We start from the raw sequence: 72,089 nt of genomic DNA, 5'->3' as shown, positions 1-72,089 counted from the left end.
GAACCACCAGCGAACGACCATAGTCAGCCCCCGTCCCCATCGTCCCTCACGTCCAGCAACAACCAAGTGACGAACAGCAGACCCTGCGGCAAGCAGCGCTGCTGCTGCTGCTGCTGCTTCACCTGTCCGCGAACGACCCTCTCTCACGCTGCTGCTTCACCCTCGTCCCAAACGACCACCAACTTCTGCTCCTTCACGCAGCTGCGGCTTCATCTTCTTCGACCAGCCTACATAACACCAAAATGACCCTCCTGAGGTTACTTCTTCTTCTTCGAACCAACAGCAACCAGACGGACACGAACCAGGTCCGTTTTCATGTCCCTTACGTCCTCCATTTCTGCAACTCATTTTCTGGGTGGTCGTGAGACCCATTTCTGCTGCTGAAGTTCCATTAGTTTGAGTCCATGTTGGAACTCGCTCGTGAAGATCAGCTCGGAGCCGGTTGTTGAAGTCTCGAGGTCATTTCCGTCGAGGTTTCCATTTTAGTCTAGTGATTACTGTCGTTTTGTGTGTGAAGATTCAATGTAAGACCCACTTTCTTTATTTTGGATTTGTTCTGCTTACATGTTTTTGTCTATGTATTTTTATTCTTCAGTAACTTCTGTGAAGATTAATGTTTTCTTTGATTATTTGTTTTGATTTAGACATTAATCCATTAAGAGTGTGAATCCAGCTCATTTTTCGTTTCTCCTGCATACCATTTTGAAGAAAGAGAAAGACCATCCAACAAATATGGAAATAAGTATCATAATGTAGTAACTGTGTTTGGTTATATGTTGAAACTGATTTCGACTGATTTTCATACCCTTTTATTAAGTTTATTTCAAATGGATCTCTGTTCTATTTAATCACAGAAGAAACGAAAAATGAGAAATGTTTTACTGTTCGGTCATGGTTGTTGTGCCAGTTATATGCCCATGTGATTATTTTACTTGTTGTTCTCTTTTTAAAAGTGAATAAAGCCATGATATCCCTGTGGCCCATGTGATTATTTTGCTTGTTATCTTCTTTTTAAAAGTGAATAAAGTTATGATATCCTTGTGGATTCCTTTACGTTAATGTTGTCTTCATAGTTTATATTTTTTAGTTTTCCTTGTTTTCCTTATAGTTAGCCTATGAATATCATTAAGTTTGTTTTAATTATGAACATTCGTGCTTTAAGTTGAATGTGATCTTTTAAAATAAACCGAGGCGTGCCATTTAGCAAATTTCATGGCACTCGCAAAGTGCAAACGCGTAGTTTCTTTAGGTGCATATTTAATAAAATTACTTTCCTAAATTCGGGTGCGCATTTATGTGACCCAAATCAAATCTCAACGACGTTAAAATATGTTAAAAACTACGGGTGCATTTATGTGACGTGGTTCGAGACGTGCTTTAACGGCGTTGTAATTCTCTTTTAAAATAATAATAATAAAAGCGGCTAAAAGTTAAAATTTGCACAAAGGTTCAAAATGTATTAAAATCAGATAAATAAGTCGAATATGACAGTTGAGCGACCGTGCTAGAACCACGGAACCCGGGAATGCCTAATACCTTCTCCGGGTTAACAGAATTCCTTACTCGGGTTCTGGTTCGCGGACTGTTAAACAGAGTCATTCTTTTCCTCGATTCGGGATTCTAAACCGGTGACTTGGGACACCATAAATCTCCTAAGTGGCAACTCTGAATCTTAATAATAAATCCCGTTTCGATTGTCCTTTAATTGAAAAAACTCCCTTTACGTCCCTTCACCGGGGTGTAGGTGAAAAAGGAGGTGTGACACTCCTCATACTCACCGCCTTTTGGCTCAAAGCATCGGCCACCATATTGGCCTTTCCCGGATGGTACAATATAGTGATATCATAATCCTTTAGCAACTCCAACCATCTCCGCTGCCTCAAATTGAGATCCTTCTATTTGTACAAGTGCTGGAGGCTATGATGATCAGTAAACACCTCACAAAATACACCATACAAGTAATGCCTCCAAATCTTCAACGCGTGAACAATGACATCCAACTCTAAATCTTGAAGGGGGTAGTTCTTCTCATGGGGATTCAACTGACGAGAAGCATAAGCAATAACTCTACCCTCCTGTATCAAAACACACCCAATACCAACTCTCGAAGTATTACAATACACAGTATATGAACCTGAAGCTGATGGCAAAACTAACACTAGAGTCGTGGTCAAGGCTGTCTTGAGCTTCTGAAAGCTCCCCTTACACTCATCCGACCATACAAATGAAGCACCCTTCTGAGTCAACTTGGTCAAGGGCGATGCAATAGATGAGAATCCCTGAACAAACCGGCGATAATAGCCCGCCAAACCAAGAAAGATGCGAATCTCTGTGGCTTAGGACGGTCTGGGTCAACTCTAAACCGCCTCTATCTTCTTCAGATCAACCAGAATACCCTCGCTGGACACCACGTGCCCCAAGAAAGCCACTGAACTGAGCCAAAACTCACACTTGGAGAATTTTGCATAAAGCTTCTCCTCCCTCAATCTCTGCAACACAACTCTCAAATGCTCCGCGTGGTCCTCCTGACTATGCGAATACACCAGAATATCATCAATGAAGACTATGACAAATGAGTTGAGATAAGGCCGGAACACGCTGTTCATCAAATGCATGAACACTGCTAGGGCATTGGTCAACCCAAAAGACATCACCAAGAACTCATAATGATCATATCGGGTCCTAAAAGCTGTCTTAAGAATATCCGAGTCCCTGATTTCAACTTGTGATAACCTAAACGGAGATCAATCTTGGAGAACATTATCGCTCCCTGAAGCTGGTCGAATAAATCATCAATGCGAGACAAAGGATACTTGTTCTTAACTGTTACTTTGTTCAATTGCCTATAATCAATGCACATCCTCATAATGCCATCCTTCTTCTTCACAGATAGAACTAGGGCACCCCAAGGTGACACTAGGCCGAATGAACCCCTTATCAAGGAGTTCCTAAAGTTGCTCCTTTAACTCCTTCAACTCCGCTGGTGCCATACGATACAACGGAATAGATATGAGCTGAGTGCCCGGCACCAGGTCAATACCAAAGTTAATATCCCTGTCCGGTAGCATGCTCGGCAGGTTTGCAGGAATCACATCGGGAAAATCCCTCACAACTGGAACATAATCAATATTGGGAGTCTCTGCACCGACATCCCTCACAAAGGCTAGATACGAAAGACAACTCTTCCCAACCGTATATTGAGCTTTCAAGAATGAGATTACCCTACTGAGAACATAATTAGTCAAACCTCGTCACTCAATCCGTGGCACACCCGGTATAGCCAATGTCACTATCTTGGCATGACAATCTAGAATAGCACGACACGGAGATAGCCAATCCATGCCCAAAATAACATCGAAATCCACCATACATAAAAGTAAAAGATCCACTCGGGTCTCTAGACCCCCAATAGTCACCACACACGATCGGTACACACGGTCTACAACAACAGTATCGCCCACCGGGATAGATACATGAACAAGTGAAATAAGAGACTCACGGGGCGTACCCAGATAATGAGCAAAGTATGATGAAAAGGTGGAACCGTGATCAAATAATACAAAGGCATATCTGTGGAAGACTGAAACAATACATGTGATAACAACATCGGAAGCAATAACATCGGGTCTAGCTGGAAGTGCATAGAAACGGGCCTGACTGCCACCTGGTCGACCTCCCCATCTAGGGCGACCCCTAGCTGACTGACCTCCACCCCTAGCTGGTTGGGTGGGTGGTGGTGAAGTAGCTGGAGGTGAAGCCGATGGCTGACTCCTCTACTGAGATGAACCCGCAAGACGACGAGGACACTGTCTCCACATGTGGCCTATCTCTCCATACTCATAGCAACTCCCGGGTGTTGGAGAAGGGGATTGAAGGGAAACCCTAGTACCAGAATGACTAGATGATGCACCTGGCACAGAAGAGCCCTGAACTGATGGTGCACGGGACGAACTCTGAGCTGGAAGGACACTAAGTGATGACTGGCCCTGATGCGAACTGTGAGAACCATGACCCGATGACGTCGTACGATAACCTGGGTGAGCTGGCTGAGCATGCCTAAATGGACGACCTCTGCCGTGCTGAAACTGACCTCTCGAAGGAGCACCTCTATAACTACCAGATCCTCGAGGCCTCTTGGCCTCCCTCTCCCCTCGCTCCTTGCGACGAACTGACTCAATCTCACGAGCAATGTCTACAACCTCCTCAAAAGTTGCACCATTCACCCTCTCCCTGGTCATAAGAATACGAAGTTGATAAGTGAGGCCATCAGCAAACCTTCTAATCATCTCTCTATCTTTTGGAACCAACCAAATATCATGATAGGCTAACTCGGAGAACCTCATCTCATACTGCGTCACAGTCATCTCTCCCTGTCGCAACCATTCAAACTGCCTGCGCAGCTCCTCTCTGCGAGACTGTGGCACATACTTCTCCAAAAAGAGAACGGAGAACTGCTGCTAGGTAAGGGGTGCTGCACTAACAGGCCTACGCCTCTCAAAAGTCTCCCACCAAGTGAAGGCAGCTCTAGAAAATTGATAAGTAGTGAAAGCGACCCCGCTGGTCTCCAAAATACCTGCTGTACGAAGCATTCTCTGACACTTATCCAAGAAATCCTGGGTATCCTCGCCCTCTGCACCACTGAAGGTCGGAGGCTGAAGCCTACCAAACCTCTCCAACCTACGCTGCTCGTCCTCTGGCATGACAGGAACTATATAGTCCTGAGCAGCTTCAATCGGCTGGGCTGGATGCGCCCCCAATGTCTAAAGTCCCTGCAAGATATGCTTAGGTGTACGAGCGGCGGGAGTCTGATTGCCTCCCCCGACCTGAGAAGTAGCTGCAACTGTAGTGACTGAGACTGATAACTAGGGATTTTGACGCATTTTATACTCCTTCTTGCTTACGCTTTGATTATAAATTCATACAAAATAGTCCTCTAAAGCTCATAAGTTGTGCTTGATTACAGGTTTGATCAATAAAGTGACAAGATGTCAAAGATCAGCTCAAAAGGAGTGAAACTTGCACAAGTACCAAAGACAAGACAAACTCAGGAAAAACAGGCCTAGTGCGGCCGCACTACACTTTGTGCAGTCCGCACTAGGGAGATTCAGAGAGCTAGTACTTCAGGCATTAAGGCAGTGCGGACGCAGAAAGTTTTGTGTTGTCCGCACTGAATGCAATGCGGCCGCACTACCATTCTGTGCGGTCCACAGAGTCAAGGTTCAGAGAGGGTGAAGTTGGAGCTTTCAAGCATGTGCGGTCCGCGGTCCAGTTTGTGCGGACCGCACTAGAAGCCTCCGCGGCCGCAGTCCATTTTGTGCGGTCCACGAAGCCTGAGTTCAGAGAGCCAAGTTTTCAAGTTCAAGAGCCTAGTGCGGCCGCACATCATTTTGTACGGTCCGCACTAACCCTGCAGGGGCATTTTTGTCCAGTTTTTCCAGCTTAGTATAAATAGATCATTTTTCCATTTTTAGGGTATCAGACATTTTAGAATAACTGTTGCACTCATGAGAACGTATCTTGTAGCCATTTTGGGCATTTTTACTTACTTTTTATCATTGAATCTTTGTATTTAGCTTAACAATTAATTAATATGTGTTCATCTTCATCTATTTCTCTGTTTTTTCTCTTCAAGTATGAGTAGCTAGACTCATTAGCTAGGGTTGTGGCTCAACCCTAGTGTGGGTAATTGATGGGTGTTGCAATTTTGGGTTAGATTGACTATGAGTGTTTGCTATTTGGTCAATTTGATGGTTTAATTACTGAATTAGTGGTTGCAAACACTAGTTTATGCTAAGTTGACTTGGGTTCTTCTTGAGAAAGAAAGCCTAAGTCTCCGAAATTGATCCAACAAGGAATTGGGATGGACTCAAGAGAATTGATAGTCTTAATTAAAGGGTTAAACCTCGAGAGAGTAATACCCGACTTGAACCTTAGTTGCTTGAGCAAATATGCATACCCAATTGGTCGTGAGAAAGTCAATTGGGAAAAATCATTCTTTCTACCGAGAGGTGTGAGAATGAGTAATATCGAGCAACGTTATAACATATTCCCCAATCATGTTAATCATGTCTTAGACGCAATTACCCGTCAATTGGCCACCTAGGTGAAAGTCACTACCCTAGTGTCTTTTAGAATATTTGAACAACTTGTAGCATTTTACTCTTAGCTCAATCTAGTTGCAATTATAATTTGTAGTTTGATAATAGTATAATTATAAAAGAAAACCCAAAAATGAATAGAAGTGCAGTTTGGAACGCTACGCAATCCTAGGCTAAATAGATACTCAACTCCCTTTCTAGCTCTTTGTGGATATCGATCCCGACCCAAAATCGGGTAAAAGCTATTGCGACCCTCTCTCGCTACTTTTTAGTGGTGCGGAGTAGGCTGCGATCAGAGACCGCCTGAGCTAGGCCAGTGCATACTGATAGAATCTGAGCCAAGGCCTCCTGAAGACCCGGAATCACAATGGGCACAACTAGTGTCACACCTCCTTTTTCTACCCTGAAAGGGGATATAAAGGAGTTTTTTCAATTAAAGTGACAATAACCGAAACGAGATTATTTATATTCAAATTCAGAGTCGCCACTAGGGATAATTTATGGTGTCTCAAGTCACCGGTTTAAAATCCCGAATCGAGGAAAGTTGACTCTTATTTATGGTCTGCGAACATAGAAATCCGGGTAAGGAATTTTGTTAACCCGGGAGAAGGTGTTAGGCATTCTCGGGTTTGCACGGTCGCTTTAATCATACCTGACTTAATAAATTATTTAATTACGTATTAGAACCTATGTGCATTTACCCTTTACCGCTTTTAGTCACTTGGTGACCCGTATTTAAAGAATTAACTAAAGACGAGTTACGCGTATGTATACTCGTTTAGTTTGGTGCGTCAAAATCATGTCACACGTACGTGTACACAATTAATAACACTTTATTATTATTAAGAAAGTTTGGCCGAAGTTGCGTGAACGCATACTTCGATTTATTTTTAGAAACATAATTATGTCACACGAACTGTACCCAATCACGATGATAGATTAAGTCAAGCCTAAAGCAAGCTACGAATATTCATTTTAGAAAATTGTAATCACGTCACGCGAACGTGTGCATAATCACGATAATAAATTCAAAACGCGCCAAAAGATTCGCCTGCCCAGGTGTTAACGGCCTAGCATGCTCCTAACGATTCAATATAATAAGATAACAACAATTAGAACCATCTGAAGCCCAAATGCCATTAATTACCCACATCACCAAATCTTCTTTTCAATTTGCAGTACCCAAGCCCCAGCACCCGTTTGCACTTCCATTTCAATTTTCTTTAGAATGGAACTTGATTACTCATGATCTTACTCATAAAATATAATTAAATGCTTTCCCACAGTAATATTAGGATAAACAGCACGCTCCTAAAAAACATGGTTCATCTCACATTGAAAATTAAAAAAAAAAAAAAACTTATTTTAACAAATTCCTTCATTACGAAACATGATACTCACAAGGTCACAGTAACAAGAGTCAATTAGCTTAAGAAAAAACGCAAGCAATTTGCAATCAAACAGCCCAAGAATAACGAACACCGTTCTTTCATGCTATCAAACTTCTAAACAAACTAATGAAAGTTTTTGCTTGTCAATTATCATAGCCGCATTCTACAAGATTTAGTGATTAAACTAAGCTCTCAATATTTATTCAAGATTCAAAAACTAAAAGGAAATACTTAAACAACTCATCAGAAGCAAACAAATATTGAATTCAACTAAATAATCGTAAAGAAAGATAGAGAATAAACCTCAACTGACAAAACGATTTTCCATTGAATCAAGCCTCCGGAAAAACTCATACAACGACCACTTATGACTCGCACTAGAGATCCGATGACAGAGCCTAGGCCTAAAATCGATTTGAGACTAGAATTTCAAACGCCTCGTTTGAACCTCCCGCAGAGGATGTTCGGCAAAACAGGGGTTGCCTTTAAATACCAGTGGGTTGAGCCGAAGGAGAACGACCCTGTTTCCCTGCTGATGTCGACGATTTCGACGTTATAGCAGCAGCGTGAAGAGACAGGGGAAGAGAGATTTTGGAAGCGGGGGGTTAGGGACGGTTGAGAGAGTGAGGGAGTTGGTTCGTGTTCTCTCTTGTGAAAAGGGTGGAGTCGCTGATTGCTGGATTTTCAGACCAAGAGTTATACAAATCTGAAGCTAGAATCACTCTGCAAATACATTAAATCATTCGAGAAAAGAAGTGACAATTCATGGTTGTAGTGATTATATAAATTTGGCTACTTTCTTGCAAAGGAAAAGGTTATTTGGGAAATTTTAGTTCAGCTATGGATTTTCCAACTTGGGTTTTCATAAAGCAGAGAAGGACGGCTAGTGAGATATGGAATTCGATGAGAAGAAAAGTGTCGTTGCTGTTATACTCATATTTTCCTTTTTGTTGGAAAATTCATTTTTTGATTCTTAAGAGAAATTAGGAGTAGATAGTAGATTCCTTTTGGAAAATGGTCTGTCGTTTTCTTTACTGTCTAGGTCTTGGTGTTAAAGACGTAGAAGAATGGTCTTTTAAAGTGTTAGGATTTTATGGGTATTGAGCTTTGATCTATGGGTCAAGGGTAATTGGGCTTGAATTTAGGGAATTGGATTCTTTTGGGTTTGAATCTAGATTAGGAAGACCAAATAGTACAATGTATCTATAAAAACGTAAAAAATTACTCTAAATTAAAATAAACTAATATAAAACTAAATACTACGAGTGAAACTAATTTTTATTTTTTTTGTATTTTCAAATGTTATAATACTATAAATATAAATATACTAATTGACTTTAACCTAAAGATAAAAAATATTTTTTGTAATTTTTATTTTTTTGTGATAAAAATAAAATAAAAGTTAAAAAAATAGTGAAAATAGTACTATTAGACCTAAACTAATATCTAAACATTAAAAATGTGAAAATTCTGGGGAGGGTCAAAACTTACCGCGACCACGACCGCGTCCCCGGCCTCTAGTGGCCACAGCTGGTGGTACTAGCGGACGTCCATCCTGACCGATAGCGCGTGTCCTCACCATATGTGAGAGAATAGAATAACAGAAGTTTAGTACTCGGATCAACAGATTCGCATGACAAGAATTTCAAGAATATGAAGTCTTTCCTAAAGGTTCTAAAGCCTCTCGAGAATAAATACAAACGTCTCTGTACCGATCCGCGAGACTCCACTAAACCTACTCATAACCCTAAACCCGGACCCGGTCGTGATGACGCCTCTCATGACTAGTGACACCCCGAAGTCGGGCTGTGTTGGTTTTAAATTTCGCAAACTATACTGTTCACTGCTTATTTTGGAATTTTATCATGTTTAAGACTTAATACTTATTAAGTCTACAAAGCATCTATCAATATACTACAAGTCTGAAGTGTCTACAAAGCTATTACAGAATCACTAACAAGAGCAAGGAAATGAGCTAAAAGGGGAGAAACACGGGGCTGCGAACGCTGAGCAGCTACCTCGTGAACTCTGAAATCTGCTGGGAGCTCACAACCCTCGCAAGCAAGATCACCAGTGCCTGAATCTGCACACGGGGTACAGGGAGTAAAGTGAGTACTCCAACTCAGTGAGAGTAATAATCATAAATAAAGACTAAGAAATATGAAATCCCGTAAGGCACATTACAGGCTATAATGAAGCAGTAAAAGCCAGTAAAAACAGTGAATCAGTGAAGATATGTAAAGTCATTTTAGTTCAGTTTAAACTTCATGAAATGCCTTTATCATGACCCATTTACATAATAGGTCATGATGGCGTCGCCTAACACCGTTGTCAGGCAAGCCAACGCGGAAGTATTAGTGAATTCTAATTTTACTTACCCAAAACAGTTACAACATTTTTCTTAGTTTGCAATTAAAAGCAGGTGATAATATGCAACATCCAATAATAATTATACAATCCAAAAGAAACGTCTACTAATGTGTGTGCCAAGACCTGGAGTCACAAGCTGTGGGCAACTAGTAGAATTTACGAAATAATACATCTATCCTACTATCTGAAACAGAATAGATAGTCAAAAGTAAGGAAGACTTCATCCAGCTGTTGATCGGCACAGGAAGGGAAATCAGCTCACCGTGGAAGTCTCGAACTATGATCAGGGACGCACACCAGTATGATATCCAGATGAACCTACCTTAGAGCTTGTACAATTAAGTACAGAAGCATAGCAATAGTACATAAACAATATGTACCCAGTAAGAATCCCGTCTAATCTCGAAGAAGTAGAGACGAGAGATCGACTTAATATCTACTAGGTCCAAATAATATAATATGATGTTATGCTAGGCATGATGGTCACAATATATAACATGTGAAATAAGTATTTCTAAGTCATGTCATTTTAATACCCCAGTTAATCCTTTACAATTTAAACCATGTAATAGGTAGGTCATCAATAATAAATTCACATAAATATCATGCGCACGTTATGCCGAGGTCGACGGCCCGATCCAACATAAAAGAAATTGTGCACTGCCAGAGGATCGAATGGTGCAAATCATAGATGCATCTATTTCTACTGAGGCGATCGGCCCGATCCACAAATATCAATTATCAACAGAAAAATCCAAGAAGGCGCATTTATATTTAAATAAACTCATACAGGTTTTCAACACAACATATGTTCACTTATGTTCAATTCCAATTCTCTAGCATATCCTAACTGATCACATTAGCAAGAAGACATATAACATTTGCAATTATAGCATGACACGGGTCCTAAACTACCCGGATAATTAATATGATAGTAGCTACGAACAGGCTCTCATCACCTAGTGCGTACGTAGCCCCCACATTTAGTAGCAAATTATACAATTATTACTCCTATGTGGACAATTCCCTCTTACAAGGTTAGAAAGGAGACTCACCTCGCTCCAAAGTGCAATTCCAATACCAAGAACGAGCTCGAACCCTCAATTTGGAGCCAAACGATCCAAAACTAGTTAAATGGGGTAAGAACTAGTCAATACAATCTCATAAGGTCACATCCTAACTATTAAAGCAATTTTCCAATATTAAACACAAGTTTCCTAAAATCCGAACCCGGGCCCACGTGCCCGGATTCCGAATTTTTTCCAAGAAAGTTGTTCTTTGTGACCTAAGGATCAATAATATATGATTTCTACTTCGATTCATAACCAATTTCATGGAAAAATCTAAGTTTTATCAAAACCCTAGGTTTTGCTCTAACCCCATAATTTTACTTTAATCCTAGTGTTTAATCTACCTAAGACACAAATATTAAACTAGGAATAGGTGGGATAAAACTTACCTCAAGATGCTAGGTGAAAGTCTTCTCTCAAAAGCTCCAAAATCGCCCAATGGAGGAGTGAAAAGTGGCAAAAATGACTTAGAACCCGTATTAAATGAAGCTCACTGCTTCAGCGATTTCCGCATCTGTGGTCCCGCTTCTGCGAGGAAGAAACCGCATCCGCGGAATTGGCCAAGCGGGATGGGACCGCTTCTGCGGTTTTGGGCCTGTCCTGCCTTGGCCGCATCTGCGAGAGGACGACCGTTTCTGCGGTCTCGCACCTGCGACTGACCAACCGTAGGTGCGGTTATGACAGAAGCAGATGCTTCAGTTTTTCTCAACCTTTCCAACTTCACTTGAATCTCGTCCAATTGACGCTAGGGGCTCCCGGGCCCCGCCTGAACATACCGGCAAGTCTGTAATCATGAAATGGACCTGCTTGAACCTTCAGAATGCTCGAAACAATGCTAAATCTAAGAATCACCTCTAAAACCAATTGAATCAAACTTATGAACTTCAAATTCTTAATTCGCCTCTAACGAGCCGAAACACACCTAAATTACTCGGATTGACACCAAATTTTACGGGCAAGTCCTAAATGTTATATTGAACCTATACCGGGCTTTGGAACCAACATACGAGCCCGATACCCATGTGATCTATCATTAATTAGTTTCTTTAAATCCTTAGAATTTCAGTTTAACAATTTCTAATAAAAATTCATTACTCGGCCTAGGACTTCAGAATTCGATTCCGGGCATACGCCCAGGTCCGATATTTTCTACGGACCCTTCGGGACCTTCAAAACACGAATCCGGATCCGTTTGCTAAAAATGTTGACCAAAGGCAAACTTAGCCTTTTAAGAAAATCTTAAGGAATCAAATGGGCATATTTTAACCCAAATCCTTCCAATTCCCGAACCCACCATCCCCGTAGGTCGTAAATTAGATAAAGCAAGCGCGAAAAGTTTTATTTAGGGGGGCAGGGTTCTAAAAAGTAAAACGACAAGTCAGGTAATTATAGCCTTTTTAACAATTAAGCAGGTAAATGACATGCAACTAGGAAAGATAAACACATAAAGGATCGCCCCTAGGGCAATATCATAGAACAACACCAGCCTCTTGGGCTATATCTCACATCACAATGGGTACCCGCACTCACTAGGGGTGTACAGACTCCTGGAGGGGCCCCTTACGGCCCAAGAGCAATATCAAGTCATCTCGTGACATCATCACTAGGCTCTCGGCCTCATATCAACAAACCACCTCGTGGCGTACAAATCCTAGGCTCTCGGCCTCATAATCATAATTAACGTTTCCTCACAACATAGGCCCTCGGCCTTACTCAGTCAAAAACCTCACAAGCCACTCTAACAACAATAAAACATGATGCTCCGCCCAAAATATCATTTAAAATATCAAAAATGAGCAAATATGGCTGATTTATGAAAATGTTAGAATATAGTATGACTGAGTTCAAGTATAAAGTCAAAACAATGAGGAAATATCAGTCAAAATCTCCTAAGGGTTCAAATAGTTGGCATTCAGCCCAAAATATGACATTCAGCCCAAAATATGATGATAACAAATAGTTTTCAATCAAATACGCGGTAAAACAATCATTTGGGATGGACTAAGTTACAATCCTCAACAATGCACGACCCCACGCTCGTCATCCAGCGTGTGCGTCACCTCAATATAGCACAACAATGTGCAAATCTGAGGTTTCATACCCTCAGGACAACATTTAAAATCATTACTCACCTCAATCCGGTCCAAACTCTAGCCCGCGATGCCTTTGCCCCTCGAATCGGCCTCAACTCGCATCAAATCTAACCAAAATCAAAATCACGACGTCAAAATATGCTAATGGAACGAAGCCCATGCGAAAATAATCAATTTACAACATAAATCCCGAAATTACCAAAACCCGACCCCTGGACCCACGTCTCGGAATTCGATAAAATTCACATCAATAGATTTCTTATCTCCCCACGAGTTCATACATATCAAAAGTACCAAAATTCGACCACAAATGGTCCCTCAAATCCTCAAGTCTAGGTATCCAATACCAAGCCCTAATTTTTCCAATTTTAATCCTTAATTTCCATAAGTTACAAGCCTAATCCGTGAAATAATACAATAGAAACGAGTTTTAGGTCCAAAATCCTTACCTCAATGAAATCCCTTTGAAATCCTTCTTCAAATCGCCCAAAAAGCTCCAAAAGTCGACATAGAAATGGTGGAATAGCTCAAAAATCGTGAAGGAAATAATTTATACCTTCTGGCACAGGGATTCCACATCTGTGGTCAAAATCCCGCTTTTGCGATTCCGCTTTTGCGGTCTTTGAACCGCTTTTGCGGTTTTTCACTTAAGTCCTAACTTCCACATCTGCGATACACACTCCGCATCTGCGCCATTGCAGATGCGGTTACCCAACCGCTTCTGCGATCACAGCCTTCCTAGCCCCTTTACGCTTCTGCGACTTCTTTTCCGCATCTGCGGCCTCCCAACCGTAGATGCGTTTATGACAGTAGAATTCCAACTTCAGCTGCCATTCAAACTTCCATTCTTCCGTCAACCATCCGAAATCATCCCGAGACCTCAACCAAAAGCACAAACACATCATAAACCACCATCCAAACTATACCAATCTTCAAAACACCTCAAACAACATTGAATCAACCAAAATACATCGGATTCAAGCCTAAGTTTCCAAAATTTTCTAAATTACGCTTTTGATAAAAAAAACCCAACCAAACCACGTCCGAATGACCTGAAATTTTGCACACACATTCCAAATGACACAACGGAACTACTACAACTCTCGGAATTCCATTCCAACCCCTATATCAAAATCTCACCTATCAACCGGAAAACGCCAAAAATTTAATTTCGCCAATTCAAACCTAAATCTACTCCGGACCTCCAAAACACATTCCGATCACGCTCCTAAGTCCCAAATCACCTCCCGAAGCTATCCGAACCATCAGAACTCACATCCGAGCCCTCTAACACATAAGTCAACATTCGGTTGACTTTTCCAACTTAAGCTTCCTCAAAAGAGACTAAGTGTCTCAAAAGTTACCAAATCCTTTCCGAACCCGAGCCAACCAACCCGATCACTCATAGAACCGATGAACAAAGCAACAAAAAGCCGAAATAAGGGAAAACAGAGCGGTAACTCATGAGACGACTGGCCGGATCGTTACAATTCGCGGGCCCGGTCCCGGGCCGATTCATACAAAAAACCACCAGTACCGGACTGTTTGGCCCGTTTAAATTAGGACTGGACCGGCCCACTTAGCCCACTTAAGCTTGGGACCGGCCCACTTGCCATCCTTAAACCACAATATCTCAGGCAAAAAAAATGAACAAGCGCATGCTATTAGAAACAAGGCTCTTGACTAAAGGTTAAACTAGCAAAACGATCAGCTACCGAATTAGCCTCATTGTAGTTATGAGTAATAAAAATCATTTAGTTCTTAGCCAAGAGATGACAAATGTGATTATATCACCATTCCGACGAGGCACAGACCCTCCACCGCAAGTGAATCACACTAGAATTATCAATTGACTAGTAAATTTGATAAAGTATAAGAGTCAATAGTTCAAGGATAAATTTAAATGCATTCCCTAGAAAAAAATGGAAGAAAATCAATAGGCATCCTCGTTTCGGGAAAAAGAAGATAATGAGTCCAAAAGGAAGATAGTTTCCTCCTTAAGTTCCTTTGTGTCCGATTAACAAAAGAATCTTTTTTAAAAGATGGAACTTAGGCGTTTAAAAATTTGGTCCTGTTTAAGTATAATTTTTTTTAGGATTAGGTTTTGATAAAAATATTTTGGAGAACGATGATGCTAGTTTTCTGAAAATTTCCTTTTTTGTTTCTGAAACTATCTTAATTTTCTTTTCAAAGTCCAAATACCAGTATTTATACACTAAATTGGCTCTTATAAGAAACTTTAGATATTTGGGATAAATCTTGAATGATTTTCCAAAAAAGAGATAATCAGTTTTGACTGTAAATAGTCACGTGCCTTTGTGAAAAACTTGCAAAAGGAAAGCAAAACTGAGCTCTTATTTGTACTTTGTCAACCATTGAGATTCACCAGATTTGTCAGAGCAAACCATTGATTCGCTCTGAAATCAAGAAAACCTCATTTGACGACAAACAAAAAGTACACTGACACCAAACAAAAACATGAATACTCGGCATTTGGCTGCTCTACTTTCTTCTCTAATATCTCAACTCGTCCTTCTCCTTCTCCTTATTTTCCCTTCTTCAAATCCTCTTTCAATCACCAATTCCTCTTTCTATGATTTCCTTTCCCCTCTCCTTCTTCATTTCCTTTCTACATCTGAAATCGCCGCTACAATTTCCCTCCTCCCTTTTTCCAAAAAACGAAAACGGACCCACTCGTCAGGATCCGATGCCCCGGCCAACGATGGTCCGACCCGGTTTAAACTCGGTCGACCCGACTCGTCCATCCGACGTAACCCGGATACTTTCAAGAAATTCTTCAATATGAACTCATCAACTTTTGATTGGCTTTGTGGCCTTTTAGAACCTCTACTCGAGTGCCGTGACCCGGTTGACTCGCCCCTTAATCTCTCTGCTGATACTCGGCTCGGAATCGGACTTTTTCGATTGGCTACCGGAGCCAATTACTCCGATATTTCACGCCAATTCAGCGTGTCTGAAGCTGTTTCAAAGTTTTGTGCCAAACAATTGTGTAGGGTGCTTTGCACTAATTACCGTTTCTGGGTTGGGTTTCCGAATTCGGGTGAGCTAGAATCCGTTTCGACTCAGTTCGAATCCATTTCGGGCCTGCCTAATTGCTGTGGAGTCCTCTGCTGTGTAAGATTCAAGATTAATAATGAGAGTATAGCAGCTCAATTAGTGGTTGATTCATCGTCAAGAATTCTTAGTATTATAGCAGGTTTTCGTGGAGATAAGAATGATTTTCAAGTACTAAAGTCATCAACTTTGTTCCAAGATATTGAAAAAGGAACAATCTTGAATTCACAAGCTTTGCATATAAATGGTGTAGTTGTACCTCAGTTTTTTGTTGGTGATGGAAACTACCCTTTGTTACCTTGGTTAATGGTACCATTTGATGATCCTATTTCTCAATCAAATGAAGAGAATTTCAACAACTCACTTAATTTAATTCGCTCGCGAGGATTTAAGGCTATTCAGAGCTTGAGGAATTGGAGTGTTTTGAATGAACCGATTGAGGGAGAAGTTAAAGCTGCAGTGGCTTCTATTGGTGCTTGTTCAATACTTCATAATATGTTATTATCAAGGGATGATTTTTCAGCATTTTGTGAGGATTTGAGTGATTATTCATTGCATAATCAAAGCTCTTTGAAACCTGGTGTTGGTGATAGTGTTGCATGTGCTATAAGAAGTGCATTAGCAACAAAAGCAACGGAGTTTCAATCACAAAAGCAATGATACTTTGTAGAACTTTTTGGTTTCAAGTATAGGCAAAAAACAGAGAATTCATTCATCTGTTTAACATTATTGAAACTTATACTTCCTTTTCTTGAGATTGTCAGGGCTGTTTTGCATATAGTATGTTCTGGAAATTGATGCCCTAATCTGTTATTTAACATGTATAGCTCTTTCAGAGTGTTAATACCACTAGAGTATACTGGATGTTTGTCTAAAAAGTGGAAAGATCATTCTGCTTCTATGTCTTGTATGTCTTAATGTTATCCTCGAAACATTTGAAACAACAACAACAACGATAACCTAGTAAAATCCCACTAGTGAGGTCTGGGGAGGATAGTGTGTACGCAGACCTTACCCCTACCCGAGGGAGTAAAGAAGTTGTTTCCGAAAGAACCTCGGCTCAAGACCTCGAAACATTTGAAACATTTTTCTATTTAGACCTGCATTTCATCGAAGGGGAGTCTTGGCGTAATTGGTAAAGTTGTTGTCATGTGACCAGGAGGTCAGGTGTTCGAGCCGTGAAAACAACCTCTTGCAGAAATGCAAAATAATGTTGCGTACAATAGACCATTGTGGTCCGGCCCTTTCCCGGACCCCGCGCATAGCGGGACCTTGTTTAGCTTATATGTTAGCAATTAAAAAAAATGGGTTGGTCAAGTTTTGGATGTCTAAAATGCAGAGTGATATAGAGAAATTGTCAAGGAGAAAAACATATCTCGCAGAACCTAGAAATCAAACAATGTTTATGTTTTGAACACATTATTATAGGACAAGTTCGCAATAACAAATTGAGGGCTCTTGTCGAAGATATTCCTTATTAAGGAAATAAAGCAGAGACAGTACAAGGCAGGACTAAATGACTAAATGAGAATATAATTATTGGAAATCAGGAAGAATTTTTGAAGAAAGCAATTAAGAGCTTCCTCCAATGCTGTAGGAGTTTAAGGAAGATGATATGCGTTTGAAGTATTTTTTGCTATAAAACGATCGAAGTTTGAGGTGTGTCAAGAGCACAGTCCTTAAGGATATGTCGTATATAGATTAAGTGACATATGTTCCAGAATTCAAGAAGCTCTTTTAAGTATGAATTAGGAGTGAACATAGGACTGAAGCATGTACAATCCAGCCGAGCAATGGAGTAGAAGAGAAAGTACTGTTTTCAGTGTGTTTTGCAAACTGAGCAAAAGAGCGGTATTTATAGACACTTTGTGACAGCTAGTTTGAACAAGTTTGAGGAAATTGGGGAAAAAACAGGGACAAGGGGTGCAAATCCAGTAATCAACATCTTCTACCAGTGAATTTAAACCTTTTACTTACTCTTTGCTAGCTCACTAATTTTTTACATTTTTTATTTTAAAAAAGGCAATCGGGTGTTCAATGCATTCCATATTAAAAAAGAATCGTAGACAACCTATCATAATACAAGTATTATAAGATCACTAAAAATATAACTTTTTAAAAAAATATATAAATTAAAGAAGAAATTTTTTCTAAGGAATGAATCTTCTGACATACTACCCATTTTTCAACAGTATGATGTTTATGTATTCTCTTTACTCCACAAAGGGCAGACAGCCAGACATTTAAATCAACTTTTAAAATTGTATATTCATCTACCATCCTCTAGCTCTAGTTTTGCTACTTATAATTTACTTTAGGAACCATAAACTGTTCTATTCTATATCAGTATTGGTCCTTTATCAAAAACATATTTATCTTTAAGTGCTCTTATTCGTATTTTATAACAAATTATCACGTACATTGTATACGGTGGAAATCAGGGCTACCCGATTTTGTCCTTCGATGGAAAAAGTGATACCACCAGGACGTCGAGCTCGGGGTCGAAGTTTCTTTCCAAGATCAAGGTCGATATCACTTACCGAGGTCAGAAGAAGGCATACTTCGACATGATGCCGATATAATTCAATAATGGAAAGAACAAGATACCTGCAACAGACCGGATATCACGGCATGAATTTCGGAATGGATTGTCCTCGGCGGTTAATCAGTTGTCAAATATGATTTCCTCCTATAATTAGAAGTGTACCTTATTTAGGACTCCCCTATTATATAAAGGGGGATCCCATTCGTTTGTAATCATCATTATTCACCGAGAAGAATATATACACTCATTACTTTCTTGCTATTTCGCTTACAATTTATAAAAGTTGCTTTATCATTTGCTATTCTTATTATCACATCTCGAGGCTATCACAGGTCGGGGTCGAAATTTGGCTAGCATACTGGTTTGATCTATTTTATACTCTAATTTATCCATATAATTACTTGTTTATCAATTGGCAATGGATTGAATCACATATCCTTAAAACCACTATAAGTTTAATTGTTACTCGAATTTTAGGGTAAACAGTTTGGCGCCCACCGTGAGGCTAAGGATAATAGTGATTGTTTTAGTGTTGATTATGATAACACACGTTATTTCACACTTGTTCTTGTCAAGTATTTTTGCTCTCAGGTTAAAACATGTGAAACTCGCAAAACGCACCCGTACATGATGATGATGGTCTCGGATTTCACAGATAAAACTACAATGTAATTGTTCCAAGAGCCGGGGTGCCACCGGCTAATCTCGGAGGAGCACTGATTACCGATCCAGTCGATATCACTTCACACATTGCTCTAAATGCGGACCTAGGGAGAGTGTACGTAGGGAAGGCCGATTTGGTGGTCAACGTATACAGGGCAGAGGAGACGGAGGAGTTAGTCTGCAGGTGATATTCGAGATGCTACAGGCTCAGCAAGCCGCTATCACTTAGTTGCAAAATCAACATAGGAATCCAAGTGGGGTCGAGCCAGATATCACTCGTTGTAACGAGCCAGTGCCAGAAAGGTCGAATGGTAATAAATCAGGGATTGATCCTGCCATAATGAAAATGCTCGAGGAGCTCACCAAAAGAATTGTGTCAGGAGAGAAGAAAATCGAAGATAATGGTAAAAAAAGGGAAACATACAACTCCCGAGTTGATCAGATACCGGAGGCACCCCCAATCCTAAAAGGTTTGGATTCGAAAAAGTTCGTGCAGAAGCCTTTTCCTCAAAGTGCGGCTCCGAAGCCTATTCCCAAGAAGTTCTGTATGCTGGATATACCTAAATACAATGGGACCACCGATCCTAATAAACACATCACCTCGTACACGTGCGAAATAAAGGGAAATGACTTAGAAGATGATGAGATTGAGTCCGTTTTGTTGAAAAAATCTTGGGAAACTTTATCAAAGGGCACAATGATTTGGTATCACAACCTGCCACCAAATTCCATCGACTCATTTGCCATGTTACAGATTTTTTTTGAAGGCGCATGGCATGGCCATAAAAGTCGCAACAAGAAAATCGGACCTTTTCAAGATAAGACAAAGGGATAACAAAATGCTGAGGGACTTCGTATCCCGATTTCAAATGGAACGCATGGAGTTGCCACCGGTTATAGATGATTGGGCCGTTCAAGATTTCACTTAAGGGTTGAACGAGCGGAGTTCGATAACATCACGACAGTTGGAACAAAATTTGGTCGAGTATCCAGCTGTAACTTGGGCAGATATGCACAATCGATATCAATCAAAGATCAGGGTCGATGACGACCAATTAGGAGCCCCTTTCGATTCAGTACATCAAAATAGGTCAGCAGTTAAAACCCTGAGGGACGTCGATAGGGATCCAAGATCGAACCGAGAATGATATCAACCATATACCGTAGATCGAAGGAACAATGGTTCAGGATGCAATTCCGCTCGGAATGATTGAAGAAGTGATCGAGGATAAAATTCTCGGGGACTTATGAGCAAAAGTGCACGCTGATCCCATTCCCAAAAAAGGCACCTCGGTTATCGGAATATAACTTCAGCATCGACACATCGGGCATTGTATTGGCAATCAGAAGGATCAAAGATACTATGTGGCCAAAACCCATAAAACCCAATCCTTCCCAAAGAGACCCAAATTTGATGTGCAAGTATCACGGCATGCATGGCCACAAGACCGAGGATTGCGAGCAATTAAGAGAGGAGTTAGCCCATCTATTCAACGAGGTCCACCTTCGAGAGTTCCTTAGCGATCAAGCTAAGAATCATTTCAGAGAAAGAGACTCCATTAGGAAAAATGAACAAGAGGAACCCCAACATGTCATTCATATGTTCGTCGGTAGGGTCGACATTCCATAAGGACCCATATTCAAATGCACATAGGTATCAATAACCAGGGAAAAATGAACCTAAGATTATGTTCCCGAAGGCTCCTTATCATTCAACGATGAAGAAGTAGAAGGCATTTCTTAGCCATACAACGAGGCTCTAGTAATTTCTATCTTACTAAATAAAGTTCAAGTTAAGCATGTTTTAGTGGATCCAGGTAGCTCGGTGAATATCATCTGATTGACGGTCATGGAGAAACTCAGCCTACAAGATCAAATTGCGCCTACAACTCGGGTCTTAAACGACTTCAACATGGCCAGTGAAACAACTAAAGGGGGGATTATTTTACCGGTAAACGTGGCTGGAACCATTCAAGATACCAAATTCCACATGATTAAGGGCGACATGAGGTATAATGCCTTACTCGGGAGGCCTTGGATACACAACATAAGGCCAGTCCCCTCGACTCTCTACCAAATAATGAAATTCTCGACGACGGACGGTGTAAAAATAGTATACGGGGAGCAGTATGCTGCAAAGGAAATGTTTGCGGTTGATGAGGTAACACCGATATCAACACTACCAACCTCAGAAAGGTCGAGCATCAAAGGTAAACAGGAATCCAAATAGCAATCACAGCCACTAGCCTCGACCGAATCAGGAAAGCAGGGGATAGAAGAAGAAGAGGATTTTCTAACTCCTCGAACATTTATTGTTCCCGAAGATTCTAACGCTACCAAATCAACAGCTGAAGAGCTGGAACATGTTATATTGATCGAGTACCTGCCCGAGCAAAAGGTATACTTGGGAATGGGATTAACCCCCGAACTCAGGAAAAAGCTTATTCAATTTCTTATTTATAACATAGATTGTTTTGCTTGGTCCCATTTTGACATGACAGGGATCCCACCGGAGATAACAACACATCGTGTCACGACCCGAATTTTCCGCCCTCCGGAGTCGTGATGGCGCCTACTCATGGAAGCTAGGCAAGCCGAATATTGCAAATTTATCTCCCTTTTCATTTAAACATATTAAAAATGTAAAATACTAAGTGGTTAAACAACGGAATAAGATTAAGCAATCGGAAATGCGGAAACCGAAACTTAATATTCCAACCAAACACTGCTATATAATTTGAAGTACAATACTACCCAGAATTTGGTGTAACAAGTCACGGACTATCTAAGAACACTACAAACAAAGTCTTAATGAAATACATAAGTTTGTCTCTAAGTAAGTAAACAAAAGAGAAAAGATAGGAGGAGACGCCAAGACCCGCGGACGTCTGCAAGACTACCTCGGGTCGCATGTGTGGACTGAAGACAACACCCTCACTGCGGTCCAAACGCTCCGATATCAGTATCTGCACACAGTGCAGAGTGTAGTATCAACACAACCGACCCCATGTGATGGTAAGTGCCTAGCCTAACCTCGGTGAAGTAGTGACGATGCTAGGACCAGACTACCAAATAAACCTATGCAGTTAAATCATATACATCGGAAATAGAAGCAGATAATTACAACTAAAGCTGGGCGGGGGAAACATGCTGTGGGGAGTAACAGGTAACAGTAGAACTACAGTAGAGAAATATAAGGAATGCCATACATCAATTACCAGCTAAGGTAAGGAAATAGAAGAACATGTACACATGTAATACCGTTGCAGGCATGCAACCCGATCCCATTTCATATGATAACGTTGCAAGCGTGCAAACTGCTCCCATTTCATATATTACCGTTGCAGGCATGCAATCCACTCCCATTTCATATATTACCGTTGCAGGTGTGCAACCTGCTCCCATTCCATATATTACCGTTGCAGGCATGCAACCCGCTCTCATTTCATATATTACCGTTGCAGGCGTGCAACCCGCTCCAATTCATATATTACCGTTGTAGGCATGCAACCCGCTCCCATTTCATTTATCAACACCAATCCTAAAAGAATCCCGTCAAGGGAACAATAGCAATATAACAACATCCTGGCAAGGGAACAATAATATTACAACAACATCCCGGCAAGGGAACAATAATATCAACACAAACATCCCGACAAGGGAACAATAATATGACAATAACATCCCGGCAAGGGAACAATAATAATAATCTTCATATGAAGCGCAATAAACCACAACGGAGTCATAACAATTACAATACAAGACTCACATGCATGCTTGACACCGACGTATAGATACTCGTCACAATGCCTATACGTCGTACTCCACAATTAACACGTAGCAAATAATACATGACTCTGAATTCCTCAAGCTAAGGTTAGACCAAACACTTACCTCGAACTTCCACGGCTAACTCAAGCCTCAACCACCGCTTTTCCTTTTGAATTTGGCTCCAAATCAATTGTATCTAGATATAATCAACTTAATAACATCAATAAACACTAAACAATCCAATTCCAATGCTTAATTATAGATTTCCTATCATTATTCCCAAAAAGTGAAAAATCGACCCCAGGCCCGCTTGGTCAAAACATGAGGTTCGGATCAAAACCCGATCACCCATTCACCCACGAGCCTGAATATGCAATTAGTTCCATAATCTGATCCCAAAACCAGGTCTAAATCCTAATTTGCAAAAAACCCTAACTCTACCCAAATCCCTAATTTTCTACCCTTAAGAACATGATTTAGGCCTAGAAATCTAATGGGTGTTAATGGAAATTGAAGAAAATGAGTCTAAGATTACATACCTATGAATTTGTGGTGAAGTTCTCTTTTAAAAATCGCCCAATTTGGAGTTTGGAAGAAGAAGTTATGAAATTTTTGTGAAATCTCGTTTTTGCTTCTGTTTTAAAATCACTAGGCAGACCTTCATCGCGTCCGCGATGGGTCTATCGCGTTCGCGATGGGTCTATCGCGTTCGCGATGGGTCAGGCCCAATTAACCATCGCGTTCGTGATCACAAGCTCACATTCGCAGAACTTTGACTCCTCGAGCCTTCGCGTTCGTGGGCCAGTGACCGCGTTTGCGTAGAACAAAATCTCCTTCCCCCTGCCTGGGCCCAAAGGCCTTCGCGTTCGCGATAGCAGGTTCGTGTTCGCGAAGGGAAACACCCCCAAGGCTTCGCGTTCGCGTCCTATTTCTCGCATTCGCGTAGAAGGAAATTTCCTTTAGCCTGACTTACCCTTCGCGTTCGCGAGAGTCCTTCCACGAACGCGAAGAACAACACACCAGAACATCAGAAACTAAAAACCTGCAACTTTTTTCTAAGTTCAAAACCTTCCGAAACCCATCCAAAACTCACTCGAGCTCTCGGGGCTCCAAACCAAACATGCGTACTAACTCATAAACATCATATGAACTTATCTGTGCGATCAAATTGCCAAAATAACCTCTTAAACAACAAATTTAGCATAGAAATCTAAGAAAAATCTCAAAACTTTCAAAGTATCAATTTTTACAACTACGGGTCCGAATCACCTCAAACGACTTCCGTTTCTTACCAAATTGCACAAACTCATCTTAAATCACATATAAGACCTGTACCAGGCTCCAAAACCAAAATACGGGCCTGATACCATCAAGTTTAAACACATTTCATTTCCAAAAACTCATAAATATTCTAGAAAATAATTTTCTTTAAAAGTTTATTTCTCGGGCTTGGGACCTTGAAATTCGATTCCAAGCATACGCCTGAGTCCCATATTTTTCCTACAGACCCTCGGGACCGTCAAATCACTGGTCCTGGTTTGTTTACCTAAAATATTGACCGAAGTCAACTTAAATTTATTTTAAAGTCATAATTTATCATTTTTCACCGATTTTCACATAATGGCTTTTCGGCTACATGCCGGACTGTGCACGCAAATCGAGGTGATACTGAAAGAGATTTTTAAGGCCTCGGAATGTAGAATTTATTTCTAAAACAAGTGATGACCTTTTTGGTCATCACATTCTCCACCTCTAAAACAACCGTTCGTCCTCGAACAGACATAAGAAGGAAGTACCTGAGTCAGGCAAAAGATAGGGATAACGGCTCCGCATGTCGGACTCGGACTCCTAGGTCGATGCCTCAGCAAGCTGACCTCTCCACTAAACACGAAGAGAAGGAAAACTCTTCGATCTCAACTGAGGAACATGCCAGTCTAGAATAGCTATCGGCTCTTCCTTATACGACAAGTCCTTGTCCAACTGGACAGTTCTGAAATCTAACACGTGGGATGGATCGTCGTGATACTTCCGAAGCATTGACACATGAAACACTGGATGCACGCCTGATAGGCTCGACGGCAATGCAAGTCTATAAGCCACCTCTCCCACTCGATCAAGATTCTCAAATGGGTCAATAAACCTAGGCTAAGCTTGCCCTTCTTCCCAAATCTCATCACGCCCTTCATAGGCGACACTCGAAGTAATACTCACTCACCGACCATGAATGCCAAATCTCAAACCTTACGGTCGGCATAACTCTTTTGCCTGGACTGAGCTGTATGAAGCCTATCCTGAATAATTCTGACCTTGTCCAAGGCATCCTGAACCAGATCTGTACCCAACAACCGAGCCTCCACAGGCTCAAACCATCCAACCGGTGACCGACACCGCCTACCATATAAAGCCTTATAAGGAGCCATCTGGATACTCGAATGGTAGCTATTGTTGTAGGCAAACTCTGCTAAAGGTAAAAACTGATCCCACGAGCCTCCAAACTCAATGACACAAGCTCGGAGCATATCCTCCAAAATCTAAATAATCCGCTCGGACTGCCCGTCTGCCCGAGGATGAAGCGTTGTGCTCAACTCAACCCGTGTGCCCAACTCTCGCTGAACTGCTCTCTAGAAATGTGAGGTAAACTGCGTACTTCTATCCGAAGTGATAGTCACGGGTACACCATGAAGACAAACAATCTCCCGGATATAGATCTTAGCTAACCTCTCGAAAGAATAGGAGACTGCCATAGGAATGAAATGTGCTAACTTGGATAGCCTATCAACAATAACCCACACTGCGTCGAACTTCCTCTGAGCCCATGTGAGTCCAACAACGAAGTCCATAGTAATATGCTCCCACTTCCACTCAGGAATCTCAATCTTCTGGAACAACCCACCAAGCCTCTGATGCTCATACTTAACCTGCTAACAGTTCAAACACCGAGTCACATGAGCAGAAATGTCTTTCTTCATTCTCCGCCACCAATAATGTTGCCGCAAATCCTGATACATCTTAGCAGCGCCCAGATGATTAGAGTACCGGGAACTATGGGCCTCCTCTAAAATCAACTCTCGGAGTCTATCCACATTAGGCACACAAAATCAACCCTGCAATCTCAGAACTCTATTATCTCCTAAGGTAACCTGCTTGGCACCTCCGTGCTGCATCGTGTTTCTAAGGACACACAAATGGGGATCATCATACTGCCGATCTCGGATATGCAACAATAAATAAGAACGAGCGACTGTGCAAGCTAACACGCGGTTGTGCTCAGAAACATCCAACCTCACGAATTGATTGGCTAAAGCCTGAATATCTAAAGCGAGCAGCCTCTCACCTACCGGAATATAAGAAAGACTGCCCATACTGGCTGACTTCCTACTCAAAGCATCGGCCACCACATTGGCCTTTCCCGGATGATATAAGATAATGATATCATAGTCCTTTAACATCTCCAACCACCTTCTCTGCCTCAAATTCAACTCCTTCTGCTTGAACAAGTTCTGCAGACTCTTGTGATCCATGAACACCTCACATGTCACACCATACAGATAATGCCTCCAAATCTTCAACGCGTGAACAATGGCTGCTACCTCCAAATCATGGACCAGATAGTTCTTCTCATGAATCTTCAACTGTCGCGAAACATAGGCAATGACCTTGACATCCTGCATCAACACCGCACCAAGTCCAATACGAGATGCATCACAATAAACTATATATGGCCCTGAACTTGTGGGCAAAACCAATACCAGTGTCGTAGTCAAAGCTGTCTTAAGCTTTTGAAAGCTCGCCTCACACTCGTATGACCATCTAAATTGGGCACCCTTCTGGGTCAACCTGGTCATCGGGGTTGCAATAGACAAAAACCCCTCTACAAACCGACGATAATAGCTGCCAATCCCAAGAAACTTCGGATCTTTGTAGCTGATACTGGTCTTGGCCAGTTCTTAACTACCTCAATCTTCTTCGGATCCACCTGAATACCCTCCGCTGATACAACATGACCCAGGAATGCAACTAAACTCAACCAGAACTCACACTTTGAAAACATGGCATATAACTGACTACCCCTCAAAGTCTGAAGAATCACTCTAAGATGCTGCTCGTGCTCCTCCCGGCTGCGGGAATAGTTCAAAATATCATTAATGAAGACTATCATGAACGAATCCAAGTAAGGCCTGAACACTCGGTTCATCAAATCCAAAAAATCTGCTAGGGCATTTGTCAACCCGAATGATATCACCAAGAACTCATAATGCCCGTACCGAGTGCGGAAAGCTATCTTAGGGATATTGAATGCCATAATCCTCAATTGATGGTAGCCAGATATCAAGTCAATCTTCGGAAATACCTTAGCACCCTGAAGCTGATCAAACAAATCATCAATCCTCGGCAACAGATACTTATTCTTGATTGTAACCTTGTTCAACTACCATTAATCAATAAACATTCTCATCGATTCGTCCTTCTTTTTGACAAATAACACCGGCGCACCCCAAGGCGAAACACTAGGTCTAATGAAACCTTTTTCAAGCAAGTCTTGCAACTTCTCCTTCAACTCTTTCAACTCAGGCGAGGCCATACGATATGACATGATAGAAATGGGTTGAGTTCTAGGAGCCAAATCAATGTAGAAGTCAATATCTCTATCGGATGGCATACCCGGCAGGTTTGAAGGAAATACCTCAGGGAACTCACAAACAACAGGCACAGAATCAATAGAAGGAACCTTGGCACTAGAATCATGAACATATGCCAAATAGGCCAAACACCCCTTCTCGACCATATGTCGAGTCTTCACATAAGAGATAACATTACGGGTAGAATGACCAGGAGTCCCTATCCACTCTAAACTAGGTAAACCCGGCAAGGCTAAGGTTGTAGTCTTGGCATGACAGTCCAAGATAGCATGGTAAGGTGATAACCAGTCCATCCCCAGTATGACATCAAAATCAAACATGTCCAGAAGTAACAAATCTACACGAGTCTCTAGACCCCAATCACAACTATACAAAAATGATGGACTCGATCTACCACAATAGAATTACCCACCGGTGTAGACACATATACAGAGGCACTCAAGGAATCACTAGGAATGACCAGATACGATGCAAAATAAGATGACACATAGGAGTATATAGACCCTGGATCAAATAGGACTGAAACATCTCTACTATAAACCAGAACAATACCTGTGATAACTGCATCAGAAGCCTTAGTCTCGGGCCTGGATAGAAGAGCATAACATCGGGGTTGGGCCCCACCACCTTGAACTACATCTCTAGGACAGCCTGCTACTGGCTGGCCTCCGCCTCTAGCTGTCTGACCTCCACCTCTAATACCTCTACCTCCACCTCTAGAACCTCTACCCCCACCCCTAGCTGGCGGAGCGGGTGGTGGAACACCTGGTGCCTGAACCATAGCATGGGAACCATGCTGCTGAGAACTGGTCGGTGCTCGAGGGCAATATCTAGTAATGTGCCTTGTGTCACCACAAGTAAAACTAGCCCTCGACTGTTGGGGCTAACAACCCTGAAAACTCTGAAGCGACGGTGCACTGATAGTAGCTGGTGGTGCACTATAGGACTACTGATCAGAATACTGCATATGAGAACCACGACCATTTGAAGCACTGTGAGAAACCTGAAGTGCTGGCTAAAAAGGCCTAGGAGGATGGCCTCTACCATAAGAATCCCTGCCTCCAAACTAGGCGCCACTGAATCTGCCTGAATGACGAGGCCTCTTGTCAGACCCCTGACCACCTCCCTACGACAAAATCATCTCCACTCTCCAAGCCACATTGGTCGCCTCCTGAAAAGAAATCTCATTCCCTGTCCCCTTAGCCATCTGAAGTCAAATCGGCTGATTAAGCCCCTCAATGAACCTCCTAACCCTCTATCTCTCGATACGATGTATGATAAGAGCATGACGGGCCAAGTCGATGAATCTAGTCTCATACTAAGTAACAGTCATAGAACCCTACTAGAGACGCTCAAACTGCCTCCGATAGATCTCTCGCTGGGTGATAGGGAGAAACTTCTCCAGAAATAGCTGAGTAAACTGCTCCCAAGTCAAAGCTAGCAATCCGGCTGGCCTAGCCAAACAATAATCTCTCTACCAAGTCTTAGCGGATCCAGACAAGTGGAAAGTAGCAAAGTCGACCCCATTGGTCTCCACTATCCCCATGTTCCTGAGAACCTCATGACAACTGTCTAGATAATCTTGGGGATCCTCAGAAGATGCACCGGTGAAAGTAGTAGTAAAGCGCTTGGTGAACATGTCCAATCTCTACAAAGCATCGACAGACATAGCTGCTCCATCACCGGTCTGGGCTACCACATCCGGCTGAACTGCTCCAACTGGCTGAGCTGCTGGAGTCTGAAACTAGGGAGACATCTGCTCCGGAGTGCGAGTAGCAAGAGTCTGGGCTCCTCCTCCAGCTTGAGAGATGGCTGGTGCTACAAGAAGCAAACCTGCCCGAGTGACACTCTCCATAAGGCCCACTAGATGGACCAGAGCATCCTGGAGTACTGGGGTAGCAATAAACCCCTCTAGGACCTGAGCTGGGCCCACCGGAACTGCCTGGGCTGAAACCTCATCATCAAAGTCAACCTGAGGCTCCGCCACTGGTGATGCTGCTCTGGACTGAGCTTTGCCTACCTCGGCCTCTAGCATGGCCTCGGCCTCGCCCTCTGCCCCTTGTAGGAGTTGCTGCTAGGGTCTCGGGCTATTGGTCGGTGGATGAGGAAGCGCATGTTCTCGCCATCTACGAAAGAACAGAGTAAAAATTCAATTGGCATTGAGAAACCAAACCGCATGACAGGAAATAATAAATGTGAAGTTTTTCCTAACTCCGTAGCCTTTGGGGGATAAATACAGACGTCTCCATACCGATCCCTCAGACTCTACTAAGCTTGTCCGTGAATTGTGAGACCTATGTAACCTAGAGTTCTGATACCAACTTGTCACGACCCAGATTTCCGGCCCTCGGGAGTCGTGATGACGTCTACTCGTGGAAGCTAGGCAAGCTGAATATTGCAACATTATCTCCCTTTTATTTAAACATATTAAACAATGTAAAATACTAAGTGGTTAAACAACGGAATAAGATTAAACAATCAAAAATGCGGAAGCCGAAACTTAATATTCCAACCAAACGCTGCTACATAATTTGAAGTACAATACTACCCAGAATTTGGTGTCACAAGTCACGGACTATCTAAGAACACTACAAACAAAGTCTCAATGAAATACATAAGTCTGTCTCTGAGTAAGTAAAAACAGAAAGAGAAAAGATAGGAGGAGACGCCAAGTCCCGCGGACGTCTGCAGGACTACCTCGGGTCGCCTGTGTGGACTGAAGACAGCACTCTCACTGCGGTCCAAACGCTCCGGTATTAGTATCTGCACAACTGACCCCATGTGCTGGTAAGTGCCTAGCCTAACCTCGGTGAAGTAATGACGAGGCTAGGACCAGACTACCAAATAAACCTGTGCAGTTAAATCATATACATCAAAAAGAGAAGCATAATATAAGGAGTGTTATACATCAATTACCAGCAAAGATAAGGAAATAGAAGAACATGTACATATGTAATACCGTTGCAAGCGTGCAACCCGATCCCATTTCATATGATACCATTGCAGGCGTGCAACCCGCTCCCATTTCTTATATTACTGTTGCAGGCGTGCAACCCGCTCCCATTTCGTATATTACCGTTGCGGGCGTGCAACCCGCTCCCATTTCATATATTACCGTTACAGGCGTGCAACCCGCTCCCATTTCATTTATCAACACCAATCCTAAAAGAATACTGGCAAGGGAACAATAGCAATATAACAATATCCCGGCAAGGGAACAATAATATTACAACAACATCCCGACAAGGGAACAATAATATCAACACAAACATCCCGACAAGGGAACAATAATATGACAATAACATCCCCGCAAGGGAGCAATAATAATAATCCTCATATGAAGAGAAATAAACCACAACGGGAGTCATAACAATTACAATACAAGCCTCACGGGCATGCTTGACACCGACGTATAGATACTCGTCACCATGCCTATACGTCGTATTCCACAGTTAACACGTAGCAACTAAGACACGACTCCTAATCTCTCAAGCTAAGGTTAGACCAAACACTTACTTCGAACTTCCACGGCCAACTCAAGTCTCAAACAAAGCTTTTCCTTTTGAATTTGGCTCCAAATCAATTGTATCTAGACATAATCGACTTAATAACATCAATAAATGCTAAACAATCCAATTCCAATACTTAATTATAGATTTCCGATCATTCTTCCCAAAAAGTCAAAAATCGACCCCGGGCCCGAATATGCAATTAGTTCCAAAATTCGACCCCAAAACGAGGTCTAAATCCCGATTATGCAAAAGCCCTAACTCTACCCATATCCCTAATTTTTTACCCTTAAGAACATGATTTAAGCCTAGAAATCTAATGTGTGTTAATGGAAATTGAAGAAAATGAGTCTAAGATTACATACCTACGAATTTTGTGGTGAAGTTCTCTTTCAAAAATCACCTAATTTGTAGTTTGGAAGATGAAGTTATGAAATTTTGGTGAAATCCCATTTTTGCTTCTGTTTTAAAATCACTGGGCAGACCTTCATCGCGTCTGCGCTGGGTCTGTCGCGTTCGGGATGGGTCAGGCCCAATTAGCCATCGCGTTCGCGATCACAGGCTCGCGTTTGCGGAGCTTTGACTCCTCGAGCCTTCGCGTTCGCGCAGAACAAAATCTCCTTCCCCCTGCCTGGGCCCAAAGGCCTTCGCGTTCGCGATAGCAGGTTCGTGTTCGCGAAGGGAAACACCCCCAAGGCTTCGCGTTCGCGTCCTATTTCTCGCATTCGCGTAGAAGGAAATTTCCTTTAGCCTGACTTACCCTTCGCGTTCGCGAGAGTCCTTCCACGAACGCGAAGAACAACACACCAGAACATCAGAAACTAAAAACCTGCAACTTTTTTCTAAGTTCAAAACCTTCCGAAACCCATCCAAAACTCACTCGAGCTCTCGGGGCTCCAAACCAAACATGCGTACTAACTCATAAACATCATATGAACTTATCTGTGCGATCAAATTGCCAAAATAACCTCTTAAACAACAAATTTAGCATAGAAATCTAAGAAAAATCTCAAAACTTTCAAAGTATCAATTTTTAAAACTACGGGTCCGAATCACCTCAAACGACTTCCGTTTCTTACCAAATTTCACAAACTCATCTTAAAGCACATATAAGACCTGTACCGCGCTCCAGAACCAAAATACGGGCCCAATACCATCAAGTTTTAAACATATTTCATTTTCAAAAACTCATAAATATTCTAGAAAATAATTTTCTTTAAAAATTCATTTCTCGGGCTTGGGACCTCAAAATTCGATTCCAGGCATACGCCCGAGTCCCATATTTTCCTACGGACCCTCCGAGACCGTCAAATCACTGGTCCGGGTCCATTTACCAAAAATATTGACCGAAATCAACTTAAATTTATTTTAAAGTCATAATTCATCATTTTTCACCGATTTTCACATAATAGCTTTTCGGCTACATGCCCGGACTGTGCACGCAAATCGTGGTGATGCTGAAGAGATTTTTAAGGCCTCGGAATGCAGAATTCATTTCTAAAACAAGTGATGACCTTTTGGGTCATCACATTTCGACTAAGCCTTGACCCTAGGTTCAAACCGGTGAAACAAAAGAGAAAGCCCCAATCTGAGGTAAAGCACACATTCATAAAGGATGAGGTAACTAAACTTCTCAAAATAGGGTCCATTCGGGAGGTAAAATATCCTGAATGGTTAGCCAATGCAGTCATAGTCCCTAAAAAAGGGAATAAACTTCGTATGTGTGTAGATTATAAGGAATTATACAAGGCATGCTCCAAAGATTCTTTTTCTCTGCCTAATATCGATCGCATGATCGACACCACGGATGGCCACGAGATCCTTACCTTTCTCGATGCCTATTCCGTATATAATCAAATTCAAATGAACCTGGAAGACCAGGAAAAAACATTATTTATCACCAAGTATGGAACATATTGTTATAATGTAATACCCTTTGGGCTAAAAAATACTGGAGCTAGTTACCAACGCCTAATAAATAAAATGTTCGAAGAACAAATAGGTAAGTCAATGGAAGTTTATATCGATGACATGCTAGTTAAGTCCCTGTGCGCAGAGGACCATTTAGCTCATTTGCAGGAAACGTTCGACATTTTGAGGAAATATAACATGAAGCTCAACCCCGAGAAATTTGCTTTCAGGGTCGGTTTGGGCAAATTCCTGGGCTTCATGGTGTCGAATCGGAGGATCGAGATCAACCCCGATAAAATCAAGGCCATCGAAGACATTACCGTCATGGAGAGTGTAAAAGCCGTGCAGAGGTTAACTGGACGGATAGCTGCTTTAGGGCGATTCATCTCGAGGTCGTCGGATCGAAGCAACAGATTTTTATCTCTACTCAAAAAGAAGAATGATTTTTCCTGGACCCCGGAATGCCAACATGCATTAGAGGAATTAAAGCGTTACCTGTCGAGCCCGCCACTGCTTCATAATCCTAAGGCAGATGAGAAACTTTGCTTATACTTGGAAGTATCAAAAATTGCGATAAGTGGTGTCCTAGTTCGAGAAGAGCAAGGTACACAATTTCCTATTTATTATGTAAGTCGAACCCTGGGAGAAGCAGAAACAAGGTATCCACACTTAGAGAAATTGGCACTTGCACTGATAAGCGCTTCTAGAAAGTTAAAACTATATTTTCAATGTCACCCCATATGCGTGTTAACCACTTACCCACTTCGTAATATTTTGCACAAGCCCGAACTGTCGGGCTGATTGGCCAAATGGGTCATCGAACTCAGTGGGTATGTTATCAAGTATCAACCCCGAAGGACCATCAAGTCTCAAATTTTGGCAGACTTCGTGGCCGATTTCACGCCAACCCTCGTACCCAAAGTTGAAAAAGAACTTTTGTTTAAATTAGGCACATCTTCGGGGGTGTGGAACCTTTTCAAAGACGTGCTTCGAATGTGAAGGGGTCTGGGCTAGGCATCCTTTTGAAGCTGCCCACGAGTAGCACTATTAGACAGTCTATCAAAAATTCTAGGTTGACTAACAATGAGGTCGAGTACGAGGCCATGATTGCATGTCTCGAGCTAGCTAAAAGCTTGGGAGCAGAAGTCATTGAAGCCAAGTGTGACTCTTTAATGGTGGTGAACCATGTAAACAAAACCTTCGAAGTTTGAGAGGATAGAATGCAAAGGTATTTAGACAAGCTGCAGGTAACTTTGCACCGTTTCAAGGAATGGATTTTACAGCATGTACCTCGAGAACAAAACAGTAAGGCTGTTGCACTTGCAAATCTGGGGTCATCAGTCGAGGAAGACGAGATCAACTCGGGGACTGTCGTTCAACTCTTGAGATCCATGATCGAGGAAGGTCATGCTGAGAAAAACTCTACAAGATTGACCTGGGATTGGAGGAATAAATATATTGAATACTTGAAGAACGGAAAGCTCCCATCGGAACCTAAAAAGTTGAGGGCCCTATAACCAAAGCTACTCGATTCACATTGGATGAAGATGGAACATTATACAGAAGGACATTCGATGGACCATTGGCAGTATGTTTAGGACTAGGAGACACTGATTGTGTTTTACGAGAGGTTCATGAAGGAACTTGTGGGAACCACTCTGGCACCGAATAGTTGATTCACAAAATCATTAGAGCAGAATACTACTGGGATAACATGGAAAAAGGCACTAAGGAGTTTGTTCGAAAATGTGATAAGTGTCAAAGGTTTGCACCGATGATCCATCAGCCCGGAGAACAACTTCATTCAGTCCTATCCCCGTGTCCATTCATGAAATGGAGGATGAATATCATTGGCCCACTGCCAATATCCCCAGGTAAAGCTAAGTTTATTTTATTTATGATTGACTATTGTCACACCTCCTTCTTCCGCCCCCGCGAGGGGTGAAGGAGTTTTCTCCAATTAAAGGACAGTCGAAACGGGGTTTGTTTATTTACTTCAGAGTCGTCACCTGGGAATTTTATGGCATCCCAAGTCACCGGTTTTAATCCCGAATCGAGGAAAATATGACTCTGTTTGTCATTCTGCGAACCAGAAATCCGAGTAAGGAATTCTGTTAATTCGGGAGAAGGTGTTAGGCATTCCCGAATTCCGTGGTTCTAGCACGGTCGCTTAACCATTTTTATACTTGGCTTAATTATCTCGATTTACTAAATACATTTTTTCTTGTTGCATGATTTTGTTACCGCTTTTGTTTAGATTGTTTACAATTATAGACCTTTCTTGAAACGAATCACGCGTACGCATATTCGTATTATATTTTTTTATAAATGTAAAGAATCGTGTCACGCATACGTGTACACAATAAGATTGATAATATTTTTTATATTTTTATTATAAAAAAAACTTATGTTCGAAATTGTGCTTAAAATAAAATTAAGAATATTCGTCACTCTTGTATGATTAAATAGTGAACTGCACATTTCGGGTTATATGAAATTAATTTAATATCCTCCGAAGAAACCCCTTTTTATTAAAAGTTTGCGCGAACGCATAATCCGAACTCCCTTTAGAAAATGTAATTAGGTCACGCGAACGTATCCCTAATTTCACAAAATATTCTTGATGGTAATATAAAATTTCTACAAATGTTTATTATATTCATCTATTTTTAAATATGAAAGTCATGGGAAATCACTGATTGGGACGCCTCCAAATTTCTTGAAAAGAATTCAAAATTTATTAGGTGTTGACCACAAGTTATATTTTAAACGTATGAATTATATACCTCAAAACTATTTAAATTTAAAGAATTAATGATATGAAAAATAAATAACGTGCAACTAAATTTACCATTTTATTCGTGAATACAGTATCCGTATTTTGTTTATGTATTTTTAGTACTTGATAATTATATGCACAATTTATTTGTTATTTTCCTAGTCTTAAGACTAAGTGTATATGTTTGAAAATTTACCAAAAAGCGAATTACGTGCAAAACTAGGAAAGAATTAATTGATAAACAAACTAATAGTTTTCGAAGAATTTTCATTGTTCTATTCAGAGCGAACTCTATTTTGTATATCTTTGACTTAAATGTTGCATTTTAGTATTTATAAACCCGACCTTCTTCTACACAACTAGTTTTTAGTCCAAAGGTCAAATTATTTGGTTAGTTTGCTTACAATGATGGAATTTGGGATAAATAAAATTAAACCAATTTTCTTTATCTCGACTTATGCAAGCTATTTACAAATACTAAATCTACACTTTGTGAAATCATTGACATTATTTTATATACTATTTTTAAGAAATGAATTAATCGCATTCCTAAAATAAATGGGTCATTTGTTATTAAGAAAAAAGAACTAATCTACAAATTGATTTAATAAAATGACATTACATATAACGTAATTATACATCTGAACCATCCGTAATATTCCAATATCGTAAACGTAACGGATTATATTAATTCACCTCTCACCTATGGTTATACGCATAACCGTTATCACGCCATATACGAACAAAATACAACTTACATCATCTAGCTTTAAACAAAAATCGGATGTTTGACGAGATATACTAGTAATGTGGTTTCTTGATATTTCCATACTATCCTATACTTAGCCAACAAGATTACAAAATTTAATTAATGGTCAGCTTTCTGCCATGTTCCCTATCTTGACAATTCGAAAATAAATGTTATCACTAAACTTCAAAATAAATAAGATTACCGCAGAATTTATACTACTTCAAAAGGCCAATTGGCTAATATCTCTCATGTCAAGTATAATACTATATTAACTAACTAAAACAAAAACTGAAACTTAACTAATAGATTTAAATGAGTAGAGGACATAATTGCAATTCCAAACTTCATTTACTTGCAATATTGAAACTTTTCATGACATGAGTCTACAGATATGTACCTGGAAATAAGGGTAAAAGAGGTAATACTTCAGCAATAGCAGCAACAGAAACCCAACAGCAGAAAAATACCAATGATTCAACAGATTTGAGCAAAAACAGCAAGACCCGTGAAAACCAGACGCACAGTAGCAGGAATCTTAGGAAATTTCAGATTCAAACCAAACAATATCAACAAACAAACCCGGACAGATTCAAGGAAACAGTATTTCTGATTTTTAAAACTTAGGAAAAGCAAACTGAAACTCTCAATCTCCAAAAATCAACCTTAACACTAGCTTCTAATGTAAAATTCTATTTTTGCTTTTCTGATTTCTCTCTTTCTGTTTTTTTTTTTTGTATTCTCTGTGTGTATATTCTGTCTCCCTTCCTGTCTCTTTTCTCTCTTCTTTTCTCTTCTGTCCTCTCTATCTGTTTTGCCCTAAATCAGTCCCTAACACCCCTTCTTATACAACTTATTTTCCTTCTTTCCAGCCTACTGCCCGGACCCCCCTTTTTCTTTTCAAATCAGTTTTTTCCACTCAATCTGCCACTATAACTGCTTTTTCTAATTAATCAGCCACTAAGGACAACTTTTCCCTTAATTTCAGCCCCTTCCACTTTCTTTGGTTTCCCATTAGGATTAATTAATACTCCACTGATAAAGCACTAGCAATAAAGTATCATGGTAACTGTTTTATTCCCCAAACACCCCTTAACTACTTCTGAAAAATCTCAAAATACTGCCCCTAATACAAAATCAGAATCCAATACAAAACAGATTTTACAATATGTTCAAACTTAATTATCAACACTAGTTTCTGATTGAACAGCTATAACCAAATCCTAAGGTTTTAATGCAGAAAAACATTTAGATTTCCAATTCAGAACAATATTTACAGAATTTTTAACTAATCGGGTAATTAACAATCAGAATTAAAACCAAACAGAATGTTGAATGATTCAGTTTATACAGACAGACTTATCAATGAAGATTCATCAAATGATTGCATATTATAACTGACATTGATCAGCAAATAATGAAAACAAGCAAATCAAATAATTTCAGGATTATTGCCAGAATCAAGGATTTTACGGAAACTAATTAATCGACACCACTTATTAATCGACTGCACACTACAATTGACACTTAAACAAATTAGTAACAAAGCAACTATCAAACAGTGTTATTGACGAATTTATAGACTAACAGGGAATTAAGTAAGCGACACAATTTAGGACTCGATTTCACCATTTATAACACATACAGTTAAGACGACTATAAATAACAGACAAAATTGGACCAAATAAAAGGTCCTTTGAAAATAAATAGAGTCAGTGTGACTTAACAACAACCAAAATCAACATAGTAAATAAACAGATACGTAAATAATGAAAACAAACACGAAGGAAAGAATAAAAATACCTCATAATAACAGAATCAATACGGACCCAGTCTTTGAAACTCTGATTCGGACATTTTGAAATCAAACAGACCATAGTCGAAGTATTCTCAATTGAAAATACTTCGATTAAGGTCGATTAGACCCCAACCTTCTATTCAATTTGGGCAGAATCCAAAATTTGGGATTTTAGGGTTCTTGAAGGTCTGATTTAGGGCTCAACCATTTCTGGTCAAATTCGAACCAAGCTAAGTTTGGTTTGGTTACGAGTGAGGTTAGGAGAGTGACTGGTGTGGGTTTGGGGTGCATTGGGGTAGGTTTAAGTTATGCTCGAATCTTCGATTGAAGATTCGAGATGATGTAGAGTGATTCGAGGTGAACAACTAACAGATCTGTAACGAGGGCGTTTAAGGGGTGCTATGGTGTTAATTAGGGACTGGTTGGTTTGGATCTGAGTTTGGCTCGAATCTTCAAATGAAGATTCGAGAAACTCCAGGAAGATTCGAGCTCAGTGGTTACCAGATTTGGATAGAGGATGGTCAGGGGGACTTAGGGTGTTGGTTTGGTGACCGGCAGCGTAGTTGACGCCGAGTTTCAGGCGAGGGTGATCTAGGGCGGCTAGGGTTTGAGGGAATCATCTTAGGGACGATGATGAACAGGAGAGGGAGGGGGGGTGTTTGGTTAGGGGGCTGGGGTATGAATTTAACTTATATAGGGGAGAGGTGGTCTGATCTCGTCCGTTGAATCAGGTAAGATCTACGGTCGGGATCAATTCATTTAACTAAACGGTGTCGTTTTGGTTTTAGTGGGGATTGGGTCGGTCTCAGATGTAGGTGGGTCGGGTATAGAGGACTGACCTGGAACCATCAGATCAAAAATCAATGAACGGCCCCGATTAAATTCAATCATACGACGTCGTATGGTTTAATTAAAGATCTGAACTAGACCGTCGGATCTATTTGATCAACGGTCCAGATGGAAAATGCCAATGCGACGTCGTTTGGTTGCCTTTGGGTTGACAGATTTGGGCTGGGTAGGAAGTGCAATTCCTTGGGCTTAAAACAGGCCCAGTCCGATTCTTTTCCTTTTCTTCTTTAATTTTCTGATTTAAATATAATTCCTAATTAATTGTAAAATCTACATACAACCACAAATATTAACTAATACTTACAATAATTAACATTCAAATCAAAGAAACAATGAAATCACATAAGGGCACATTTAAATGACAAAATTACAACAATTACATATTTTTTGTGATTTTTCTTTTTTGTAAAACTTGTTAATTCCTAAATTGAAAAACTAAATCCTAAATGCACATGCAACACATATTACTTTATATTATTTTTGCATAAAATTACACACGCAAACAAACAAGAAAACCGTACAATATTTCCTAAAAATAACACATAATCAAAAAAAAAATTCGGGAGTTATTTTGGGGTAATTTGTATGAAGCAAAAATCACGTGCTCACAACTATTTCTCTAAATGGGTTGAAGCACATGCGTTCGAGAAAGTGAGAGATAAAGAGGTTATAGACATTTTATCGTATGTCGATTTGGGATACTCGCCGAAATAGTGTGTGACAATGGAAAACAATTTATCGGCAACAAGGTAACGAAATTCCTCGAGGATCACAAAAAGAAAAAGGATATTATCAATGCCATATCATCCTAGTGGGAATGGATAGGCCGAATCGACGAACAAGACTATCATTCTATGATTAAAGAAAAGGTTGAACGACGCCAATGGAAAGTAGAGAGAAATGTTACCCAAAGTCCTTTGGGCATATCGAACAACATCGAAGTCTAGTACAGGAGCGACCCCGTTCTCCTTAGTATATGGCTTCGAGGCCTTGATTCCAGTCGAAGTCGGGGAACCTAGTGCCAGATTTAAACATACAATTGAAGAATCAAATCACGAGGCTATGAAACTAACCTTGGGCTATTGGATGAAAAATGAGAAGTTGCGCTCGTTCGAATGGCTGCGCAAAAGCAAAGAATTGAGAGATATTATAATAGAAGAACCAACCTTCGCCACTTCGAAATCGGGGACTTAGTTCTGAGGAAAGTCACCCTCAACACTTGAGACCCAAATGAAGGGAAATTAGGCCCAAATTGGGAAGGACCATATCAGGTCCTTGATATCATCAGATAGGGATCTTACAAACTCGACACAATGGAGGACGAACAATTGCCAAACAATTGGAATGTATCACTCCTCAAACGGTATTATTGCTAAGGTATGACTTTCACCCTTTCCATTTGTATTTGATACTAACTTATTGCAGGTGTTCAATCGAAGACGTTGAGAAATTCTTCAATACGAAGACCTTAGGTTTTAAAGCACACGTTGCGCTCTTTTTCTCTTAGATCAGTTTTTATCCTAAATGGGTTTTTTTCCGGTGAGATTTTTAACGAGGCAACAATTATGTGCTACCTGAGGAAAATTCAACAGTATCCAAGGCTTCTTTGCAATCAACTTTGGATACTGGGGGGCATCACCCTCGGATGATATATTTTCGAGGAAAGTACTTTATGTCAAAAAGTCTCGATAGGGAAACTTTGTAATGGGCCAAACGGTCGATAAACCGTGTCCATATAAATTAGTCGAACCTCAATGGCAAAACATGTGCGCATGTATAAATTATTCAAAGACACATTATTTCTATATCAAACATCTTGTGTCACAAAGAAAACTTTCTACTACACGAGCTCCGTACTTATGATTTTGTGAGAAATGTCTCAAGGGCCAAGCGCAAATATACCTCGAACACTCGGGGACTGTCATCGACAATCGACATATTTGAGTTATCTAAATTCGAATTCATAAGACCATAAAGAGGCACCCCTCGATCTATAGGCCAAGGCCATCATTCTCTGGGACTAACACTTATCACCCTCGGATGTTATATTTTCGAGGAAAGTACTTCATGTCGAAAGGTCTCGATCGGGAAACATTGTAATGGGCGAAATGGTCGAATGAAACGTGTCCATATAAATTAGTCGAACCCCGATGGCAAAACATGTATGCATGTATAAATTATTCAAAAAGCATTATTTCTATATCAAACATCGTGTGTCTCAAAGAAAACTTTCTACTATATGAGCTCTGTACTTATAATTTTGTGAGAAATGGCTCAAGGGCTAAGCACAAATATACCTCAAACACTCGGGGACTGTCATCGACAATCAACATATTCGAGTTATCTAAACTTGAATTCATAAGACCTCAAAGAGGCACCCCTCAATCTATAGGCCATGGCCATCATTCTCAGGGACTAACACTTCGAACAAGTTCAAAGTGTTATTGGGGAATAAGCCCAAGAGGCACACCCAAAGGCTACGGCCAAATTAATGCGGCTCGAAGACGTCCGAATCCCGCAATCAAAATAGGCCTTCAAATTCTTTGAAAAACTAGCTAAAAAAGGCTACCCTCGGCAAATAATAAGAAGGGCTTCGATAAAATCAATCCTCAAAAATCCTTAAAGAGGTATCGAATAATCTTAACACAAATATGCTAAGGCAAAAAAAGCAGAAGGGTTCCAATCAACATAATGGGTAAAAAATACATGCTAAGATATACAAAAAAAATTACAAAGTATTTAAGCCGAAAGAGGGGAATAAAAACCATATTTTATAAGCCATATCGGCCCAATCTAAAGAGCTTAAGGGCCAATACACTTAGAGTTTGAGATCATATTCTCACTCCATCCAAACCTAAGGGTTCGACTATTCCCAACCCAAATACAAACTGACTTGACTACGACTCAGGGACTCACTATTATCTGACACAAACCCTAAAGGGCTTATGCCTCAAGTTCGAAAACTCGACTGTGGTGACTTCGAGGAAGCCACCCAAAACCAAAGTATCGAACGCACCATTTAAAGCATAAGATCGTGCAAAAATTTTACAAGGCAAGAGAACATGATCGAAGACAAAACTTGAGAAGACATTCAAAAGGGAAAGTTTCTTTATATATATATGGGCAAAAATATGTACAAAGGACCGATGGGGCTCTTACAAAAAGAAAAGGAAAAATAAAGTCCTAACTATGCCCGAGACTGGTTTCTCCCTAAGGGGTAGCTTCTCCTTCGGGCCCCTTATCGTTATCGGACCCACCTTGGCTGCCTTCATCATCATCTTCATCATCGGAGGAGACAAGAAACCTAGCATCAGCTTCAAGCACCTTAGCATGAGCTAGCTCTTTGGAGAGATCAAAAACTCGAGCGTGGATTTCCTCGAGGGTCTCCCTCCGGGATTGGCACTTTGCCAAGTCATTGCTCTGTCGGTCTCAATCGGAAGCCTCCCTCAGTTGCGTTTGAGCAGCCTCGGCATCGGCCAAGTACATGGTATGGACTTGTAAGCCGCAATCTTCATCTTTTCGACCTCCGCCTTGACCTTAGCAAGCTCGACTGCATGCTCTTTGATCCTTTTAGCCCTGGCTGAATTTTTCTCTTTAGCAACCCGAAGTTGGATCTCGGCCGATAACAGTTTGTCAGAAGCAGCCTCTTTCTCCGGAGCAAGGTGGTCCATGTTCTCCTTCCACCGATCACAGTCAGCTTTGATTTGATCGACTTCCCATCGAAGCAGCTCGATCCTTTCCAGCTTTTGCTGCAACTGAGATACTGAAGTATTAACCTCCACAGTAGGATCGAGACCATACTCTTTCAAAATGATAGTTACCTGCTCGTCTAGCTCAGCCTCTTCCTTACGAGCCTGGGCCAAGTCTGCTTGAAGGTCCCTGAGCTCCTCCTCCTTTTGACCGCAAAAGAGCTTCAAAGCATTTCTCTCCTCCGAGGTCTTCTGGAGCTCAGCCTCGTATTGGATCAGATTGGCCCTAAACTTGGTGAAAGCCTACCGAAAAAGAAAGATATAAGGTAAGATAAAGGGAGAAGAAGAAAAGGAAAATTGCAACAATGAGAATTAGTAATAACTCGATATAAAAGGCGTTGGGCCTCTTCAAAAATGGTGGATGTATTGTTGATATCGGCAGCAGCATCAACCCAGTAAAGCAATCTCGGAAGGGATCCTCTTTACTAGGGACTCCGCCTATGTCAGGCATATGTAGAGCCCGAGCATCCCTTATGGCCTTCTCAGAAAAGGCTGATAGAGAGAGAGAGTAACCTATTGTCATGGCCCCGAGATAATTGCTCGGGGTGCTCTGATTAGCCCTGGGGGTCTCATAACCGGCCCCCTCTGGCATGTTTGTTAGTACCCGAGGGATAATCTCTACCTCAGGCGATTTGGGGGCTTTCCCCGAATCTTTCTTCGAAGACGCCTCATCATGAGATAGGGTCTCAAAAACCTTCTTTGACTTTGAAGGCTTGGCGACCTCGGTCGGTATCCTTGCTCGAACCACCAGCGCCGAGTCGTTGCCCTCATCTTCATCTTCATCTTCTTCTTCTCCCAGCTAGCAGGTCGACTCTACAGTCATAGGGATGAGATTTATCCTGCATCTTCAAACTGGATCTCTTGTAGGTTGGGGATCCTCGGACTCTGAGACCCTCTTCCTCTTATTATCTTTACCTGACTTCGGGGCCGGGGACTCGATTTCTTCCCCAGGCAGGGCCAGCCTCATTTCAGCGGCATCTCTGATAACTGCATAAAAGAAAGTCAAGTGTAAATAAAGAGAAGCATTACAAAAAGAGAGGGATCGAAAGCTTACAAAATAAACTTACCATGATGCTTGGCTTCCCATCTGCCCTTTGCCAAGTCACGCCAGCAGCGCTCGGCATAAGAGAAAGTCATAACCAACTTTTGAACCAAGTCTTCGAGGTTGATGACCACGTGAGGCATCTAAGCAACCGTTGTGAAGTAGGTGAAGGCATTAAATAAAGAAAAATATGGAGTTCGAAGACTAATGGATAAAAAACATCACTTACGTTTGGGGTTTCACTTCTCTAGGAATGACAATTTCTCCTCTAGGATGAGGTTGCAGGTCCTAACCCGCATGAACCGGCTCATCCAACCCCGATCTTTGTCCTCATCGTTGCTCGCAAAAAAGGCCTTCATCGCTCGGTGTTGGAGCTTGATCAACCCTCCAAAACGACGAGGTCGATATAACAATATTAAGTGGTTGAGGTGAACTTCAGCCCCTTGTCTTTGCTGGAAAAGAAGCGAAGCATGATCACTATGCGCCAAAATAAGGGGTGAACCTGGCCTAGGGTGACTTGGTACCTCTTGCAAAAATCAATAATAACTGGGTCGATAGGACCCATCGTGAAGGGTAAGTATAGATACTTAGGAACCCTTCCACGTGAGTGGTAATGCTCTCTTCATGATCGGGGATCTGTACCACGACCTCGCCCTCCAGCCACAATCTCTCTTCACAGCCTCAAGATATTTCGCTGTTATCGAGCAAATATATCTCGACAAGTGCTCACATCGTCTAGGGATCGATGGAGTTATCAACTTTGAAGTCGGAGTTAAGGATGCAAGGGCCGAGAACATACTCGTGAGGGAGCGGTTCCACCGGCGTTTTACCACTGGCCGACCGGAAAAAAGAAGAAGAAGCTTTTTCCTTTTGTGGAACGGACTTGGAGGTTTTCGCCATTGATTTAGATAGAAGGAAGCAGAAAGAGATGAAAATTGGTGTTTTGGTACTAACGGAATTGACTCAACGGGTGGTGAAAGAGAAGAGATGGAGAGTGGAAGAGACTTAGAAAGCTTGGTGAAGGTGGAAGTAAAGTATTGTTGGCCCAAGTAAAGGTTGGTTTTGAAGACTAACAAAGGAACTCAGGCATGAACCAGGTCCATCCCTTGTATGCATAGAAACGAACATGTTCGAGCATGTGAGATGCATGTGAAGGAGATAAGCTTAACTTGGTATATTGTATATCTCCTGATCGAAAAGGTTGCATAATTGATAAGGAGAAGGACTCCTTAATCAAAGAGAATACTATCCAAGATAGGTAAGGAGTTAGAAGTTGAAATCAACTAGAACTCTTCCACCAAGAAAGAATAGCATTAGAACTCTAGTTATTTGTTCATCTACTAACTCTATAAATTGCAGGATATTCTCACATTACCAGTGTGGCACAAACGCAAAAGTTAAACGTGAATTGAGAGCAAAATAGCAAGGCAATTTTGCAAGCAGTTCGTGTGTGATTCAAGTGTGCAAACCTGAGGCTACATGGATCAGATAAAAAAATCAGCATCAAGTGTCTGTCTTTTGTTCTAGTTCAATTATCGTAGGTGTTTTCATATTGTACTTTTCAGCTTTATCTAGAGGCAATTGTAATAGGTACTCAGAGTTTCAAGTTAGAGTTAACTTGAAGTTGTCGCAACAGTTAGAGGTTGTGTGCTACAACGGGATTAGAGTTAGTCTTAGGTTTACAAAAGAGTTTTTGTAAATGCAGTTTTTGGCTCAGTGATTTAATGGAGAGTTTGGAAAAATCTTACTGGAAAGTAGGTCGTGATTTTTTTACCTTTTGAGCCAGGTGTTTTTCATGTAAAATACTTGTGTTCTTTACTTTCTGCATTTACTATTTCTGCAATAGTAGGTTAAGGAACACTTAGAAGAACCAGGTCCTTCCATAATCAATTTAAGCGAAAAATTGGTCACTGCACAAATCACCCCCCTCTTGTGTGGTATTGAAGTATACAATATCAAGTTTTGATTCAACCAGGAAGCCGGTGTTTATAGGCTCACGGCGACAGTTCGGTGGTGCTAGTGGACAACTATCACTGGCAAGCATTAATGGTTTGGGAACTGTACCAACAGGACGTTTCGGTTACCTCGTTCGCTTACATCATAAGGATGACGTCGTTCTCGGGGTATCCAGAAAATCGAGGATCAAGTCATTTTTTATCATTTTATTCTAAGCAACGAGGGTACTATCTGTGTACGATGGAAATCGAGGCCACCCAATTTCGTCATTCGATGGAAAAAGTGATACCACGTCGGAAGATCAGGACGTCGAGCTCGGGGTCGAAGTTCCTTTCCAAGATCGAGGTCGATATCACTTACCGAGGTTAGAAGAAGGCATACTTCGAGATGATGCCATTATAATTCAGTAACAGAAAGAGAGAGATACCCGCAACAGACCAGAGATCACAGCGTGAATTTCGGAATGGATTGGTCTTCGACAGTTAATCAGTTGTCAAATATGATTTCCTACTATACTTAGAAGTGTACCTTATTTAGGACTCCCCTATTATATAAAGGGGGATCTCATTCATTTGTAATCATCATTATTCACTGAGAAGAATATATACACTCATTACTTGCTATTTCGCTTACTATTCATAAAAGTTGCTTTATCATTTGTTATTCTTATTATCACACCCCGAGGCTATCACAGGTCGGGTCGAAATTTGGCTAGCATACTGGTTTGATCTATTTTATTCTCTAATTTATCTATTTAATTTCTTGTTTATCAATTGACATTGGATTGAATCATATATCCTTAAAATTACAATATAAATTTAATTGTTACTCGAATTTTAGGGGAAACATGCATATAATTTATTCGTACATAGGCATGAGCATACGTGCCCGCTTTCATTGTCTTTTGGTGGGAGACTTAACTTCACTTTTTGATGTTCAAAGGGGGAAAAGATCATAACCTAAGGTTCCCTAAATATTATTAGTAATATTATTTTGCTTAATAAAACCTTTAATTGAATCAACGTTCAACACTTCACCAACCTCACCAGCCATTATTTTTTTAGTATTCAAAGTCTCTTTCTCGGTGGGCCTGAATGTCCACTTTCTTGTTGATTGATGCAGGATTTCGTTCATTTTATTACTTTGTTAACGTGATTTGATTGCATTCTTATCTCTTGATAGTGCATTGGCCTCATTAAACTAATGATATTATTCGATGTGAATATTTAGTCTCGTATTTACCTGGAATTTTTGTAATTTGGTTAAAGTTTGTACCATAACATAGTAATAAGTGCGAATGTTAGGTTAAAAATAAGTATTCCCCCAATAGAATGAGAAGGATATAAATGATTCATAATGATCCTTTTAAATTTGATGTGATATTATTTTTATCTAGATATTTTTCAACCATACTCTGATTATTTTTTTATTATTACTAATATAATGACAAGTGAAATAAAATTTTCCTTTTGTGTCCCACCAACATCATTAAAAGAGATGCAGTGCTATAACATAGATTGTTATGTCAATTCTCTTTTGTTTCATTTTAAAATGAAAAACTAATACTCCAAAAAAGAGAGAACCTCTTTTGTTATGTCCCAAAAATTTATTAAGTGGGTAGAAAAATAAAACAAAGTTCAAAGTCAAACCATTTGATTAGCAATTGGCTATATCAAGGAATGGACATTTCCTCACTTGATAAAAAGTTATATAAAAAATGGAGAGACGTAAAAATAAAATAAAAATTAAAAAAATAAAAGAGCAAGAAAGGGGAAAAAAAAGAGAGGACAAACACACTACGCCTAGTGCTTGTCAAATCTTAATTGAAACATGAAATGAAGAGTAAGGAAGAAATAGAAGGCATAAGGAAGAAATGGAAGGTATGGATCTACTTCTAACCAATCTTCAGTAATTCAGGCGTCATAATTTTTTTTTATTCATTTATATTATCAAAAATATTTTTTATTAGCTAGGTTGTTTCAGGAGAACGTGGTACTAGGGGTGTGCATTCGAATCGGTTTATCGATAAATCGAATCGATTATTTGTTATCGGTTTATCGATTTATTGATTTCGATTTCGATTTCGAAGTTTTTCTTATCGAGTTATCGATTTTGATTTCGATTTTATCTTATTCTGTTATCAGTATATCGATAAACCGATAAGATATACTAAAAAGACAAATATACCCTTGTTCTATAATACTACCCTTTCCTTCACTAAGTCCCTGACCAGCTAACCCTATTATTTCCTCTCTTCTTCAGCACTGCTTTCTCTTCAGTCTTCAGTCTTTACTTTCTGCTTACAAAGTACAAACCTAGCTCTGTTCTATCATCACTCAGCACTATCAAATCGAGATCTATTCTGTCGGAAAGTTAGTCGCCGTTGATTATCGCCGTTTCCGGTACTCCTAATTTCTTTCTTCAACTTTTTTTTTCTCTTCTATTTGAAGGAATGCTTTCTGTGCAAATTTTTCTATTTCGTTATTATTGGTAGTAAATACAGTGATTTATATGGCCACAACGTGATTGTCTAAGTTCTTGATTTAAAGATGAACTTAGAATGCTTAAGGTTTCATTTTCATGATCCTATGTTAATGTTTTCACATATAGTAAAGCTAAATTGCTTACGCCGGAGCCTTTGCAGTATTTATCGAGAAAACATGGTAATGATCTTTAATTTTTTAGTTTTTGTCCATGCAACAAGTAAATCTGGATTAGTAATTGACTTAGAAATTTAGAAATTTTCCATCGACGTTCATTTCCACTAAGCTAGATGGAGTTAAATAAAATTTAGAAATTTTCCATCGACCTTCATTTCCACTGAGCTATAGAATCTTGAACATAGTAATTGTCTACAAAAGGTTGAACTATGACATACAGTGAACCTAGTGGAGAAAAAATACAATTGTAGATCCTGGCAGTTGACTGGCATCCCCTGCCCTCATACCATCAGGGCACTAAAATACGAGAAAGAGGATCCAATGACTGAAATTAGTTGGTGGCACAGCAAGGAAGCTTACCTGATGACATATAGGGCCAAGTTGATACCTGTTAGAGGTGAAAAGTTCTGGAAAGTATTACCAGAACATGCTATGGACCCTCCTCCATGTGCCAAAACTGTTGGAAGGCCAAAAGTCAAAAGAAATAGGGAGAAGGATGAGGTTAACAAGAGACAAGGAGAATGGGCTACATCAAGAAGGGGAACTAGAATGACATGCAACATTTGTGGTGAACTGGACCACAAACCCTTTTATTTAGCAGTTGTTTCTTAAATATGTTTTGATGGCTGGACAGTGTTGTTTTGTAGCAGCAGTAAACTAAAATTTTGATGCAGTGTTATTTCTGTTAGCAGCAGTAAATTAATATTACATTAGTGCTGTTTGTTTTGATATTTTGCTGGACAATGTTGTTTTGGTTTAGTTTTCATAGCAGTGCTATTTTGTTGCAGCTATTTTGATAGTGTTTGTTTTGTTGATAGCAGTGCTGGTAGTTTGCTGGGAAGTAGATTGATGTGTACTGCATATGGTCGAGACTTAGTTTACTAGACAGTGTTAGTTTGCACAGCAGTGCTATTTCTACTGCATATTAGTTTGCACAACAGTGCTATTTCTACTGCATATGGTCGAGACTTAGTTTGTTGGACAGTGTTAGTTTGCACAATAGTGTTGGTCGAGACTTAGTCATATTTGGCTACTGCATATGGTTGATGTGTATTTGGCTACATCATTTAAACCTTTGTTTAGTGTTCCCTGGTAGTCTACTGCATATGGTTGATGATGGGGATAATTATAAAGCAATGGTTTAGTTCATGTAAAATATTCCTCAATTTTTATTCAAGTACTTCACTGAAATAGTAATATCAATGTATTCTGATAAGATAAAAGGAAATAAAATTCCTCAGTTTCCTTATTCAATCCCAGTTACATCAATTTCTTTTTCCTCTATAGAGAAAGGATGAGATATTAACAAATATCAAGCGTAGTCATGACCTTTGCAGCTAAGAGTGAGATGAAGTTAATGGTGCAAGTATTGAAGAAGTATCACCAACCTTATCCCTTCTTTCCTGTTCTAGCAATCATTTAGGTCATTTTCATATAACTTACTCGACTAGCAACATATGTGGAATATATAGCCGCATCTTTTTAAGAAGAAGACCAAGAGAACATACCAAAATCAACAATAATTGCACCAAAATTAAAGACCACACCAAAATATTCATAATTAAGATGTCTTTATTTCCAGGGCTCTTGAGCTGCTTTAGTAGTGTGCCTTAAAAAGTTTCTGATGATGCTACTAATAAGTCAAAATCAATAGAGAAAAATGGAAAATAGAGTGAACTACAATGCTAAGTTAGAGGTAAACTTCATCACACATGGAGTGAACTACAGTGAACTACTCACCGTCCTTTTAACAACAACATAACTAGAATAACTTCATCACACATAGATTAACTTCATCATATTACAAACTACTAAACATACATAGTTTAATTTCATCATCCCTATAACTAAACCAAAATACTACAACAATACATTAAAACAACATACATTCACTGCATCATCCCTACGACAACCAAAGCAAATAATAAAGCCCATGAAACCAAAATGATATTTCTCATCTTCTTCACTTTGACCTCTAACTTACTAGCTTTTTCAGCTTCCACAAGTTGAAATTGCTCCATTTCGTCAAGCTTTATCTTCAAAGTAGGCCTTTCAACCGTCATAACATCTTCCATTTCATCAAACAAGTTCTTAGATCCCCTTTAACCATCGTAGCTTGATCCATAAGGTAAACTTTATTCCTCAAATTGTTCCTCTCAACCTTAGCAACATCAAGTTTAGTTTTTAAATCTTTGATCACCATCACCGCTCGACGAGGGAGCTCTTCGTCAATCCATTCAACATCCCCGCAAGAACTAACCTACACCATTATTAAAATTTACAACAGTTCTGATTTTGTACATAAACAATAAAAATCAAGAACGACCTAATTCGACAAAAGAAGATGAATCCCATAAATCGACCAAAAATAAAATAAATTCAAAACTAACCTTGGATCTTGGACATTTGTAGAACCTTCTCCCAGCATTGGCATATGACCAAGCTGTAAAATATAGCGCAATCAATCCGCAATGACACCTTCTTGCATATTGAATTTCATGCGCATTCATAGATAAATCAGACATTGAGCAGAAATGTGAAAATTTGATCTTCAATTTGTGTTGTTAAACCTTGCTCGATTTTGTCATCCCCTCACCTCTCAAATCGCCATGGAAGAATAGACATGGGGGAACTTAGGTTTTTGTTTGGAAATGGGGGTCTTCTTCCTTCGCGTTGATATTTGGAATCCGCTTATTTGGAACTGGAACGGGTTTATGAAATGGCCGGCTTACGTGGCTGCCTTGTCATGGCTTATGTGGATGCCATGTAGGATACAAAGTGCTGATAGGAATGAGTCGTTAGGTTGAAGGCATTAGTGTCTCATTTTGCTAACGGGGAGGATTTTTTGGCCCAGTTTATTAACGGAGGACATAAGTGAGCTATATACCATAGTTTAGGGATATTTTTGGACATTTTCCGTTCTTTCAACAATTTAGTACTTGGTGAACTACAAACAAAACTAAACATCATAAGCTGATCTGGTAAATTAGTTAGAGTTTAAGTTTTATGGACCCTAGCGCAAGGAATTTTTATACATTACATCATTTTTATATGTTGCAGCAAGTTAGCAATCTTATTTTTGATATTACAAATTAAAATTCATATTTAACGAGGCTTAGGATTATTCACCTCTAAATACGAGTAACAATTAAACTTGTAATGTGGTTATAAGGATACGTGATCTGATTCAATATCAATTAATAAATAACTAGATAAATAAATGAATTAAATGACTAAGATAAATCAACCAGTGACGTTGCAAGCTATCGACCTCGATTGGAACAGGCTCGAGATCAAGTGTTAAGAACAATAAGAATAATAGTAAGTTATAAGCATGTAAAAGAGCAGTGTATTGTTATTTCTCAGTAAGTCTGTGTACAAATGACCAGGGTTCCTCTTTATATAGTAGAGGAATCCCAAATAAGATATAACTCTAATCTCAAAAGTAAAATCCAAGATTGATATCAATAACCGTTAGCGGTTCTGTCGGTTTTGAGATTCCCGCCGAGATTTGTGGTCGATCACTGATATCTCGCTATTCTATTGTTTAATGTTGGTCTTGCTCGATCTCGATCCTTCGATCTTTATGTCTTCGAGTTCTCTTCAATATGAACTTAACCTCGAGGCAGACCCTCGAGCAAATTAAATCGTATATGCTCGATTTTAACCGTATACAGACAGTCCCCGTGTTTCTTAGAATGAAATGACAAGAAACGATTTGAGTCTCGATTACCTTACAGCTCGATCATAACATCGTCTTCATAACGTCGTCTTCATGACATAAGCGATGGATATGACCGAAATGTCCAATCGCTTTGGTTCTCAAAACCATCAATACATGTTAGTTCGGTTGGCCATTAGTACTACCGAACCGTCGCCACAAGCCTATAAATTCCACATCCTTTGTTGATTCAAACTATACTTTGCTTTGATAAAAAACTCTCAACTCTCCAACCTTTCTTATCTTTCATTCATCGCCGCCAGTTATGCCACCGTTGTTCTTATCGGAGTCATTAATTTTACACCTTTCTTCTACTTTCTTCGCATTTATAAATGGCAAAAACTTCCAAAACTCTACCGCAAAAAGAAAAGGCTTCATTTTCCTCCTCTCGGCCGGTCGGTGATAAGACGCCGGTGGAGCCAGCACCCCATGAGTATGTTCCAGGACCATGCGTTCTGAAATCCGACTTCAAAGTCGAGAACCCCTCATCGGTACCGGGCCGATGCAAACATGTGTCGTTGTACATATGTTCGATTATGAAGAGCCACATCGAGGCCATGAAAAGGGACAACAAATGGGGTTCCGAGGTAGTGGTGTGCATTCCTACACCCGAAGAGAGCATCACCACATATGCTAAGGGGTTCTTAAGTGTTTACTTACCCCTTCACGCTGGGTCCCGTTGACCCCATGATTTTCGACTTCTGTAGAAGGTACGAAGCCACCCTCTGTTAGATCCACCCCTCACTTCGGCGTATAGTGATCATGTTGTGCTTTTTCTCCAACGAGGCTAGGGATTCGAGTTTACTCTGAACCACCTCATATAGTTGTATTGGCCTCGACTCTATCGAGGGCTGATTAAGCTTCAATGTCGGGCAGCAAAGACTTTATTCTTGAGCATCGACGAGGATAAAGATCGAGGTTGGATGAGCTGATTCATACAGGTGAGGACCTCTGATATAATACCAAAGGAAAAGATGTCATTCCTTGAGGAATGGAATCTCGATCGGAAGTGAATCTTCATATCTCAGTTCTTATGTTTATTTTAATTTTGCCTAACATTTCTCCTTAATCATTCAATTGTCTCTTGGATGTCTCAAGTGGTGCTCGATTTTGAGAATTAGATCCGAAAACTTGCCTCTACTTCCACTAGTGCCGATCAAGCATGGCGAAATTTGGCAAAGGGCCATTAGGAGGCCAAGAATCATGGTAAGGGTCTCTCCCTCTATATTCTAAAGAAACTTCATATTTCATTTATTACTAATTTTCCTTCATGTAGGCTTGAACAAGGACGCCATTCTGAGGCCTCCAAGTGAAGGAGGAAAAGCCAAGTCCCCGGCTCCGAAGCCGGAGAAGGATAAAAAGAGAAAAGATGTCTCGCAGTCTGAGGTGTCCATACCCAAACTTTGAAGGGTAAGAAGAAAGACGATCGCTCTTTCGACGGATATGGTTCAAAAGTTGATAGATCAGGACGAGGAAGAAGAAGAAGACACTTTGGCACTGGTGGCCCGCCCCAGGAAGGCTGTTGAAATCACCACTCCTTCTGAGTTGCCACCTGCTGTAGCTAGGCCTTGTGTCGAGAAGGCTTTGAAGAAAAATTCAAGCATGAACCCTGAATCTCCAGAGGTCGATATCGTTTCTCGATTAACACCTTCTACACCGGGCGGGGCCGGTTCAGAAACAGAGAAGATCAAATAGAGCGCCCTGAGCGCATGACAATAGGCCAACAGCCTTCAATGACGGTCTTTTTTGAAGAAGCAATAAGGGAGGCCCAAGGGCTGAAAACTCCCGAGATCGGCGGAGGCTTTAGCATAGGTGATCCTTTCCAGGATTTCTTCATAGGGTTTGATGATGCCTCTGATATAAATGATGACTTGATCCTTATGTCGGAAGCCCAACATATTTTTTCTAAGGTAATTACCAGTCGCTTATTGGTTAATTTTCTTCGCCTCTTTCTTTACAAATCTAACTTGTGTTTTATTCTTTGTATATGCCTCTGCCAAATTCTGAGCTGACCGTAGTCAGTGTGACGCCGAACTCCAAAAGGTCTCGGAAGAGAGAAACACCCTGAAGACACTTTGTGGCTAAAAGGACGAGGTCATAAAGGATCTTCACGCGGACCTGGCCAAGGCTCGTGAAGATGAGGCCAAGTTAGACAGTTAAGTAACTGCCGTTCTGACAAAGTATGGAATCAAATCGACTGTAGAAGCTAATACTTCGCTATCTCAGTTGCAGCATAAGATAGATAGGATCAAGCTGCTCCAAGCAGAGATCGATCAGGTCACCGCCGATTGCAATCGGTGGAAAGGGAACATGGACCGCCTTGCTGCATAAAAAGGAGGCAGCTTTTGCCAAACTATCTCCAGCTGAGGCCCAACTTTGAAACCTTAAAGAGAAGATCTTGGCTCAGACCAAGAGGGTCGAAGTACTTGAAACCGGGCTTTCTAAGTCCAAGGCGGAAATCGAGAAGACCAAGGTCATGGTGGACAAGTCTATCACCATGTACCGGGCTGAGGTCGAGGCCATTCAAATACAGCTAAGGGAGGCCTCCGACCGGGAGTGATGGAGCAATAATTTGGCAAAGTGCCAATCCCCGTGGGAAACCCTCGAGGAAATTTATGCTCGAGGTTTGACCTTTCCGAGGAAATTACTCGGGCCAGAGAACTTGAAGCTGAAGTCAGGCGGCTTGTATCCTCCGATAATGAGGATGATAATGAAGAGGGCAGCCGAGGCGGGTCCGATGGGGGCCTAAAGGAGACATTGCTCCTGAAGAGGCTCCTCGAGAGGAAGTCAATATCGAGGGAGCTATCCCCGATCGTAGCTAGATTTTAATTTCTCTTCTTTTTTTTGTAAGACCTTGACTGCCTTTTGTAAATGTGTTTCGATATATATATATATATATATATATATATATATATATATATATATATATATAATTTCTTCGAATGCCTTCGTATGTTTCTAAGTCTAGACATGCCTTTTGTCTTTATTGAAAATGTTGAAAAATTCTTATTAATGTAATCTTACTAACTTCAGTTTGAAGCCAAAGCAAACTCTTAAATTTTTTGTTTATATGAGGGTAAGTTCCCGAGTTTGAAAATTGTTCGAGACCTTATCTTGGGGGTGGCTCGATCGAACTTATAGACGTGTTATCTTTATAACCAAGTTCGAATCAATTTTGAACTTAGGATAAAGTAAACTCTTAGGATTTTATCGTGATTGTTAAGTTTTTCGAGCTTACAGCAATATAACCTTTAGGGTTTTTGGGTGAATCTATGAGCTATAATTGACTTTTGGCTGAGCTCGGAATAGCGGAACCCTTGGGTTCGAATCGAGTGAGAACGAGGTCTTGAACCCTAATTGTATTGGCCCTTAGGCTCTTTAAATCGGCCCTTAGGCTCCTTAGATTAACCCTTAGGCTCTTTAATCGGCCTCCATAAATGGCTATTAGTTTCACCTTTTTGGAGACATAGTAAAAATTTTCTTATGCCTTAGCATGTGTTTTTTTTATACTCACTGGGTTTTTCGATGGTCTGATGATTGGAACCTTATTTCTCTTTTTGTGTCTTAATGTGTTTTTGTTAAGATAATTTGATACCCCTTGAGGTTTTTCTGAAGGCTGATATTGTCGAAGCCTTTTAATTATTCGAGGGCTGATTTTATCGAAGACATTTTTTATTTGCTTTTCCGAGGGTATCCTTGTTTAATATATTTTTCAAAGTATTTAAAGGCCTTTTGTTTATAGCGGAAATCGGACGTCTCCGAGCCGCGTTATTTTGGTCGTAGCCTTTAGTATGGCCGTAGCCTTTAATATGGCCGTAACCTTCGGTTATGTCTCTTGGACTTTTATACCGATAACATTTCTAACTTGTTCGAAATGTTAGTCCTCGAGTATGGTGGCCTTGGCCTATATATCGAGGGGGTGCCTTCTTGAGGTCTTATGATTTCGAACTTAGGTAGCTCAAGTGTACCATCCCCGAGTGCTCGAAGTATGCTTGTACTTGGATTTCGAGCCATTTTTCACAAGTGTTAGTTTTGCACAATAGGTCAGAATCATAAGTACACGATTTGTATAGTAGAAAATTTACTTCGAGACATGAGATGTTCAAGAAAAGAGAATGCTTCTTCGAATAATTTATACATGTGTACATGTTTTGTTGACAGGACTCGGCTAATCTATATGGACATGGTTCATTAGACCGTTTGGCCCATTACAAAATTTTCCTATTGAGACCCATTAATACTAGGTACATTCCTCGAACACATAACATCTGAGGGTAATGCCCCCCAGTATTCGAGGTTGATTGTAGAGAAGCCTTGGATTAGGCGGAACATAATTGTTGCCTTGTTAAAAACCTTACTGGAAAAACCCATTTGGGATAAAAATCAGTTTAAGGGAAAAAGAGTGCAACACTTACTTTAAAACTTGAGGTCTCGATATCTTGGGTCGAATTCATGCAATGAATTAGTTTCGAATATTTATGTAAATGAAGAAAAGAGAAAGTCATACCTTAGCAATAGTACCACTTAAGGAGTGATATGTTCCAGTTATTCGACAGTGGCGAACCGCTCATTGATATGTTCCAGTTATTCGACAGTGGCGAACCGCTCATTGTTCTGAGTTTGTAAGATCCTTTCCCGACTATGTCGAGGATTTGGTAGGGTCCTTCCCAGTTAGGGCGAGTTTTCCTTTATTAGGGTCTCTAGTGTTGATGGTGACTTTTCTTAGGATTAAGTCCCCGACTTTGAAGTGTTGAAGATTTGTTCTGCTGTTGTAGTACCTCTCGATTCGTTGCTTTTGTGCAGCCATTCGAATGAGTGCAGTTTCTCGTCTTTCATCTAACAATTCGAGGCCGATATTCATAGCCTCACGGTTTGATTCCTCTGTTGCATATCAGAATCTAGCGTTGGGCTCTCCGACTTCGTCCAGCATCAAGACTTCGGAATCGTATACTAAGGAAAACGGAGTTGCTCCAGTACTGGTCTTCGACGTTGTCCGATAAGCCCATAGGACCTCGGGCAATTTTTCTCTCTACTTACCTTTGACTTCGTTTAGATTTTTCATCAAGTTTTGGATGATAGTCTTATTTGTTGACTCGGTCTGTCCATTCCCACTAGGGTGATACGGTGCCGATAGTATCATCTTTATTTTGTGATATTTGAGGAATTTTGTTACTTTGCTGCTAATGAACTGTTTGTCATTATCACACACTATTTCTGCGGGTATCCCGAATCGGCATGCGATGTGATCCCATATAAAATCGATCACTTCTTTTTCCCTAACTTTTTCGAAGGCCTGTGATTCAATCCATTTAGAGAAATAGTTAGTCATAAATAATATGAACTTAGCTTTACCTGGGGCAGATGGCAGAGGACCGACGATGTCCATTCCCTATTTCATGAATGACCAAAGGGATAAGACCGAGTGGAGTTGTTCGCCGGGCTGATGGATCATCTGTGCGAACCTTTGACATTTATCGCATTTTCGAACGAACTCTTTAGAGTCTTTTTCCATACTATCCCAGTAATACCTTGCTCTAAAGACCTTTCAAACTAGTGACTCGATGCCATAATGGTTCCCACAAGTGCCTTCATGGATTTCTTGCAGAACATAGTCAGTGTCTCCCGGTCCCAAACATACTGCCAATTGACCATCGAACGTTCTCCTGTATAATTTTCAGTCTTCGTCTAATGTGAATCAAGCAGCTTTAGTCTGTAAGGCCCTTGATTCTTTGGGATCCGACGATAGTTTCCCATTCTTCAAGTACTCGTTGTATTTGTTTCTCCAGTCCTAGGTTAAGCTCGTAGAATTTATTTAAGCATGTCCCTCCCCGATCAAAGACTTTGAGAGTTGGATGACAATCCCCAAGCTGATCTCATCTTCTTCGATCGATGACCCCAAATTGGCAAGTGCGTTGACCTCGGTGTTTTGTTCTCGAGGTATATGTTGTAGAGCCCACTATTTAAAATGGTGCAAGGTTACCTGCAATTTGTCTGAGTACCTTTGCATCCTGTCCTCTCAAACTTTGAAGGTTCCGCTCACCTGGTTATCTACCAGTAGGGAGTCACATTTAGCTTCGCCGACTTTCTCTCCCAAGATTTTAGCTAGCTCGAGACCTAAAATAATAGCTTCATACTCGACCTCGTTGTTAGTCAGTTTGGCAGTTTTAATGGACTGTCTAATAATAATGCCCATGGGCGGTTTCAAAACAAAGCCAAGCCTGGACCCTTTCACATTCGAGGTACCATCCGTGAAGAGGGTCCATACCCCCGATGATGTACCCGATTTTAGTAGAAGTTCCTTTTCCACTTCGGGTACGAGGGTTGGCATAAAATCGGCCATGAAGTCTGCTAAAATTTGAGACTTGATGGACGTTCTAGATTGATATTCGATATCATACTCGCCAAGTTCGATGGCCTATTTCGCCAATCGGTCCGATAAATTGGGCTTGTGCAAAACATTTCGGAGTGGATAAGTGGTTATCACACATATTGGGTGACGCTGGAAATATGGCTTTACTTTTCTAGATGTGCTTATTAATGCAAGTGACAATTTCTCTAAAGTGTGGATACCTAGTTTCAGCATCTCCTAAGGTTCGACTTACGTAATAAATAGGGAACTGTGTACCTTGTTCTTCTCGAACTAGTACAGCACTTACTGCTATTTTGGACACTGCTAAGTCTAAGTACAACTTCTTATCTAACTTCAGAGTGTGGAGCAGAGGTGGGCTCGACAAGTATCACTTCAATTCCTCCAATTCTTGCTGACATTTCGAGATCCATGCGAAATCATTTTTTTTTAGTAAGGAAAAGAACCTATGGCTTCGATCTGATAACCTCGAAATGAATCGGCCCAAGGCAGCTATCCGTCCGGTTAGCCTTTGTATGACTTTCACACTATCTACGACGGTGATATCCTTGATGGCCTTAATCTTATTGGGTTGATTTCGATTCCCCGATTTGATACCATGAATCCTAGGAATTTGCCAAGATTTCGAATATTTCCTGCAAATGAGTCAAATGGTCCTCTGCGCACAGGGACTTAACTAACATATCGTCAATGTAAACTTCCATCGCTTTACCTATCTGTAATTTGAACATTTTGTTAACTAGGCGTTGGTATGTAGCTCCTGCGTTTTTTAGCCTAAAAGGCATTACATTGTAACAGTAAGTTCCATACTTAGTGATTAAAGAAGTCTTTTCTTGGTTTTCTGGGTCCATCCGGATTTGATTGTACCCATAATAGGCGTCGAGAAAGGTAAGGATCTCATGGCAAACCGTGGCATCGATCATGCGATTGATGTTAGGCAAGAGAAAGGAGTCTTTTGAACATGTTTTGTTCAGGTGCTTATAGTCTACACACATTCTAAGTTTTTTCCCTTTTTGGGGACTATGACTACATTAGCTAACCATTCGGGATATTTTACCTCCCGAATGGATCCTATTTTGAGAAGTTTGGTTACCTCGTCCTTTATGAAGGTGTGTTTTACCTCGGATTGGGTTCTTCTCTTTTGCTTTATTGGTCTGAACTTGGGATCAAAGCTCAGCCGATGAGTTGTTATCTCCGGTGGGATCTCTGTCATGTCTAACGGGACCATACAAAGCAATCTATGTTATCAATAAGAAATTGAATAAATTTTTTCCTAAGTTCGGCGGTCAACCCCGTTCCTAGGTATACCTTTCGTTCGGGTAGATACTCGATTAGTATCACCTGTTCCAACTCCTTGGCCATTAACTTGGTTGCATCTGATTCTTGGGGAACAACGAAAGTTCGAGGAGTAAGGAAATCCTTTTCTTCTTCTTCGATTACTTGTTTCTCCGATTCGGTCGAGGCTGGGGACGGTTATTGCTATTTTGCCGTCTGCTTATCTTTGGTGCTCAATTTTTCTAAGGCCAAAGGTGTTGATATCGGCGTCACCTCGTCGACTGCAAACATTTTCTTTGTAGCATGTTGTTCCCCGTAAACTATTTTCACACCATCTATTGTGAGGAATTTTATCATTTGATGAAGGGTCGACGGTACTGCCCTCATGTTTGGATCCAGGGCCTTCCGAGTAGTGCATTATATCTCATGTCGCCTTCGATGACATGGAATTTTGTATCTTGGATGGTCCTGACCACGTTTACTAGTAGGATTATCTCCCCCTTCGTTGTTTTACTTGCCATGTTGAAGCCGTTTAAAACTCGAGCTGCAGGCACAATTTGGTCTCGCAGGCCGAGCTGCTCTACGACCCTCGATCTGAATATGTTTGCTGATCTACCTAGATCCACTAGAACACGTTTAATTTGAATTTTATTTAACAAAATAGAAATTACCAAGGCGTCATTGTGCGGCTGAGAAATGCCTTCCGCTTCCTCGTCATTGAACGATAAGATGCCTTTGGGCACATAATCCCGAGTTCGCTTTTCTCTGGTGTATCGACACCTTGGTACATTTGAATATAGGCCTTTACGGGATGTTGACCTCACCGAAGATCATATGAATAACATGCTGAGGCTCTTCCTACTTGTTCTTTCTGTTGGTTTCTCTTTCTCTGAAGTGATTCTTAGCTCGATCACTAAGGAAATCTCGAAGGTGGCCCTCGTTGAACAATCGAGCTACCTCTTCCCTTAGCTGTCTGCAGTCTTCGGTCATATGGCCATATGTGCCATGATATTTACACATAAAGTTTAGGTTCCTTTGAGAAGGATCGGTCTGGGCCACCTGGCGTCTTTAATCCTTCCGATAGCCGATACAATCCCCAATACATCGACACTGAAATTATACTCCGATATCCGAGGCGCTTCTGTGGGATATGCATATTTGTCGAAATCGATTTTACTCATAAGTCCCCAAGAAATTTGCCCTTGGTCACTCCTTCGATCGTTCCGGGCAGAGTTGCGTCCCGGACCATTGTTCCTCCGATTTGCAGCATATGGCTAGTACTGATCTTTATTCGACCTTGATTCTCTATCACCATCTCTCTGATTTTTACCTGTCGATCGGTTTGGTTGTACTAAACCTGAGGGGGCTCCCAATTGGTCATCCTCGACCCTAATCTTTGATTAGTATCGGTTGTGGACATCTGCCCAAGTCACAGTTGGGTACTCGATTAAATTATATGTCAACTGACGTGATGCGATCGAACTCCGCTTATTTAATCCCTGGGTGAAAACTTGAACAGCCCAATCATCAATAACTGGTGGTAATTCCATGCGTTCCATTTGGAATCGAGACACGAATTCCCTTAGAATCTCGTTATCCCTCAACTTCACTTTGAAGAGGTCTGATTTTCTCGTTGCAACCTTTATGGACCCAGCCTGTGCTTTTAAGAATGAATCCTCTAACATGATGAATGAATCGATAGAATTCGGTGGCAAGTTGTGATACTAAATCATAGCTCCCTTCGACAGGGTCTTCCCGAACTTTTTCAGCATTACAAACTTAATTTCATCATCTTCCAAGTCGTTTCCCTTTATGGAGCATGTGTAAGAAGTAACGTGCTTATTTGGGTCAGAGATCCCATTGTATTTAGGTATATCGGGCATACGACTCAGAGAGAATGATTTTTGTATGAACCTTTTGGAATCCATCCTTTTAAGATTGGTGGTGCCCCCAGTATTTGATCGACTCGAGAGTTGTAAGTTTTCACTTTCTTGTTGTTGGCCTCGATTTTCTTTTCTTCCAATTCTATCCTCTTAGTAAGCTCCTCGAGCATCCTCATTATAGCAGGATCGGTTGTCGAAGTATTATCACCCGATCATTCAGGCACTAGCTCAGTACGATGAGTAACCTCTTGTTCGACCTTATTTGGTACCCCGTGTTGATTTTGCAACTGGTCAATGGCGTTTTTTTGGGCTTGCAACATTTCAAATATTACTTGGAGACTGACTCCTTCGTTTCCTCTGCCCTGTGTACCTCGACAGAGGGAAAGTATATGAACAGAGGGATTTTGATATGTTTCAAAATATGAGAAAACCTCGATTCCTGGGGCGATAACATTCTCATTTTCTCTATGGAGTCCGAGGCCGTTGTCGCCGTGTGTAGATACATTTTGTGAGTTTGACATGATTAACCTGAAAACAAAATTCTTAACAAGAAACAAGTGTAAACTAGTGTGTTATACCAAATTAGCACTGAACAATCACTATTATTCTTAGCCCCACGGTGGACGCCAAACTGTTTACCTCGAATTACGAGTAACAATTAAACTTGTAATGTGGTTATAAAGATACGTGATCTGATTCAACCCCAATTGATAAATGACTAGATAAATAAATGAATTAAATGATTAAGATAACCAAACCAGTATCATTGCAAGTTAGCGACCTCAATTGGAACATGCTCGAGATCAAGCGTTAAGAACAATAAGAATAATAGTAAGTTATAAGCAAGTAAAAGAGCAGCGTATTATTATTTCTCAGTAAGTCTATGTACAAATGAACATGATTCCTCTTTATAGAGTAGAGGAATCCCAAATAAAGTATAACTTTAATCTCGGAGGTAAAATCCATGATTGATATCAATAACCGTTAGCGGTTCTGTCGGTTCCGAGATTCCCGCCGAGATTTATGGTCGATCACTGATATCTCGCTATTCTGTTGTTCGATGTTGGTCTTGCCCGATATCGATCCTTCGGTCTTCGTGTCTTCGAGCTCGCTTCAATATGAACTTAACCTCGAGGCAGACCCTCGAGCAAATAAAATCATATATGCTCGATTTTAACCGTATACAAGGATGTATAACTTACAGCCAATTACGAAAGGAAAATTTATGAAGTATGTCCACCGGAGACACCAGTTAACACCATATACACTTATAATATTTATTTATCTTGTATACCTACTTTATAAATTTATTTTACCTTGTATACCTACTATATTTCAAAATAAAGAAAGTGTATTCTAAATTAGGAAATTATAGTATGTTTCATTTAGATATTTTTATTCAAAATTAGAATAGTGTATTATATTTGGTTTGAATATTGTATTGCAAATTACAATATTGTCGTATGTTTGGTTTAATATTGTATCTCAAATTAGAAAATGGTGGAATATTTTGTTTGAATATTTTATTTCAAATTAAAAAATTACGGTATACTTGGTTTGGATACTATATTCCAATTTGAAATACCATAGTATATTTAGTTTGAATATTATATTCCAAATTAGAATATTATAATATATTTGGTTTGAATACTATATTCCAAATTAGAATATTACAATATGTTTAGTTTAAATATTATATTTTTTATTAAAATAATATGAAATATTTGGTTTGGATACTATACTCCAGATTAAAATATTGTGTTATTTCTAGTTTAAATATTGTGGTATATTTCGATTTGGATTGCATTCCAAATTAGAATATTCTGATATGTTTCAGAATATATGAGAAAATCTGGAGGTATAGAGTGTAATATCTTTGGAATATTTAATGTAATTTCAAAATTTAAATATATGAACAGAGGGATTCCTGGAACAAAGTATATGAACAGAGGGATTGCTTTAAATTCCTACTCACTGAAACTATTCTGAAGAAAATAACGGTTAAAGGGTACACAAAAAGAAAGTCAAAGTTGGCTTCACCATATAGAGGGAAAAAGAAAGAACTAAAAGAAAGAAGAGAGAATGGAAAAGTCGAAGAGGACGGTGGTCAATGGGGTCACCATTTTACCAACTTTTAGCATAATTGTTTGTTATTCTATCAAAATTTTATTGAAAATAAAAGTTTTTTTTCCACCAACCACTGACCAAATCTTCACAAGCAAATTTCTCTTTCGCCTACTTTGAACTAACCTATATTTGTCCCCTTTTTTTCTTCTTCATTTAAATTATCCACTTATTTAGTAATATTTTTATTTGGTTTTCGGTTGATGTTATGAGAATTTTGGGTGGTATTTGCAAACGTATTTTGAAAAAAATTAATCATTTAGATAGTTGCTTTTAAGAAATCCAAATATATTCTCAAAACTTATTTACCAAAAAAACTATGAAAAGTGTATTACAGCTATCTTTACCAACCAGCAGCTACCTTTACCTTTTCTTTTGTATTTTGTCTACCTATTTCACGTCCCACTCCTAGCCGATCTTCTCCTTTTTTTCTTCTGTATTTTATGTGTAACGTGAAAATAACTAAAACAATCATGCGTCAAAATTTACCAATCCAACCCTTTAAATTAAGATATATGACGTTTCCATGACGTCATCATACATGATAGGGGAGAAATTTTAGTTACGTGAGACTCCTTTTTGTCTCATAAATTTGTGGACTCCAATCTTACCCTTCTAGATCCACATAAATTTGGGTTCAAAAAACTGTGAGACAAAAAAGATACCTCATACAACTAATGTCAGTTGTATGAGACACAAAATAAAATTTTCCGTTATAGGAATTAGTGGTTGAGATTCCATTGCAACAACTTCCATTGGTCCCGCATGTGGGGTCCATTTTATATTAGAATCACACCACGGAGGAATCTCACCAACTTTGTGTCTAGTTGGTGGGTTGCCTCTGTTCATGCAAGCCTTACTTGGTTCAGTCAATAAATTCAACCCGTCTAATTCAGACACCTAGCATCCATTATCCTTATAGAGTATAGTATATATATTTCCATTCCCTTCCTTCAAAAATCAGAAACCAAAGGAAAGGAAATTAAGAGAAAGCAAATAAAACAAACGAGAAAAGCTAAAGGAAAAGCGAGCAGAATTTGCAAGAGTTAAAAACTCAAGAAATTAACATGGCTGAAAACGGTGCAGCACAGGAAAATCAGGTCGCCAAACACCAAGAGGTTGGCCACAAGAGCCTTTTACAAAGTGATGCTCTTTACCAGGTATAACAATTTCTTTAAAATTTTCTTAAGTACATGCAGAGATAGATTCAGAATTTTAAATAATTTATAATACGTAGATGATATTTCATAGTCACTGTATAATCCGAATGAGGATGAACTTTTAAATAATGATTTCAACTGAACTAGTATTTTTGACAAAAAATATATATTCCAAAAAATTCTAATTTTGAACCCGTAATTATAAAAATAAAAAGAGTTTACTCGTAAGGATATAAAAAATTGGATCCATTAAATTTGAATATATATTTTGAATCTGGCTATGACAAAGTAACTGTTTTTCGTGGCTGATGATCATTGGTTGCTACGTGTTACAGTACATACTTGAGACCAGCGTATACCCAAGAGAGCCAGAACCCATGAAAGAGCTCAGAGAATTGACTGCTAAGCATCCATGGTAAGTTTATTATATATATATATATATAACTTATGTTTGTGCGGAATCTCTAAAACAGTTGCCGCATCCATGTCGGGTTCTTCAAAAAGGCACTCATCCATCGATATTGTCGGATAGTCCGAGCAACATAGTATATACTATATTATAGTACATGTAAAAGTTTTTCTTTTCTTTTTTGTTACTGAATAGTATGCATATTTGTTGGAAACAGGAATCTAATGACAACTTCGGCGGATGAAGGACAATTCTTGAGCATGCTATTGAAATTGATCAATGCTAAAAACACCATGGAAATCGGTGTTTACACTGGCTACTCCCTCCTTGCTACTGCTCTTGCTCTTCCCCATGATGGAAAGGTATATACATTCATTTGGATAATGATCAATTAAGATATTCACATACTGCATCCTCTTGAAAAGACTTGCCCACAATATAAATAAAATAAAACAAAAACGTAGAAGAAAAATAAGAGCAGAAAAGTCTATGAGGACAAGTGGATATTTGACTTTAGGCACAACCTCATTCAACTTTTGAAAATTTTCAGATCTGTGATCCTTATAATAAGGGGAGGATTTTACTCAAATTGAAGTTGCACTTAAATCAAACTACTTAATGTCTAATAAACATCAGTAATTATTTAATTAGGGGTCACTTAAATTTGAGCTAGTGATATTATATAATTCGAGTTAATGTAACATTTTATTTACTAGATTAATATTGTCGCCTCAACGACCACGTACCAAAACAAGTTATTATAAGTCGTGCACGCCACTTTTGCCTATTATGGATCATGACCAAAACATATCAACAAAAACCATTTCAAATATATGATTCGGACTATTAAATGAGCAAAATCGGATTTGAGAACAAAAGAAAAACCAGGGACAATTAAGGAAATAATTGCTTTTTTTTTTTATTTGATTCTGCAGATATTGGCAATGGATATTAACAGGGAAAATTACGAAATCGGGTTGCCCGTAATCCAAAAGGCTGGCGTGGCTCACAAGATTGATTTTCGAGAAGGTCCTGCTTTACCTGTTCTTGATTTAATGGTTGAAGATGTAAGTTTCACGCATCTCTCTTCTATATTCTGCGCCAATCATACCTCTCTATAATAACATCCCTATATGATAGTTATTCACTATAAAAGTTAAAGTCCTAGTCTGATAGATTTTCCATCCCATCAAAATAATCCCCAACAGTGTCGAGGGAAGACAACACATGTACGTCCTTTTTCCGCCCCCGCGAGGGGTGAAAGAGTTTTTCCAATCAAAGGACAATCGAAACGGGATTTGTTTATTTATTTCAGAGTCGCCACTTGGGAGATTTAGGGAGTTTTTCTCGAACCGATTATTATATTATGTTATAATGTATGTCCTCTATAATAGCACTTCACTATAACAACTAAAAAATATTGGAACAAACAAAACTATTATAGAGAGATTTAAGTGTTTGCGGGTTCGGCAAAAGTTAATATTTCGGAATCAATTTTTTTGGCTTCACCACTTTTTTGCATACATAAAATCCAATGACCCTTTTATGTTTAAATTTCTTTAGACTACATAATGATTCATTTGAATTGTTTTTTTTAATATATCAGAAAAATAATCATGGCACGTATGATTTCATTTTCGTGGATGCTGACAAGGACAATTACATCAACTACCACAAGAGGATAATAGAATTAGTGAAAGTTGGTGGTGTGATTGGCTACGACAACACCCTATGGAATGGTTCTGTGGCAGCTCCACCTGATGCCCCTATGAGGAAATACGTAAGGTACTATAGGGATTTCGTATTGGAACTTAACAAAGCATTGGCAGCTGATCCAAGAATTGAGATTTGCATGCTTCCCGTTGGAGATGGAATTACCCTGTGCCGCCGCATCAGCTGATTTTTTTTTATCCAACTACCTTTGTTTTTCTTTTGATTTGTGAATAAATATTTTGTATCTCATGACTATTATCGCTATTAATATTTCTATATATTTGTATTTCAAATATTGTACTTCTGAAATTGTAACAAATACTTAAGATTTGTCTCATTCGGCTTGAGTAAAGTTTATTTACAAGATGATATTTTATCCTCCGCAAATGTATTTGAATTCTTCAAGAAAGATCTGGCAAGTGCAGCTCTATATGTACAAATTATTAATATAAAACTTAAATGGACTAGAACCTCGAATCCATAAGTTTTAAATTTTGGTTCCGCCTTACCTAGTAGGTACTACAAGTTTTTTGAGAGCTTTAGGGAGCTGCTGCCTATTAATTTTAATCCCATGGTAGATAATACATTATTTAGCGCCCCCAGAAAATTAAAGCCAAAGCCGCTAGCTGTTCTTGTACCTTTGCAATATAAGGGGAGCACTAAGATTGAACAATGAAAGAGGTAAGTAGTTTTCTAGCTATTGCAGCTTATGAATTACTAATTTAAAAGCATTTTCTGAATTACTTCTAAGGGTTTTCTTTCGGCATTCGGGTATGTTACATAGTGCAATATTTGAAATGGCCCAAATAATTGGAACAAAGTCCTCTCTTTTCACTTGTAACCCACGACAGAAACTATTTATATTTGCTAGCCGAAAAAATGTATAAAATTTATATATAACATACGGAATGTGTATATATACAAAAATTATATAAATTTTATTAAGTTTTTCTGCTATTATTTTTACGGCGGCTATTCAATGTCATTTTTTTTCTATTTTTATCCCCACCAATTGGGCTGAAGTCCTCTTATTGCATATATTCCATTACAAGTTTTCATTTATATTTTTCTTCGCTTAAGTCCGCATGATAATTTGTTTTTAAGTACTTATCGTACTCCAATTTTGTATTAGTGCATCATAATACATCACTTCCTTTTTGGTAACTCGAATCGAATGGCATAAACCGACCAGCCAAATTTAGTTGTTAGATTTCTAAACTTTTTAAAAGTAATTGGAATGTGAGTGAAATAATATATGAAGTCATAGCTCGAGAGGTTCTCTATTTCCCTAATTAAGATACACGACAAAATTTAAGCAATTTTTACAAAAAAATTCCTCTATTTATTCGGCCACATATATTACTCTTTTCATGCTAGACATCTTGATTGGAGTAATTAGAAATATTCTCTATCAAACTAACATTCCAAACTGTTGGATTTTTTTCTAAAGGTTGTGAAGGAAAAATGGAAAATATCTCTTGGATTGCACCTCTTCATCTTACTTTTTTATTGTCTATAAATTTAGAGGCTTGGCCTCATTTTTACACACACAAAAAATATCTCTTGTCTTCTCTACATTGTTGCATTGTTTTTCCAAAACAAACATACACACTACTAGAATTCCGGAAAAAAGCGATCAAACTTTAGCGACCAAAGTTGGTCTGTCAAGAAAAGCGACCAAAGTTGGTCGCTAAATTGGCGAAAATAATAAAATAATTATTTGATATACATTAGCGACCAATGTTGGTCGTTACTTGGTCGCTAATTTTGTCAAAATATTGACCGGACTGATCAGACTTGCTTGGTCAAAGGTATATTGAGATTAGCGACCAACGTTGGTCGCTACAGGGGATCCACTTATATAATTATATAATTATAATATTATTTTAAAAAAATTATAAAATATAAATAAATAAAATTTAAAATTAGCGACCAAAGTTGGTCGCTAAATAAAGGAGTAGCAGATAGCGACCAACTTTGGTTGCTAAAATGGGACCCAATTATACAATTTTAATAATTATATTTTTATTTAAAAAAAATTATAAAATAAAAAAATATATAATTCAAATTTAGCGACCAAAGTTGGTCGCTTACGAAAATAGAGGCCAACTTTGGTCGCTAATCTGGGACCGAGTTCTAACGTTTAACAATTATATTATTATTTTAAATATTATATAAAATATAAATAAATCTGATTTAAATTTAGCGACCATCTTTGGTCGCTAATTTAAATTTATGTATATTTAGCGACCAAAGTTGGTCTCTTTTCAAGTCAACAATGGTCAAAATTAAAAATCACTTTTGTATTTACTATCTAAATAATATAAATGTAACCCGCTAACACTTTTGTAATACAAAGGATGAATAGACTAAAATATACTCTAACATGCTATATATGCAGTTAAGCAGTACTACGAAGCGTGCATGTGTGTCTATATATGTATATATAAGAACATGAAGCGCTCGGAACACAGGGACAAGTTCTTTTAGGTATTGATACACTTGTAATTTGATTCATCGACTTATAACCTATATATATATATATATATAAGTTATATTCGATATAATATTAGCTAATGCACTAATACTTAGTGCATAGTATAGTATAGTATAGTATAGTATAGTATAGTATAGTATAGTATAGTATAGTATAGTATAGTATAGTATAGTATATATACTAAGTGTATTATATATCAAGGTATATTCGATATATATAGTATAATATAGTATATAGTATATAAGCTATATATATATATATATATATATATAAGCTATATTCGATATAATATTAGCTAATGCACTAATACTTAGTGCATAGTATAGTATACTAAGTGTATTATATATACTAAGTGTATAGTATAGTATAGTATAGTATAGTATAGCATAGTATAGCAGAGTATAGTATAGTATAGTATAGTATAGTATAGTATAGTATAGTATAGTATAGTATATATACTAAGTGTATTATATATCAAGGTATATTCGATATATATAATATAGTATAGTATAGTATATATACTAAGTGTATTATATATCAAGGTATATTCGATATATATAGTGTAATATAGTGTGTGTATATATATATATAAAAGAATATGAAGCGCTCAGAACACAAGGACGAGTTCTTTTAGGTATTGATACACTTGTAAATTGATTCATCGACTTATAACCTACTCATATGCATATATATATATATATATATATATATATATATATATATATATATATATATATATATATAAAAGCTATATTCGATATAATATTAGCTAATGCACTAATACTTAGTGCATAGTATAGTATAGTATATATATATATACTAAGTGTATAGTATAGTGTATTATATAATACACTATACTATATATATAGTATAGTGTAAATATATATATATATATATATATATATATATATATATATATATATATATATATATATATATATATATATACTCCAATATATACAGGGACAGGTTCTTTTAGGTATTAAAACTGGCTCCACTAAAATCAATTTGGTGTAAATGGTATCAGAGCCTAGGGACTTTCATGGTAAATATGTAATAGATATGAAATATTCAACATAGATATGAAACTTTTTGAATGGATCTAGGAGAAACAAGTATTAAAGGTACTAGACTTGAAGAGGTAGATATACCTCAAAACCTTGATTTGTTAAATAAATGGACGATTCCTAAAGTTTCTATAAAAACCATTTATGATTATGGTTGATTTGATAAACTTTCTTCAAAACAATTGATAAAAACGACTGAACAGTCTTTGGTTTTAAATTCTTCTGAACAGACTATTCGTTTGTTAAACAAACACGATATTAACTTATACAAACATCATTATCATTACTTGCATATTGGTATGGTTCAAATTGCGTTTAAACCATTAACCCTTAAAGGGTTACCAGAGACCTTTTTGGCAGCTCTTAGAGATGCTAGAAATCTGAATTTCAGACAATCTCTGATGGGTTCGATTGAATCTACTGTGGCCTATGGTCCAGTATATTTTAATACTCAACCCACTCTGCAACTATCTCTTTCTGATGTTAATATTCTTAATGCCTTAACTTTAAATGTAAAAACGCATGGTTATAATTATGCGCCTGGTTCTGAACTTATATGTCTGTCTTATAGGATTTATTTTAAATTATTATCTACTTTGAATCCTAGATGTAAGTTATACGATACATCGGATCAGACCATACTGGTAGAAACCAATTTTGCAAGGTCCAAGGTCACCACTAGGAGACCTATTAGGTGGGATGAAATTAATTTTTCAACTACTTGGACTTTAAATTCGGTTATATCCCCAAGTCAGATTAGTAACGACTTGTCAAATACTGAATTTTCGCATGTTACTCAAAATCCGGATGGTAGGATTTGCATTCAATTTGATGATAAGTCTACTATTTATAATAGACATTGTGAGCACGTGATTTTTGTTTTACGCGACAATCGCTCCAAAAGAATTAAAAATGTATGTGTCATGCGTAATTTAAACCATGACCCGTTTGTTAGATGGAAAATTACAAAGAAATACGCATTTTTTCTTTTGTCCTGATTCGCCACCCTGTTTAATTTTACCTTCTTTTAACATTTTATATGCGTGAAATAAATATGTTAAGTGGTTAATTAATGGTCTAGTTTTATTTAATTAGGGTGTGTATTTAGGAAATTAGAAATAAACAAGAAAGGGGGAAAATTTGTTTTAAAATGAAT

The 72,089-nt window shown here is 39.3% G+C and overlaps 3 protein-coding genes and 1 long non-coding RNA gene across 4 annotated transcripts; 3 read left to right on the top strand and 1 right to left on the bottom strand.

Moving 5' to 3' along the window:
- Positions 1–15,316: 15,316 nt before the first annotated feature.
- On the top strand, positions 15,317–16,961 carry LOC104212730 (protein ALP1-like). The gene has a single exon (XM_009762080.2). The coding sequence runs from the start codon at positions 15,501–15,503 to the stop codon at positions 16,755–16,757; it is 1,257 nt and encodes a 418-aa protein (XP_009760382.1). The 5' UTR covers positions 15,317–15,500; the 3' UTR covers positions 16,758–16,961.
- Positions 16,962–42,520: 25,559 nt separating this feature from the next.
- On the bottom strand, positions 42,521–44,196 carry LOC138877218 (uncharacterized). The gene is made up of 5 exons (XM_070156812.1): positions 44,127–44,196; positions 43,952–44,046; positions 43,664–43,858; positions 42,847–43,302; positions 42,521–42,730 (listed from the first exon to the last, which is right to left on the bottom strand). The coding sequence occupies exons 1-5, from the start codon at positions 44,194–44,196 to the stop codon at positions 42,521–42,523; spliced, it is 1,026 nt and encodes a 341-aa protein (XP_070012913.1).
- Positions 44,197–47,837: 3,641 nt separating this feature from the next.
- Positions 47,838–49,481, top strand: LOC104212731 (uncharacterized). The gene is made up of 2 exons (XR_707417.2): positions 47,838–47,937; positions 48,320–49,481. It is a non-coding gene; the product is annotated as an uncharacterized lncRNA (long non-coding RNA).
- Positions 49,482–64,989: 15,508 nt separating this feature from the next.
- On the top strand, positions 64,990–67,706 carry LOC104212732 (caffeoyl-CoA O-methyltransferase 6). The gene is made up of 5 exons (XM_009762081.2): positions 64,990–65,247; positions 65,583–65,662; positions 65,874–66,018; positions 66,592–66,723; positions 67,263–67,706. Exons 1-5 carry the CDS (start codon positions 65,155–65,157, stop codon positions 67,554–67,556), a joined length of 744 nt encoding a protein of 247 aa, XP_009760383.1. The 5' UTR covers positions 64,990–65,154; the 3' UTR covers positions 67,557–67,706.
- Positions 67,707–72,089: the final 4,383 nt, after the last annotated feature.

The sequence above is a fragment of the Nicotiana sylvestris genome, chromosome 1 (assembly GCF_000393655.2).
Source record: "Nicotiana sylvestris chromosome 1, ASM39365v2, whole genome shotgun sequence".
NCBI lineage: Eukaryota > Viridiplantae > Streptophyta > Magnoliopsida > Solanales > Solanaceae > Nicotiana > Nicotiana sylvestris.
The sequence above is the reverse complement of the archived record's forward strand: the minus strand, read 5'-3'. Positions and strand labels throughout refer to the sequence as shown.

Coding starts and splice junctions, on each gene's coding strand:
- LOC104212732 (XM_009762081.2), top strand. CDS start 65,155: ATGGCTGAAAACGGTGCAGCACAGGAAAATCAGGTCGCCAAACACCAA. Junction 65,663..65,873: donor TTGACTGCTAAGCATCCATG/GTAAGTTTATTA, acceptor TGTTGGAAACAG/GAATCTAATGACAACTTCGG. Junction 66,724..67,262: donor TTGATTTAATGGTTGAAGAT/GTAAGTTTCACG, acceptor TTAATATATCAG/AAAAATAATCATGGCACGTA.
- LOC138877218 (XM_070156812.1), bottom strand. CDS start 44,196: ATGACTTTCTCTTATGCCGAGCGCTGCTGGCGTGACTTGGCAAAGGGC. Junction 44,047..44,126: donor ATGGGAAGCCAAGCATCATG/GTAAGTTTATTT, acceptor TCTTTTATGCAG/TTATCAGAGATGCCGCTGAA. Junction 43,859..43,951: donor AAGATAATAAGAGGAAGAGG/GTCTCAGAGTCC, acceptor TCGACCTGCTAG/CTGGGAGAAGAAGAAGATGA.
- LOC104212730 (XM_009762080.2), top strand. CDS start 15,501: ATGAATACTCGGCATTTGGCTGCTCTACTTTCTTCTCTAATATCTCAA.